This window comes from Pinus tabuliformis, chromosome 8 (assembly GCF_031772625.1).
Source record: "Pinus tabuliformis cultivar Carrire ecotype Pingquan chromosome 8, CPIR1, whole genome shotgun sequence".
In the NCBI taxonomy this organism is placed as follows: Eukaryota; Viridiplantae; Streptophyta; class Pinopsida; order Pinales; family Pinaceae; genus Pinus; species Pinus tabuliformis.
Window position 1 is genome coordinate 1,301,232,344 of NC_142294.1, and position 72,089 is coordinate 1,301,304,432.

Consider the following 72,089-nt stretch of genomic DNA (forward strand, 5'->3'; position numbering starts at 1 on the left):
ATAAGACTAGCCAAGACAAGAGGACACAATATGTGGCACCAGCCAGAGACAAACCCCAATGTGGGGAAACCCTTGATCAATTCTTCTTTTAGTCTTCAATAGTTCAGCAGAGAGAGATAGTACAATTTACAAATTTGATAATTTATGACAATAGCGAAAGAGCCCTAACTAGAAAAGTCGACGTTGGTCAACATGGCAGATTTGATCCTCAAAGATTTGGTCAACACTAGTCAACTTTGGCCTCCAAGCAGCAAGATGAAACATCCCTCAAAATAGTGGAATTTTGCCTAGTCAAAGTTTGGTCAAACAGTCAATGGATTGCCTCGATTTCTATGCCCAAAAATGCGTCTTGCTAGGACAGAATTCCTCCACCCAAAATTGTAGCAAAATAGGTCAACGCAACCCAAAAATAGCCTTTGAAAATTCATTCAAACCTGGTCAATGCAGAAACAAAAAATGCCCTTCGTTTCCTTCACACGTGTGGAGAGAGTTGATGCCTAAAAATCCATACCCAGCGAATGACAGAGAAAGAAAGATGAATGTGTCCAAATGAGGATGAGGCATCATGTATTTATAGGCAAACATTGAAGATGAATAGACGTGATCGTTGGGCTTCTGGGCCTACATGAGTTTGTTGGCCGACCTTGACAATTTGTCCATAACCAAAATAAATTCATAACTTCATTTGTACATGTCAAAATCGGATGATCTTTAGATCAATCCTACACCTCTTGGAGAGAAAATCCAAGAAAAATATCAGTTGTCATAAATAAGATGACCCATGTGGAGTTTGGCCCTAGTTGCCAATTTTAACATCAAACCATTTTGACATTTTTTAAGGTATAAATTAAGTGCTAACAGGAGATAATGCCTCTACTTACAAAGATATGCTACAACATTAAGAGCATAATGTTAGCTTCTTTAGCTTTGAATACTAACATATATGAGGTAGAACTTTTTGAGCAAACTTACAAAGAGACATCATTTTTTGTTATCGATGGAGATTTACTATTGACATGAAGGTCACATCCATACATAGGGTTATAGAACTATATCAAATTGACTACCATTCGCCATGACATAATATCACAATATGTCACAAGGATTGTCACAATTGTCATTGTCATATTTGACATATCAAGATTACGCTGCCATATATATATTATTGTTTTGAATATCATTGTCAACACTATAAGGACATGGTCACTGTCATCATCTCTCATCACTACCATAAGAACGGAGTCACTCCTTTAATTTTGCATCAATAAAGTCACAGGCTTCTTTGCTTTAGAATAGAGAGTATAATTACAAGCTTTTTCTGTATTAAACAGAGATTAACATCATTGGCTTCTTAGCATCACATAGATCAAAGATCTTCATATCACATAGCTTCCTTTCATAGAGATTAAGGTTTGTCTTTGCATAAATGATTTTCTTTCATCTTGGAGATCAAGGTCACTAACGGAGATTAGCCTTTTCTCATCATAAATGGTGGATTTCTTCGTATTAACAAAGAATAGTCTTAAAAGATTTGTCTCTCTTCTTCACATTAACAAATATTAAGCTTATCGTAGTAAGGACTTAGCATCACAAAGAATTGTTAAATCCACGAAGATAGATCATCATTATATGCTCAAAAATTTGTCCAATCCACATAAGTTTGTCCAATCCATAAAGATGTGTTAGGATCATGGTCATAATCATCATATATTTATTCAATAGGGATATCGAACAAGATTCAAGGATTCATACTAAATTTAAGCTAGGTCTAGACACATGACAGGATAGACTCCACAGATTATAGTTCGGACTTCAATAGGCTAGGAGCCTCTGAATGTTTGAACAACAAAGATAGGTAGCACATAGAAAAAATTTGAGAGCCTAGATTTATAAGAGTGTCAATTGTCACTGTGATAAGTGCTTTAGACTCTTCAACACTTGCTTTAGATACCACAAAGAATGGGAGACATAGAGCTTGCATACAAGTGTTACAGAGATTAAATAAAGAGGCCACAGAGGCTCACATTAGATGCCACAGAGATGAGATGCAAAAGAGATGTCACAAAATTTCTTATATAAAATGGAGATAAAGAGCCCCTAATTGCATACCAGAGGAAATCGTGCCTTTTTTCAATAGTTCGAAACTTTGGTCCTTTTTACAAGGTACATAACTTCAGAGGCCCGGATCATTACATTACTTACGATTTCAGATTTCTTCTCAACAAGCCTTTGTCATAGATCATTTGATTCGGCGTACAGTACATGGACTCCACAAAGACTTGGAATTTAAACCTTCCAAGGGAACTCATTCAAGTCATAGAAGAATAACCATAGATGCTTCGAATTATTTCAACTGCACATCGAACCAGGCTCTAATACCACGTTGATTTTCTAGGGGACGTGCTAGAATTAGGTTTTTCTTCACCTGATAACTACTTCAATGATCAATTAAACATTAGTTTCACATAGCATTAAATTCAATATCATTTAGGCAGTTATACAAAAGAAAAACATTAACTAATAAACATGAAAGAGTAGTAAAAAACCATGAAACAAAGGGACAAGACACAAAAATTAGGCACATGGCCATGACAAAACCCACAAGGGGAAAACGTAGAAAAAATCTTCCTTATGAGAGAGAGAGTTTCCAGATTCATCTATACATCATAAATAACAATAGCAGAATAATAACCAAAATCATGATAAAGTGCCATGTCAAAAATCCAAGTCCCTGAAATTGTGGTCGTCCCTAAATTTGGCCTCCTAAAATGTTGACCTCTTCCAAAAATTTCGACCCTCTTGTAATTTTGTTGGACCAAAGATGGATGAGACCAAGTTGATGTGTCCAAAGGAGGAGAAATTATCTCCTTTATATATCGTTCAAGTGGGGGTCAAATGGGTGCCCCTTAGGGGCCCAACTGACCTAATAAATTTGGAGTCAAATTTAAAAATTCAAATTTCCATTTATTTTTCAAGATGAAAATATCGACCATGGGTACCGTATTTTTCAACAACATTATTGCTATCTTGAACAATATCTTGGTTGCATTGGAGGCTAAGCCTATAATTGTTGTTTCTTTGGATGCACGAGTGGGAGGTAATAAGCCTTTATCACTGTGTTTCTCTCTCAATTCCTTTAGCCATTGTTCTCGACTAATGGAAAGCCCCATTGTTTCACTAGTAGTTTTTATTAAAATGGAGTTGAACCCCTATATAACTTCCATTCCAATACAAATTACATAGTTTATAATATATTTTTTTTGCTAACCCTTAGCACCCCTTTATCTCACAATATTTCCTCAAAAGAAGCATTAATGGTATTGCTTGACATGATTATGCAATGTAAATGGAAAAATTAAAATTATGAGAGGAGCCAGTAATGTCTACTAAGAAAATGCAGTGCTAAGGAAAAAAACTATTGCGAAGATAATTCGTTATTGAGAAGGCAATGACTGAACATGATATAAGTAACACCGCAGTTGTTTGTGTTATTGGTGGAATCTTACCTACCGAAGTTTCAACCTCTTATAGGTTATCAAATTTCTATATTAAAAGCTATCTTCTTCATTCATTTGAGTGCAGGGACATTACATATCCGTTTTAGCTCACATCTTCGATTCGAAAAGCTTTTTAGTCTTGAAAATCTTACAGAAAACCAATCTAGATCAATGTGTCCTCTTTCTATTTCTCTTGAACATGGCTTTGACTTTGGTTGATGGATCTGTCTATTTGATCGAGTTCTAACTATACCTTTGGCTCTGCTTTTTGGTTTGTTTGTTCATGTAATGAAAAAAATTGCTCATTGATTCTAAGCTCTGAGCAATCTCTAGATCTGAACTCTACAATCAGTGGTCATTCCATCTCTTTCCAACTTGGATATGGTCAATCTTGGTAGTCAATGAAGCCAAGTCAAATATTGATCTTGTTATTTAGTATGACCCCAACAAGCTATGCCATCAAGTAAAAATTCCACAAGAGGTCATGTGGCTGCTTTCTTTGCTACGACCAATTATGTCCTAGCATGGAAAAACTTTGCTACGACCATGTCAATTGAATGACAGTCTTGCATAGTACATACCCCTACATGGTGGTTGTAGGTGACTTTATAACTAATAATCTAGTTTATACATTGGTGTCATTCTTCAACTAGCTCGCAATAAAAGAAATGTCAACCCATGTTTGAGATCCTCCTCTGCTCTCTCCTACTTCAATTGAACAACTATTTGCTTCATTGACGAGGCTAACCTCTTCCGCTGCTATAACTCCTTGGATAGCTTCTGCTCCTTGGAATGGAGATGCAAGGAACTCTTCATCCTCTTTACTCTTCACACTCTATTCTTGGTTGTGTGGTTTCTAGGGTGAAGTTTTAGATGAAGTCATCAACACTTTGTTTCCCAATGGCCACTCAACTTGAGGTGGTGGAAAAAAATCTTACTTCCTCTAGTGGAATCCTATTCATCCGTTTTGTAACTCCATTCTGATGAAATGCAAAGGTTATTTGCATCAGTGAATTGATGAATCCTAACCATTGATCTCAATGCAGGTGAGATCTAATTTCAACCAATAATCACTTTGGAGATTAGGGATATAGATTCAGTCAACAACTCAAGCTTATAAAAGCAAGGCAAGTTGAACGAGGAAGACACGAGAAATTGAAAACTTGAGACAAACAATTATGACTCGAGGAGATCTTAGCAAGGGTGAAAAAGGGCTTTCATCAAGAGATCAGCTCAAGGGAGGAGGGTGCAAGTATATTGTAACAAGAGGAGAATAACCCAACAGCTAGAGAGGACTGTACAACAGACGAGCAAAGTTGTAGCAACTGTGTGCAGGGTTGTAGAAGCCTTGGGCAGAATATACAACAATCTAGCAAGGCTGTAGAATCCTCAGGCAGCTAGATCTGGGCCGCAGCAATCACAGCAAAGTGCAGGCAAAGTACAGACCATGCATATAGCCTTCTATAAGCGTGAGTTGCTCAACACAAGCTGCAGGCAAGCCATACATAAACTTGGGCAGCCGTACAGGGCTACAGGTAGACTGTACAGCTGTGCATGCTGCAGGTCAAGCAGACAGAAAGCAGATTTTTCCTCAGGGACACTTTGCTCAGTTTTGCTATAGCTTGTAATTTTCTCAGTGGGCACATTATTTCTCAGGTTAGGAAAGCCCTTCTAAGCCTTGATCTTATTTAATAAGAAGCTGATCTGAAGGGCAGAAATTTCTGTGTATATGTGAAATTGGTGTCTACTTGCTTTTGCTGATTTGTATTTTATTTACAGTTAAAACCCCAATTGTGCAATTTGTTTAGTATCTACAGTTTAATTTAATTTACAGTTTGTTTGATGGGGTTAAGGAAATTCAACAGATGTTCTCTTGTTATCTTCATAAGGTGCAGTAGAATCATCCAATAGCAGATGAAAATAGTTATCATCCCATCAATGACAAATGTCCATGTCAGTCATCACAACCATCCTCTAAATCATACTAGGCATATCATTCTTGGTTATACTCTAATCCAACAACATATGGTCATAGAGTAAACCTGGAAGGTTTCTTTCATCAACAATAACATATTGCCATTCTTTTAGATCCAGTAGGTTTTGAGAATAGAAATTATCAATCGCTATAACGTGGAGGATATTAATTGAAAGCACAACATATAACATCACAATTCAAACCTGCACTTGGGCATTTACCCCCGCGGTCGGGACAGACGGTTTGCCGCCTCCCCACCCAGGTTCAAACCCCTCGATGCATGTTTCCAGCTGCTCCTGCAGCTTATATGTGTGTTTATGTACTTAGACGAAAGTGAAGGGCCCTGCGAGCCTATGCAACCTGCAAGCCTTGGCTCCACCATTTTGCGAGATCCGCTCTTTGCGGGCCCTGAATCCTGCGGCTATGCTCGCTCTCTGCAGGCCTACCCGCAGAAGCCCTGGTTCTGATCTGCGATCGTCAATCGATCCTCTGGCTAGGGTTTGTCCATTGCTGCGTGGCTGCCCCTGTGGCGGACAACATCAAGCTAGATCATATGGAGACGCAGGGTCAATCCACGGATCCGCCCTCTGATCCTGCCTTTGATGCTTTCAATCAGCTCCTAGCTGGCTTGCCCCCGAAGAAAAGAAGTGATGCTTCAAAATTCGTTAAGAAACTCGATGAAATTCCTGAGATCTCTTTGCCTCCGAAGACCCCCATCGAAGTAGCTTTGTCTCTGGCGGATCGTGGACTCATTGGCCAATTCATGGGACCTTGGCCCTCTCCGAAATCTACTGAGCAATGGGTTAATAGGAATTGGGCGCCTCTAATCAAACAAAGTGTTACCTCATACTTTCTGGGGCGAGGGTATTTCCTGTTCGAATTCACCTCCAAAGAAGACAAAGATCTGATCTTCCGAAATGGGCCATATTTCATGGGTCCTCAGGGCCTCTACCTGAACAAATGGACTCCGGACTTTGACCTGGTGGTCAATGTTCCCAAGGTTGTTCCAGTGTGGGTTCGTCTCCCAAATCTGCCAGTTCATTGTTGGAACTGGGACTCCTTGAAGCACATTGGCAACTCCCTTGGGAAATTCATAGATCGAGCAAACAACAAGGATCAGCACGACTGTGCCAGGATTTGTGTAGAGGTAGATCTAGAGGTGGGTCTACCAGAGGCAATCAAAATCAAAGTTGGCAGCTGGTCTCATGTGCAGATCTTGGATTATGAACAGTTGCCATTCAAATGTAGGAAATGTCACGTTTATGGGCATTTCGCCAGAAACTGTCCGACCAATGCAGAGCCAGCGAAAGGGAATGAAGAGGGTTGGAACCAAGCCAAGCAAGCAAGAACCAACCACAAGGGGCAGAAACAGGGCGGACCCTCTGGCAAAGGCTATCTCTAGGCTAATGTCCAGCATCCCCCACCCAAAAAGGTGCAAGAAAACAAATTTGATCCTCTAAGCCAGCCGACAGAAGACACACTGGAGATAAAGACCCAAAAACCAGTCTCTCCAAGTAAAGGCACTCCCTCAGCTTCCCCCAAAGAAGTTGAAAACCCCAAAGGCATGACTTTAGAGGATGAGGAAGAAGAGCAAGAAACTGATGAGTCAGAAGAAGAAGGAGAAATAGGAGAGTCCCAAACCTCGGTAAGAAGATCTACAAGAGGCCGTAAAACAGACAAAGAAAAAAGAGAGCAGCAGACCTACAAAGACAAGCTACAGGGCAGCCAGCCAACTCTGGAAAAACTGCTAGCCTCAAAGCCCAAGATGTTGAAAAATCAGCCCCAAGGCTCCAAGGGAGCCCACCAGAAACATAAATAATGAAGGTCATCTCCTGGAATTGCAGAGGTATGGGGAGTAAAGTTAAGGAAGAAGCCATAAGAAACCTAATAAGAACAGAAGCTCCAGACATACTTCTCGTCCAGGAGACCAAGCTGGAAGACAAAGTCTTCCTGCAAGCAAGCAAAAATCTGTGGTCCAAAAGTGAAGCAAGAGCAATCTCTGCCAGGGGTGCCTCGAGAGGGATTGGTACACTATGAAACTCTAATAAATATGCAGTTATCTTTGCAGCGAGCAACATTCACTGGTTGATGCTAAAAATGCAGAATCTGGACACAAAGGAAACCTTCAGCCTCTTCAATGTATATTCTCCAGTTAATATCTGGGAGAAAAAGGATTGTTGGGACTCTATAAGACAACAGGCAGACTTGACAAATCTGGAAAATACAATCATCGCTGGAGACCTCAACCTCACTCTTCATTCGACTAAAAAAAGGGGAGGAACTGCAGTCCAAGATCTGGCAAGAGAATGGGCGGAGGATATTTTGCAGGATTGGGACTTGCTGGACATCAAGCCCTCATCCGGTAAGTTCTCTTGGTCAAACAAAAGAGTAGGTCCTGGACATATTGTTGCCAGGCTAGATAGATTTTTCATTCAAAGCTCTTTCCTGTTACTTGGTTTAGAACCCAGAATGCACATTCTTGCTAGCAGCGTCTCGGATCATAAGCCCATAAAGCTAGAGCTCCTTGCCCATCTAGATCTGGGCCCTATCCCCTTTCGATTTAGTCCCCTTTGGGTCAAGGAGCCTCTTTTCATGCAAACAGTCAAAGACTGTTGGAGCTAGCCTGTTAAAGTTTCACCTTTCTTCATCTGGGAGGAAAAGCTTAGAAGGGTTAAAGGAGTTCTGAAACGCTGGGCCAAAACCCTGTCCAATCCTGTAACAGAAAGGAAAGCCATCAAAGCCTCTCTTGCCTCTCATCAAATTCACACGGAGAGTGCTACAGTCACAGAGGAGATGTTAGATCAGTGACATCTTAACCTCCCGAGCTCCATTTGAGATGATGCTTTTCTTTTGAAATCAGCAGTTTTTTCTGAGAGGAACTCAAATATTCAAATGTTTTTGCCAAATTTTGAACCAACGCTATAGAAATTAATTGAAGTATTGCAGCCCTCTTTTTTGTTCCTCTGAAAAGCTACAAAATAGAAAAAATTGTGCCCTATTTTAAGTCCAAAAAAGTGCTCTGATACAGACTGTTAAACACCTAGGCATTTACTATTATTCCCCTTAAGTAACTCCCCTACATACCCCATATTATCTTAATACACTACAAATTAGGAGGGAAGGGTACAGTTTGTTCCAGCATGTATACAGGAAACTCAGCATAGTAGCAGATATGTTATCAGTAGAAGCACTAAAGATGCAGGAAGGCAAGATGAAAATCAAAGAAGTTGAGAGGCATGCATATCCCTATATATACTCCTAAAAACAGATATTCAAATATAGAGCTGCAGAGGATATCGCTTGATTATTTTCAGTTTGTCTTTATGCCTGGCTGGAAGATGCTGTTAATGATGAATAATATATAGGATGAGGGAGATAGGTAGGTTATGGAACTAGCTTTTGTTGTTTGAGAGTGTCGAACAAACACAAGCTATGTATATTTGATTCCTACTTTAAATATCAATATATATATTTTTTCCTTCGAAAGAATACATTGTAATTTCTCCTTAAACAAGAGAAGCTGCGAAGCAGCAAGCCCCTGCCAATGGGCAGGGCATAGATTCCATTTCATGCTTATATATGAGTGATTGTTGTAATGGTTGTTGTTGTAATTGAGATTTTTTCAGTGGAAACATGTGGTTTTGTTATTGAGTTCTTTGTTGTGGAAGCATGTGTAAACGTTGTTGTGATACAATTGTGTTCAAGCTTTTCCATTGGATAAATTGCAATAAATATTGAAGATTTGTCCATTTATTTGATTTGTTTGGCTATTTGATATCATACCTTTCCATAAAATAGATAGAAAATTTCCGCAAACAAAACTGCCCAAAAATAAATATATATGTTAAAGTACACATAAAGCATACTAAATCAGCTAAACAATCAGTCTATTTTTAATTCTGTTCATTACATCAGCATAATGAATCAGCAAGTACACATAGCGAAACAAATCCATTAAATCCGATTCAGGCTCCAACTTTGGGACAATAATCAAACTCTTTTTATTATACATGAAAGATGATTACCACACAACAAACAAGCTTATCCCCAGCTGAAAAGTCAATTACCAAATCAGCTAGCTTATTCCAGCTAGTCTTCACCCAAGCAAAACAAGTAAACCCGATCACTTCTTCACATTATGCACTTCCATCCTAACATTCTGATCCTTAGCAATGCCAAAACAAAACATAAAAAAGATGTTTCTAAGTCATCACAAGTTTCATGAATCTTTTCATTATGCACATGGATTTCAGAGTAGAGAATGAAGTCAGTCCTGATCAGAACAGGACATCTACTGAGCAGATCATATATGTGAAAAAAAGATCATATATGGGGAAAAAATATATGGGTGAACGGATTGAAGCCATTGAAATAGATTTTGGTCTTGATAAACTGCTTGGCGCGGAAATGCTGCTACTTAGGAGGACTTCTTCATCCACTGCTCAGACAACCACAGAGATTGATTCATTATATGAAGGCATAGAGGCATAGACTTTTATTCAACCATAACTAATGCTAGGTCTGAAGAACTGAATATGGAAATGAATATCGATCTACTAGAAAGTGCACAGAGCCTGTAGAAAAGTGTTTAAGATGCTAAGATGGTAAGAGCTTCATCCACATTGTTGTTTTGATTGGTGGGAATTTTCAAAGTACAACAGTTGTTGCAGGACTTCCTTAATGAGAATCAGCTCTGCAAAAGCATTAACCCCGATGAGGCTGTTGCTTAAGAAGCTGCATAGCAATGTAGACCAATTTTACTTTCAGTTTTGGGTAGCATTACATAAAAAAGAGTAATGAATATTATTCAGTTCGCAGTCTAAGATAGGCCATGTTAACCACCAGCTTATATGCGTATTTGTGCATGGATTTCAAATTTGAGAATGAAGTCAGTCCTGATTGGAACAGGACCTACGCTCAGCAAGATCATATATGTCAAAAATTATGTGTGAATGGATTGAACCATTGAACTAGATTTTGGTCTTGATAAACTGCTTGACATGAGCATCAAAATGCTGTTGCTGAGGAGGATTTCTTCATCCACTGCTCAGAAAACCACAGATATTGATTCATTATATGGAGGCATGGACTTTTATTCAACCATAATTAAAGCTAGGTCTGAAGAACTGAATACGGATCTATTTACAAAGTGCATGGAGCCTATACAAAAGTGTTTGAGATTCTAAGATGGTAAGAGATCCCTCCATGATATTATTTTGGTTAGTGGGAATTCTCAAAGCACAGCAGTTGTTGCAGGACTTCTTTAATAGGAATGAGCTCTACAAAAGCATTAACGCTGATGAGGTTGTTGCTTACAGAGCTGCATTGTAAACTGCCATTCTAAGTGGAGGAGGCAACGGATGTACAAGATGTTGAAAATGGCAACAAGAAATGCTAAAAATAACACTGCTATAAATAGCAGTTCGGGTACCAATGTTGGACATAGCAACAAGGAATTAAAAATGGAAGTGCTAAAAATAACATTGCTATAAATAGCATTTCGGGATATATTCCAATTTTAGTTAATCCTTGAACTAAAACAGAAAAGTAAAATTCGAATTTGATCTTAGCAGTTGTTTGTAAAATAATTAATTAATTCATCTTGAGTTAATTAGTTTGTAGAAAATCAAACATGAAGTCTATGTGGGGACATGCAACAGTTTCTCCATTGATTGAAGAATTTATCCTTTAGTTAAAGAGATAAGGATGACTTGTAATATTGAGTTGTAATTAGTTAGCTCAGTTATTTGAGTTAAGTCCAGTTAGATTAGTTCCAATAGTTTGTGAAATTAATTGTGAGTTCAGTTAGTTAATGCATGCATGTAACTGCTGCACTTCAGATAACTGAATATTCTCTCATAAATAACTCATGCATGTCAGTTCAGTCAGAGACCCAGTTGAGATCAGAGGAAGGGACAATGTACTATCAGTTGGAGGATTTTTCCTATAAAGGAAACTCATCCATTCAAAAGGAATTATCTCCTTCAGGTTTGTGCAGCTATTTCAGAGGTCAGTGTTGTGTGTGAGGTGAGAATCACACAGGTTGCAGCTGGAGGACCCCAGAGAAACTACGCAAGGAAATAGAAGGCTTGGAGGACTAAAGGAAGGCATATGTGTTGTCTATTCTGTCTATGAGCAACAGTGAGGGATTGTACTGAGAGTTGGATAGCTTGTGAACTAAAGCTTTGTGTAATTTTGAGATATTTCCACTTGTATGATAATACAGATAGCGGGGTTTTTAGTTGAGGCTTTCCCCAGATTATTCTTCTGTGTTCATGTGTGATTGAATTCTCATTCTCTGTTATATGTGTTCTAAATTAATCGTGCTCAAATTGATTAAGCCTCCACAAAGTTTGTTATATAAGTAGATCTTGTATTTTGCTTTAGTACATTGCATTATCAGGATGGATTCCAATTTTAACTAAAACAGAGAAGTAAAATTATAATTTGATCTTAGCAGTTGTTTGTAAAATAATTAATTAATTCATCTTGACTTAATTAGTTGTAGAAAATCAAACATGAAGTCTATGTGGGGACATGCAACAACTCTCCATTGATTGAGGAATTTATCCATTAGTTAAAGAGATAAGGGTGAGTTGTAATATTGAATTGTAATTAGTTGGCTCAGTTAACTGAGTCAAGTCCAGTTAGATTAATTCAAACAATTTGTTGAACTAATTGTGAGTTCAGTTAGTTAATGCATGCATGTATGTAACTGCTGCACTTCAAATCACTGAATATTCTCTCATAAATAACTCATGCATGTCAATTTAGATAAAGGCCCAATTGAGATGAAAGGAAGGGACAGTGTACTATCAGTTGGAAGAATTTTCCTATATAGGAAACTCATCCATGCAGAAGGAATTATCTCCTTCAGGTTTGTGCAGTTATTCCAAAAGTCAAAGCAGTGTGTGAGGGATTATTACACACAGGTGGCAGCTTGAGAACCAAGGAGAAACTGCGCAAGGAAATAGGAGGCTTGGAAGGCAGAGGAGAAGGTTTGGAGAAGCCTTTAACTGTCTATGAGCAGCATTGTTTGATTGCAGAAAGAGCAGGATAGCTTGTGAGCTGATTCTTTTTGTAATCTGAACATATTTCCACTTGTATGATAATACAGAGATTGGAGATTTAGGCTGAGGCTTTCCCCGGGTTATTCTTCTGTGTCCATGTGTGATTGATTTCTCATTCTCAGTTATAAGTGTTCTATTTGATCTTGCTCATATTCGATTAAGCTTCCGCAAAGTTTGATTGTAGAAATAGATCTAGTAATTTTCTTTAGTATATTGCATTATCAGGTGATCTACAGTGAGAATTTCAACACAAGACCTGTTACTTCTTGATGTTGCTCCTCTTTCTCTTTGTCACAATACAACAGGAAGTGTTATGAATGTTTCTATTCCCAGAAACACAACCATTCCTTCAAAGAAGAAATAGGTATTTCCTACATACTCAATTGACAAGCTTGGTGTTCTCATCTGAGTGTATGAAGAGAGAGTGTTTTGGTTTTGTTGATTATCCTACTACCACAAACTCAAGGAGGAAACGTAGTATTATTTACCAAATATTTTTGCAGACTGTCTAATGTATGACCTTGACATAACTAAGGTTCCCATATCTTTAATTTCCATATGCACATCATATGTGGTGGGCTTCAAGCTAGACTTCATGCAGGGATGCCTATAACAGGTCAACATGTGGCTGGTGAAGTGACTTGTACAGGATTTCACAGTATACTATGATGCTACTGTCAATGTGGAAAAAGTCGAAGTCGGGATTAATTTGGCAAGGGTCCAAAAGTTGAAAAACTCGTCAAAGTCGGGACTTTTTTGAAAAAGTCAAAAAAAAAAAAACACAAAATTATTCATTTTTTTTTTTTTAATTTTAACATCTAGAGTATCCACAACATCAAATAAACGCATTTCCACATAAACATGTAAAGTAAGCTAATATATAACATGTATATGAAGTCTAGTGCTACATCACACATCAAAATACTGAATCAACTCCTGAATTTTGAGTCCTGTCTGAGTCTCAACTCTCAAGAGTCAAAATATCAACAAAAAATATAATAAATGTATATCATGAGTCATCTAAAATTCATCAAGTAATCAGTCACTCAGATCCTCTTCCCCTTTTAATTTTTGTTTCCTAATTGTATTAAAAAATAAGTCATGCATTTATTCAGTAGATTGTAATCTGCTTGGGTAATAAGGTGTCAGGTGGTAGGTCCAATGAAAATTAACAGTGAGTATCACAGTAGATGTGAAAATTAACGCTTGGTGACTCCAAGCTCCTTATTTTCTAAGAAAACAGTAGATGCCAGATTACTAACCTAGCCTTGGCATCTATCATTCAAAAACTCTTGGAGGTAAAATCCACTTCTGATACATAACCTTTCCCCACATTTACAAGGTGTTCACCACAAAAGAAGATCCCTTTCAGAATGTGCTCTCATTGCAGGAAGGATCTTTGCTGTCAGAAGATTTCACAAGTACTTTGTTCCTGTCTGAAAAATGGGTTCTTTTTTGAGGGACTGGTTTTGTTTTTTTGGATAGGTTGTTCTTATTTGATCTTCATGACCTCCTCTTTGTTGTTTCTTCTGGAACCATTCAACAACTGTAACAATGTTTTTGATGGTGTGGGGTTCTTTCTACGGAACACTATTGTATGCCTGTCCTTTTGGTACTTTTGTAATCTTTTGAAGGGGCAGTGGTTGTTAGAGTATGGATCACTGAAAGCCTGGAGGCTTAGCCAATGTATACTTTGCTTTCTAACTAGAAATATGAAGTATAAAGATTTGTTTTTCCTTGGAAAACAAAAACCTATCTTAACCTCAAAACTAACAGATTACAAATGAGACTACTATGCTCGCAATAAGTATGACAAACAATACAATGCAATAACTTGAAAATGCATGGATGGAAGCTTCAATTTACAGTTTTTTTCACCATTGCGGCCTCTTTATCCGCAGCCTTGGAAGGGAGGCAGACTTTTTGGGTCGACTCCCGATTAAATCGGGAGTATAAGGAAAAAGTCGCCAAAAAGTTGGGGGATCAAATCGTTTAGTTCAAAAAATCGCGTTTTTAGGATTAAATCGAGATTTTTTGCAGACTTTTTCCACACTGGCTACTGTATCCATCCCCAAAATTGCAACACCGCCCCGGGCAACATAGTGGAAACACGGGAGGAAATGCCTCAGATGAAGAAAATGCCTCAGATATCCCAATTTTTTACCTACTTAGCTAAATTTTAAACTTCAAATTTTCAATATGATATTTCTATTTTAGCATTTTAGTCTATTGCAGCATGCTTATCGAAGACGAAAGAAACTGTAAATATAGAAAATCTCATCCTATTCCTCAACAGCATATCCATTAGACTTGCCAGCCCTTGACAAAGAGCAAAGCCCAAGGTGGGCAATGAGCAGATTGCAGAATTATCTGAAAGCTCTTATTACATTTATAAGAAATATTTCGGCATAAATCACATGCAGAGAAAGTCTGTCGACGCGTTTCGAACCAACCAGTGTGGTTCATCGTCAGGACAAGTTGAAGAAACAGATCCAGCCTAGCATGTTAAATAGTTTGAGCAGAGCCTCCAATGGCTATCTTGATCAACGGCTTGTTTTGACTATAGGATCAGGGTCAAGGAAATTAGTTATATTAGGTGACCAAAAAATATAAAATAAATTAAATGTTGTTAATGGTTAGTTAAAAAGGGCTATTGTTAATAATTAAAAATTAAGAGTTATAAGTTATTTAGTATTAAGGTGGGAATTAGTTATGTAAAGGACCTTTATATGATATATGTATAAAGTTATATGTATATATATAAATATAAAGTAATATTGAAAGTTAGCTAAAGATAATGGAACGAGAGAATTAAGTTAACTTAAAATAATAATAATAATAAAAATAATATATATATATATATATATATTATAATAATAATAATAATAATTCCCGGATGCGGGTGATTGACAGATACGGAGGTACGTTGGAGGAGCGCAAGGTGGGCAAGTGGCAGCCCATCCGCGTCAAGAGTATGAGTCATGGCCTAGAAAGTTGGCCTCGCACAAGTACATTAATGGCAGCATTAACACTGCCTCCCCTGCTTCTGGTTATAGGCACGATGGCACGCAGTTTAATTCTCATTATTGTGGTTCTATTGTATGCATTTGGCTCCATCAAGGTTGCAGTCCTGGGCAACTCTCCGAGCGATAGCTCGCCCACCTGCTTCCCGTCGGCACTGGTGCATGCTGAGAGTTCTTCCCTGTTGGTCTGGTTCTGCAAGGCTATATGCGCCTTTACCATCTCCGGCCTCCATTCAGCTCCGGTTCCTGACGCTTACCGCTTTTCTCGGGCTCAGTCTTCCACTCTCTCGATGCATACGCCCCTCAGTCGTATTTCTGCCTTCCCTCCTCAATTTAACAGTCCCCATCCCATCAAAATGCCAAAAGAAAGGCTGAGAATGGTAAGTAGGCGTGGCGGTTCACGTGGTCGAGCCACCAACCAACACTCCTCCACCACTCTGGACCCCTCTGAAGATGCATCGGTCTATCCAGCCACCAGAAGTGGCAGGGGCAGGGGAAGAGGGCAAGTTAGAGGCGACGCCTGTATGAATCATGTGCACCCTACCGCCCGCTACCGCATTCCATGCTCACTGGCAACCTCCTCCTTCATTGTCTCTGTGACAATCGAAAGGTGTGAGCATAACACGGGTTCGGGAGCAGTTCAACAGAGGGCTACGGCAGAACAGAGGTTGGCAAGTCAAATTGCCACCCCGCACCATGTCACCAGAGGCATGCCTACTACGCACTCTGAAGCCAATGTCGGCCCAAGCGAACCCACAAGAGGAGAGCCTTCAAGCTCTACAGTCCATTCTTCTGACTCCATGGACTCCGGTCAATTTGAGTGCCGAATTTTAGAGGAACAACCGTCTACCTCAGATGAAGATTGAACCAGTCAGCGCCTCTGGTTTTTTGGTTTTGCCTCCGAAGATGATGCTCACCTCCTTTTCGACTCACAGGGCTCATGCCTGTCTCAGGCTTTTGTCTATGATACAGGTCGGGGTCTATTTATGTTTCTGTTTATGTAAAAATCGGTCCGGTATCGCTGTTTCAGTCAGTTTTTTTGAGTCTTTCTGGAATGTTCAATGTTCCTTGAAACTATTCTCTCTGATGTAACTCATTTTGTCAGTTCCACAGTCAGGATGTCAAGTTTTTCTACTCTCTGCCAACTTCATGGCATGAATTCTCGAGGCCAACCTCGCTGTAACATTTTTGTATGAATATAGGAGTAGACTAATTGAGACAAAAAATAATTAATAATAATAATAAATAAATAAATAATAATAATAAAATAAATAAAAATGAAAAATGAAAAATAAAAATAAATAAAAATAAAAAATAAAATAAATAAAATAAAAATAAAAAAATCAAGCGAGCGACACATTCTGAAAAGACGAAGGATAAGAATCGGAACAAAAGAACACTACAGAGCCAAAAGGAAAAACCCAAGGAAGAAGGAAAAGACACGGCTCCAAGGAAAAAGAACCGCGAAATTAAGGGAAGTAAAACTAGGAAGAAAGCGCAGGGATCCAGCAGCGACTGATCTTCCAGCCGTCATCTCTATTGAGATTGTTCGGCCTTCTTTCAATCTCAATAGTTTCCCTGAATTTACGGTGATGGAACTGCGCAACTTTGGCAATAACCTTGGCCTCCTCAATACAAACCTGATGCTTGGTCTTTTCCGCATGTTCTGCTAACACTGAAGACTTGGTTCTCCCATGTCTTAGGTCAGCTGCATGTTCACTGATCCTTTGATGGATGGAGCGCCCTGTCTCCCCGATATAGGGGTTCCACAAGAACAAGGGATCAAGTAGACACCCTTCATGTCTTTAGGGTCAATGGGATCTTTCACCGATCGAAGGGATTTGCGAATTGTGTTGAGGGGCCGGAAGGTTGAGGAAATATCATACTTCTTAAGAATTCGAGCAATCTTGTCCATGGTTCCCTGGACATAAGGAAGATGGACACCTAGCTGGCATTCTTTAGGTTCTTAAGAGGATTTCTGATAGGAAGAGCTTCGATAAGGAGAAATCCCATCTCCTTAATGTCTTTGTGGAGAATGGCTATAGTAAGCGCCTAGGTCAGAAGGCTTTCCTTAAAGCCTTTAAAAACTCGTTAATTAAAACAGAACCTAAAGAGCGTCAGCTAGGTGTCCATCTTCCCTATGTCCAGGGAACCACAGACAAGATTGCTCGAATTCTTAAGAAGTATGATATTCCCTCAACCTTTTGGCCCCTCAACACAATTCGCAAATCCCTCCGATCGGTGAAAGATCCAATTGACCCTAAAGACATGCAGGGTGTCTACTTGATCCCTTGTTCTTGTGGGACCCCCTATATTGGGGAGACAGGGCGCTCCATCCATCAAAGGATCAGTGAACATGCAGCTGACCTAAGACATGGGAGAACCAAGTCTTCAGCGTTAGCAGAACATGCGGAAAAGACCAAGCATTAGGTTTGTATTGAGGAGGCCAAGGTTATTGCCAAAGTTGCGCAGTTCCATCACCGTAAATTCAAGGAAGCTATTGAGATTGAAAGAAGGCCGAACAATCTCAATAGAGATGACGGCTGGAAGATCAGTCGCTGTTGGATCCCTGCTCTTTCTTCCTAGTTTTACTTCCCTTAATTTCGTGGTTCTTTTTCCTTGGAGCCGTGTCTTTTCCTTCCTCCTTGGGTTTTTCCTTTTGGCTCTATAGTTTTCTTTTGTTCTGGTTCTTATCCTTCGTCTTTTCAGAATGTGTCGCTCGCTTGATTTTTTTTGTTTTTATTTTTATTTTATTTTATTTTTTTATTTTTTATTTTTATTTTTATTTTTTTTATTTTTTTATTTTTCATTTTTATTTATTTAATTAATTATTTATTTATTTACTTTTTATTTAATTTTTTATTTATTTATTTATTATTATTATTATTATTTATTTATTTATTTTTATTTTTTTAAATTTTAAGTTAACTTAATTATCTCATTCCATTATCTTTAACTAACTTTCAATATTACTTTATATTTATATATATATACATATAACTTTATACATATATCATATAAAGGTCCTTTACATAACTAATTCCCACCTTAATACCAAATAACTTATAATTTTTAATTTTTAATTATTAACAATAACCCTTTTTAACTAACCATTAACAACATTTAATTTATTTTATATTTTTTGGTCACCTAATATAACTAATTTCCTTGACCCTGATCCTATAGTCAAAACTAGCCGTTGATCAAGATAGCCGTTGGAGTCTCTGCTCAAACTATTTAACATACTAGGCTGGATCTGTTTCTTCAACTTGTCCTGACGATGAACCACACTAGTTGGTTCGAAACTCATCAACAGACTTTCTCTGCATGTGATTTACGCCGAAATATTTTTTATAAATGTTATGGATCACAGAAGCCTCAATTCTACCAGCTCTTATTACACTCTGTTCCAAATTGTCGTGGGATGTTGATTCTGCTCTAGTATTGGGGACTGGCCATTAAGAGTTGCTGAGCTCAACCCAAGGTCCATAGGCTTGCTGGTGAGGACAGTGATGTTATTATTATGAGTTTGAGAAGATAGGAATTTAGTTATCATGGCATTAGAAGGTAATGGAAATTATGTGTTTGATGATCTCACAAACTATAACAAGGTTTCTACTAATTCAGCCCCGAATTATCAAACATCTTCTGCGAGTTGGCATTCTGCCATTGTGGGCTGTGTTGTGAACATGAACCACCATTCATCTGTTCAAGCAACAACACAGTGCTCGTTTCGACCTGTTAACTCTTCTTATAACTTAGATGAACTCTTGCCATTTTCAGTCCAAGTCCTGGACAATGTGAACAGAAGAAACGCAGCAGGATTGTCCAGCACTCCTTCGATTGATTTATGCATCAAAAGTTTTTAAGAAGTTTTGCACACTTTAAGGGGTAAAGCTAAAGTATACTATCCTATATTCCCTGCAGCAGAATTCGATTACAGAGGAAGAATAAAAATCAGTTGAGAGTGCGAGGTGCATGCTCAAGGGTGCTGGATTGTTGAACTCTTTCCATGCAGAGGCAGTTTCTGACATAGCATATGTCCAGAACAAGCTACCCACTTCAGCATTGCAGAAGAAAACCCCTTGAGATAAGAAAAACCTATATAGGGCAATTTTGGAATTATTTCAACTACTGATTGTCTTGAAACATCTGGGAATGAGGTACTCTTATGAGGTTGTAAATACACCTTTCAGACCTGTGTCAAGCACCTTAAACAGCCAACAGTGCCAGCTTAGTTTTCCCATGATCACACACTGCTGGTAGCAGATTGAATCTGAGATTGCTAATGTTGCTTATAAGAAATCCATATTTGACTAACCATGGAAATCTCAAGATGCAAATAGTATTGGGGAGATTCAAGTTTGGAAGAGAAGTCATAGAATTGAGGGGATTACTTTGCAAAGCCTTGCGAGAGTCAAGACCACTGCTACCTGTAGCACTTTCAGCACAATTTTACTATCCATTTAGACTATCTATATATATATATATATAATTAGAAATTTCAAATTCACTTAAGTTGTATTAATAAAAACACATTTCATCTATTAATTAGAAAATACCAAAAAAAAACACCATTTCATCTTTTAATTTCAATTAAAAGAAGTTGATATACACTAATCCATACTAAAAAAAGAAAAAATCGTATAGACACCTGAGCTTGCATGCAACCCACTTGTCCCATTTAAGAATCTTGAGAAATCTTCCACAAAACTATTCAGTGAGAGCTAAAATGAGTTTTAGCGGCCTCTGCAAGGCACAATCTCAGCCCCTCCCTCCTGGCACGAAAGTAAGTAGTCCTGTGAGGAATCTCTGTCCCTGCCCTTGATGGCATTGCTATCTCAGCTGCTGCTGGTGCAACTTATGTGCTATTCATACTGCTTGAACAGATGCTTTCATATTTGCATCCAGAACAGGGATACGCTCTGGCTCCACCTTGGCTTTTGTCTCTGCACGGGATCTTTTACAGGCGATGGGTCAACAAGGTGAACTACTGAAGCTATTTACCTTGCTATTTATGAATTAGCCTTTATGAAGCACCGGTTTATTAACCAATTTAGGAGGCATGAGCAAGCCAGGCACCTGTTAACCGATTTGTGCATCACGCTCCTGTACTCAGAATTACTTGTGGCAAAATACCAACTTGTTGAGCCGAGAGGCTCATTCTACAGCCAAGTATGATGTTTAACATTGTCCGTCCGTCATCAAAGTTGAAATTTTGCTCACGTCGAACAAAATAAAAATTTTTAAAAAAATTAAAAATATATAATGATTATTCAAAACATTTAAACAATGTTTGCTCATAAAAAAAATTTGCGCTCGAAGAAATTGGATCCCTCTCGGCTCATGTCAGATCCGTATTTTTTGCTCATAAAAAAAAATTGCGCTCGAAGAAATTGGATCCCTCTCGGCTCATGTCAGATCCGTATTTAAGATGGATCTATGCTGGTACACATGGGTTTGGGTTTCAAGATAGACCACCCGAATGGATTCTGTCGAAGAGAAAGGCCACCAGGAAGTAGCTAAGCACGGACCACTCAAGGACCCCGATCTGCAACTGAAGGTGCTTCAACCTGGCTATGTCAGTCAGGTCAATTGGTCTGGACCTGCTATGCTCACTGGTCTTCCTTTCCTCCCGGCCTTCTGGACCTCCAGTCTTTTCCACAGTACCCCACCAAGCTTTCGATTTGAGGCGATAAATTAGGTCAAAGGTACAATTGAAAATCTCTGCAACCTTATCTGATTTCTTCCGTAGAAGAGATGTTACTTGTGTTGTTCTTTGCAGTCATACCTGATTTCTTCTGTACCAGAGATGACAGATCGTGCTCTTGATCTTTGGCATATATCTCCTCTTCGTCAAGGAGCCAAGAACAAAGCCGAGAGCCAAGATAATGGGATTTGCAGCAGAAGGCGCAGAGCATGGCTGAAGGAAAAGAGGGAAAGCCACCTAAAAGAGGAAAAGCTGCAGGGTAGGTGGAACCAATATTTGCATGTTGGTACAGGTGGCAGTAAAAGTAACAAGGCTTTGCATGCTGGTACAGGTGGCAGTAAATAGTAACAAGGTTGTGGAAGATGGATGAAGTTGGAGACATAGTCACCAAGTCAGGCACTTAATTTTAGCTAACTCGCTAACTAATGCTACAACATTACTCAAGCATCACATAAATCCTTATTCATATGCCTTTTTGAACCTAACTTATGAACCTCTTGGCCTCGGAAAAAGGCCAAATAAGACCTCCGATTTTTTGATTGGTTAACAACGAACCATTTCAATGTTCACTAGGTTGAACACAAAAGGCGCATTAATGAAAGTTTAGGCGGCTAAACAAAAGTTTGGTTAAAACCATTGTAATGGCTCTGATTTCAACACACATCGATTACAATAGTCCCTGCTGCCTATGGCAGGGACTAAAAAACAACATATAAAGGAAGAAACACTCTTTAACTGAAGGAAGCTATAGCCACCTAGAGGTTGTTAAAGAACAGAAATTTTGGTGTCAACAGAAATTAGTTTACGGCTCTATTTCTATACACTTCAGGAAACATATAAAGGAAGAAACACTCTTTAACTGAAGGAAGCTATAGCCACCTAGAGGTTGTTAAAGAACAGAAATTTTGGTGTCAACAGAAATTAGTTTACGGCTCTATTTCTATTTCAATTTTTACATACTGTTCCTCACTAGTTACTAACGTCGCAGGTGTATTCTTATAGTAAATACTGAATAGCATTAGCAGAAAGGTCATCTAAATGCTTAGTGGGATGTGACCACCCAATGCATGGTGTGGCAATACTAGAATAAATCCAATGAAAACACTTGCTTTGGTTAACACTTGTGTAAGTTTCAGTGTTAAGCCATTTGTAAGGTTAACACTGATGCAAGGCTATTATTTAAAATCCCATACTGTAGTCCATGCCTACTTGTATCTGGCAGTGGTATATATTTAGAACCACTATTCTCAATAATGATCGAATTCCATGGTTTGAAGAATTGATGTCGAGATGCATTCAAGAAGAGACAAGAACGGTGGAGAAAGAAATGCCTTCTAATAGAGGCAACCCCATTGCTTTCTTCGCTCATGCCAAAAGGAGAAATAATGCAGGGTCTAAAGGTCATTTCCATGGAAAGCTTGGATTTAAGGGAGGAAGGAAAGGCAGGTGCTTTGCTTGCAATAAGTTTGGCCACTATGCAAGGGAGTGTCCAAATAGAAGGGACACATCACATGATGATGATCACAATCATTCCAGGGGCAACTTCAACAACAAAGATTGAAGGAATGACAGGTACAATGACAAAGGAAAAAGGAATGCGAGACATCAAGGAAATGGTCGACCCTCCAAGAAAGCAAGGAACTCCAGTTATGAAGAATCAAATGTTGTTAACAATAAGCAAAAGGAGTATTATCTTATATTGGCCCTCTCCACCACCTCTCCTCCGGACACTTTGGGGAATTGGCTTATTGATAGTGGTGCTTCAAGGCACTTCACCGGATACAAGGAAGCTCTCTCTAATTTGATAGAGAAGTTGACAAACTTGGAGATTATTCTTGGAGACAATGCCACCTATCCCGTGAAAGGAGAAGGGAATGTTACCTTTCAATTGAATCAGGGTAACACTATTCATCTACAAGAAGTTCTATATGTACCTAATCTCAATAAGAACCTAGTGACTATTTTGGCAATGGAAAACGAAGGATACAAAGTGGCATTCATTGATGGAAAGGTACGTTCTTGGAAAAGGAATTTTAAAGATGCTTTTACTCTTGGGTTCAAGGTTGACACTTTGTATCACGTTGGAGGAAGTTCATTGGGGGCCATGTCTTGCGACACATCTCTACAATCTGAACTATGGCACCAAAGGTTTGCCCATCTTCATTATAAGGCCCTACCCGATGTGAGACAGATGGTGACAAGGATGTCTGAGTTCAAAGTAGAGCATGAAGGTGTATGTCTAGGATGTGTTGAAGGAAAACTTACAAGGGGACCATTCCCCTCATGTAATAGCAAGACCACAGATATATTGTAATTGGTCCACTCCGACATATTTGCTATGATGCCCGTAAACTCTTTGGGAGGATATTTATATTATCTCACTTTTACAGATGATTATTCTCGCAAAACTTGGATCTACTTCTTGAAAAAGAAGGATGAAGTGTTCAACTAATTTCGACACTTCAAAGCCATGATCAAAAATCAATCCGAGAAGAGAATCAAGATATCAAGGACTGATAATGGGACTAAGTACAAGTCAAATGAATTCCATGATTATTGCAGAGAAGTTGGCATTAAGAGGGAGACCGCAACACCATACACTCCCGAGCAAAAAGGTGTGGATGAAAGGAAGTATCGTACTATTGTGGAAGCAGTTCGTGCCAAGCTTCATGATCAAAGGCTTCCAACGTTCCTATGGGTTGAGGCTGCAAATACCGTCGTGTATGTTCAAAAGCAATGCCCTCATTAAGCATTGGACTCCAAGACTCCCGAAGAAATGTTCTCTGGTAAGAACCCTGATGTCTCTCATTTTAGAATTTTTGGAAGTCTCGTATATTTTCATGTGCCGAAAGAGAAGAGAAGCAAATTGAGTGCATCAAGGAAGAAAGGACTCTTCATGGCTATAGCAAAAATTCTAAGGGCTATAGAATGTATGTGCCTGGTCAAAGGGAAGGTGGGATAAGTCATGATGTCACCTATGACGAAGATATGGCTCTTAGCAAGGTCGACAACCTTCCTATACCAAGGAAGAATAAGGAAGCTGACACCAGAAAGCAGGGTGAAAAAAAAGATGAAACAATGCCTGATGTTGATGAACCAATGGATCCTACTAATCCTCCTCCTCAAGAGCCCTCCTCCTCCAAGAGGAGGCCCTCATGGCTTAGGGAGACTCTCGAAGATGCCGAGAGACATATTGCACCAAGGAGGACTTTCCGTGAAAGCAGGAAGCCGAACAGGTATCAGGGATACTTGACCATTATGAGCACTATCATTCAAAATGAGCCTACATCATTCAAAGAAGTCGTGAAGCATCAAGTATGGAAGGATGTTATGAATGAAGAATACGAGTCCATTATGAAGAATTGATGTTTGGGATGTGGTCCCTAGACCTCAGGACAAATCGGTTGTCACTTCTAAGTGGCTCTACAAAATCAAGCATGGAGTTGATGGAAGTGCAAATAAATTCAAGGCTCGCTTTGTTGCTCGAGGCTTCTCTCAAAAGGAAGGTGTAGACTATGATGAGATATTTGCACCTGTTGCCTGATACACCACCATCTGCTCGATCATAGCCCTTGCTGCCTCGCAAAGATGGAACCTACATCAAATGGATTTGAAGACCCTTTCTTGCATGGTTCGATTAAAGAGGAAGTCTATGTGGAACAACCTGAGGGGTTTGAGGTTCATAACCGGGAATCTCTTGTATGCAGGTTGAAGAAGGCTCTCTATGGCTTGAAGCAAGCACCCCAAGCTTAGTATGAGAGGATTGATAGCTATTTGTTGAAGTTGAGATTCACTAGGAGTGAAGCCGATCCGAACCTTTACTTTAAGGTTGAAGATGATAAACCTCTCATATTGGTACTTTATGTGGACAACCTCTTTCTGGCAGGTGCAGACCCTCTCATTCATAAATGTAATAGAGAGTTGGATTCTGAATTTGAGATGGACCTAAGACTGATGCATTACTTCCTAGGGTTGGAGGTCTGGAAAGAGCCAAGAAAAATTTTCCAATCTCAAGAAAAATATGCTGTAAAGATATTGAAAAGATTTGGGATGGTGGACTGCAAGCCCGTGACTACCCTGATGGAGCTTAACTTTAAGAAGTTATGCAATAGTGTTGTCGGACTTGAATTGGGAAATGCTTCTAAGTATCTTCAAATCATACGAGGACTGATGTTCTTGGTGAACTCCCGTCTGGATATATGTTTTGCAGTTAACACATTGAGCCAATATATGGTTGAGCCTCATCATATACATTAGATTGGTGCCTAGAATCTTCTTAGATATCTGCAGGGCACAATCACTCATGGACTGAGATACACTGCTGGAGATGTGAGGTTGCATGGTCATTTTGATACTGGTTGGGTAGGCAATGTGGTGGATCGCAAGAGCACTTCTGGTTGTTGTTTCTCTTTGAGTTCTGCTTCGATATCCTAAATGAACAGGAAGCAAAAGTCGGTTGCCTTGAGCACCACTGAGGCCGAATACATCGCTGCGAGTATGGCCTCCTTTGAAGCTGTCTGGTTGAGGAAGCTCTTCAGTGAGTTGTTTGGACATGTGCTGGATACCATCATGATCCTCTGCAACAACCAGAGTGGGATCCGATTATCAGAGGATCCCGTATTTCATGATCGCTCCAAGCACATAGACATCAGGTACCACTTTATCCGGGATATGGTACAACGAAGATCAATAAGGCTCCATCACATTGGGACTGATGAGCAAGTCGCCGACATTCTGACAAAGCCCCTGGGAAAGGTCAAATTCTTGACTTTCCGAGAACGACTAGGAGTCATGGAGAGACCCTCTTATGAGGGTCCTGTATGATATGGATATTGAGCTTTGGGAGCTTCGGGGGGCTTCAGGTACTTCTTGGAGCGATGAGCAACCATAGGGTGAGTGGTTCAGCCTTCCCCTAGTGGTTTTCCATGTAGGTAGGATGAGTGGTTCAGCCTTCTCCTGCTGAGACACAATCATAGGGTGAGTGGTCTAGCCTTCCCCTAGTGATTTGTTGTGTACAAGGTGAATGGTTCAGCCTTCCCCTGTGAGACCTCATGGCGACATGTAGTCAGGATGAGTGATAAATCCTTCTCCTACTTAGACATCCTACCCATGCAGTATGGGACTCATGGGAAGTACATCTCATCTGGCTAATGAGTAGGGAAATGAGGATAGGGACCATAGTACTACCAATGGACACATTGTGTACTTCCTATGCTAGGATGACCTATATTGATCTGGGATCAATGGAACTGACTTCAGGTCAATAAGAGCGGTATGAGACACTCTCTTTATATGGGATTGACTTCGGGTCAGTGGAGAATGGTATGATACATTCTCGACCACTTCTTCTTCTTCATAGTTCAGCAATGCAGAGCAGTGCATTGATGGTAGGGATAGTATCGACTGACAGGTGGGTTAGCAGCTGGAGTTCTCCCTAGTTGAGAGGGAGTGTTAAAATTGGCAACTAGGGCCGAACTCCATATGTGTCACCTTATTTATGGCAGCTGACATTTTTCTTGGATTCCTCTCTCCGAGAGGTGTAAGATTGATCTAAAAATCATCCAATTCCGACATGTATGTATAGAGATATGAATTTATTTGTATTATTGACAATTTGTCAAGGTCGGCCAGCAAGCAAAACAGGCATTTTTACCCCCAGCTTATCCTCAACGTTGCATATAAAAGGAGGAGACCTAAACTCATTTGGACATCATCTCATCTTCACTCATCTATCTCTCCTCACTTGTTTGGGTACACAGATCTGGGCAGCATCTCTCACACGTGCGAAAGGAGGACATTTCTGTTTAGGGCTGCGTTGATCAGTTTGACCAAACTGTAGGAAGACTTCTTTTGCTGCATTGACCATTTGCATTGACCTGGTTTGACTGCGGATTGGGTGAGGCAGCTTCTCCTTGGCAGGCCGCATTTCTGGACACGGATTTCAAGGCTACTTTGACCCTGCGTTGACCAGCATTGACTGTCCTAGGGCTGGCCGCAGGTTTGACTACAGTTGACCAACATTTGACTGGGATTTCCAGACTGTTTTGGGCTGTTTCATCTTGCTGTTGGAGGCCAAGTTGACTGGGCTTTGACCGAGCTGATTTGGAGATCAAATCTTACCGATTTGACCAGTGTTGACTTTGTTGGTTAGGGTTTGCTGTTGCTGTCATAAAATATCAGATTTGTATATTTGTACTATCTCCCTCTCTGCTGAACTATTGAAGAATATAAGAAGAATTGATCAAGGGTTTCCCCACATTAGAGTTTGTCCCTGGCTGGTGCCACATCTTGTGTCCTCTTGTCTTGGCTTGTCTTCTACTGTTTATGTTTATGTTCTATCTGCATTTTACTATCATGCTGATGTGATTGTTAAACTGGATATTGATATTGGGCTAATAAAAAAAAATTGATGTAAATTGCTCTTAAAGAATAGAACATACCAAAAATTAACATTTTTACCATGTAATAAAATAATTTAGAGGATTGGTCTGGTTTTATGTTAACTTAAAACTATCCTAACAAGCATTGCAACAGCATTTATAGAAACTGGGAAGCGTGGTAATGAACAAGATTGCAGAAATCTTCAATAAACATTATTGATAAAATAAACTCTTTAACTGTACATAAGACAGGAACACTTTCCTAAGAACGTATTGTCAGAAGCTCAGGCCCAAGAGGTCTCTCAAAGATTCCCATACAAGCATTCAAATTTCACCCACATATCCCTACTCTAAAGCCTGTGAGCTTTTTCCAAATGAAAACTCTCACTTTTGCTTCACTATCTTTCTCAGCTAGATCAATGGAAAAAATCTTAAAGGAAGCCTTGGAAGCAAATAGTGCATGATCAGAGTTGGACCGGTGAAACTTTAAAACTCTATTAAAAAGGTGAACGTTAAACTTTCGCACCACTTTAGAAAAAGGGCCCTAAAGACCAACCAAGCCATGAAGGGGCAAAAGGTAGCAAATTTGAACGATTGCTACTTCCTTACCAAGTCCTTCAAATGTGAGGCTGCTGATTCTGATCCGTTAGGTTCCTAGAATGCTTCTTGCCAACATCCTAAGGGGGAAGCACTTGTGCAACAGATCCTCTCAGATGTGCAGAGCTCACTGTAGATGTCACACTGAAAGCTCAAAACTATATGAAAAACATAGCAAGAAAGCATTTACAAATAGTTTAAACCCTATGGAACCCAAAATAACAATGTTCCCATCCTTCCTCTGTGTGAAGAATCACTTCTGCGTCTTGCCTTAAAGGTAAGGTTTCATCCAGAAGAAGTGGCCATTTGGAAGGCACCGTGCAACAAAAAGTGGACAAGGTTCTTATAAATGTTCGTTGGACCAAGGATAAGTTAGCTTTCAATCATGCATTTGAAGTTGTGCTTTGGAGTGGTGTCTAGGGTTCTATTTTATAAGAGAAGTGATTGAAATAGTTCGCATTCCATTACCATTAGGAATGGTTTTTCATAAAACTGTCAGTAATAAAATCATTACCACAAACTTTATTTTCCAAGCAAAAAAACAGAGACCATTAACAAAGCACAAAGAGAAAGTGTGCAAATTAGTGTCCAATGTTTAGCTTGGATTTGAAATATGTTAATTACAGTTAAGTCTCATAGATATGGCAGATCTGAAAACAATCAGATTATACTACTGTAGAAAGACATCACAATTTAAAGTCCCTGTGGGATTTGAATATTTACTTTTACAAGTTAACCATGATACAAATAGTCAGAAATTCACATATATCCCATCACATTTTAAAGGGAGGGAGCAATGCATGATCATTACAAAACTATTAGCGAAAAAAAATCATCATCTTTCAAAGATGTGTTACCTGATGCATTCTCTGTGATTGTATTACAACTGAGCATCCTTCAATAAACAGTGCATGTTGACTGTGATTCTGATGTGGCAATAAACTGGCCAAAACAAGATCCTAGACTAATTCGCACTTATTACACATGTGGGCCGGAGGGATCATGGCACTGGATCATAACAGACTACTGATCCCTTGGTTAATGTTCTCAAACCTCTTTCAATCTAACCTTCAAACAGAAACCGAATATCTAGTCTTTTAGAGGAGGGCAGGCTTGCCACTGTACATTTCAAGTAACTTTTTGGCGTGAGGACTGCAATGGACATATTTTTCGAGGAACTTCCGCTCACTTAAAGAAAGCGCGGTAAGGAGACTAGGAGGACACTTCGAAGGTTGCATTGCACTGAGAGCACTCAACAACTTGTGGCGGGGCTTGATCCTACGCTCCAAGCTGTAACAACACACTACACAAGCATATGAAAAAATAAACTTTGCAGGAAGCCCTGCAGTATGCACCAAAAAGTCCATGTTCTTCTGCACCTTATCCATGGAAGCATTTAACATGAGTGGGTTCCTCCTAACAAGCTCCTTGATGTCATCTTCAGAGGAGCCCAAAACTTGTCAACTGCTTCAATCTCTTTTCCCAAAATTCAGGCCCGTTACTTTTAAGTAGAGTATGAGGTGCCAATTTCAAAACACTGGAGACATTAACCTCTGATCCCAACAGGTTTTGAAGATACTGGACGTTGGGACGCAGAGTTTTCTCAAGACTGCCGCTAAGCAATCTGGATCCTTTGGATATGACATTTCTCAAGTCTTGTGCAGCAAGGCCCAATGTTTTCATGAACTCAATCTTGGGTTTCAACTGCCGATCAGCGTTCAGAGCAAGAATACTTGGGTTTCCGGTAATAGCCATCCTTACCTGGCGTTCTGTGCATCCTGAGTCTCTCAGTAACTTTACCGCTAGTTGGGCTGTATGAGCTGATCTCGTCGCAAGAATGGATGGCCTTAATTTAAGGATAGCTGAGAGCTCAGACTGACAGAACCCACATTCGTTGACTAACAATTCTGAAACGGGGCATGTGCTCTCTGCTTCTGGGTAGCTTGAGGACTTGTCTTTATCAGCAATAGCCGTAGAAAGCCGTGACGGTTTTAACAAAATAATCGGCCGCAATGGTGAAAATAGTGCTGCAACGGCCGTTGCCATGGGGCGCTGAGATCCCAAAGATGAAGCCAAGTAGTGGACGAACATGGCCATTGCAATTTGCAGAAGATACGAATTTAGGGATTCCTCCAAAAATCGTAGAAATGAGGAGGATAGCGGTGATTTATGCGAAGATAAATGTGTTTGCATAAATGTATTTGTTTATTATAATAATAATAATATCTATTTTTAAGGTCACAGCCAAGCGAGACACCAAATTGGTGTATGAGATCCCCTTGTTTGTGGGAGAAGGGACCCACCTCCGCGCAGCAATTTGACTGCTAACTCTACGAAGGCATACATACTCTACCCCCTCTAGTTTTGAATCTGTGACCTCTTAGGAGGAAACACATGCTCTTAACCATTAGGCCCACTCAAGCTTTTTTTATTTGATGCGAGCAGGTTAGGTATTCAAGCTTTTTTATTTGACGCTGTTTTTTTCTTCTCTTCTTTTCTTTTTTTTTAATTGGATTCAAGTTTTTTTTAGCGTTAACATTGTAATTATATACACTATAGTATTATTTTAAAAATAATTTATTTGTAATGAAGGGAAGTAATCATTTTGATAATTTATTTGTATGGATGGGAAAGATCAAGTTAGTACTCAAATTGAAGGTTTTTAGTTGGTTGGGAGAGTTTAATGATAATCTCTTTTTTTTTTCTTTTTCACTTGAAAAATTATTTTTTTGTTGTTCTTATGAATCAAAAAAGTACATTTCACTCTTGAGAAAGACTAATATTTCTCCATAGAATTGAGGGTCGAGGATCATACAATAATTATGCGTAACATACATCATTTGCATCCTGTCTAAGGGCTTTAATATTCTATATTTTATTGTTCTAAACTTATATAGTGATGGCAGTGTTAGAAGCTTTAACATTCTATATTTTATTGTTCTAAACTTATATAGTGTTGGCACTGTTAGAAGCTTTAATATTCTATATTTTATTGTTTTAAACTTATATAGTGTTGGCATTGTTAGAATATAGATAATCTGGACAAACCTACATCATTTAAGATTACATCAAAAATTAAAAAGTTGTTGACTATAATGTTGTAATAAGACATAAAAAGTGAGATTGTAGGCTAGATTGCTGGAATCTGCTTTCTGTAGAAGGTTGGTGACTGTTTGCAGATTTCCTTGTTCTGATAGCTAGTTCTACGTCTGTTAGAGCGATGGAGGTGGTCTAGATGTTCTAGAGTAGTGTGGAAAGAATTAAGAATATGACTTCCTAACAGATCTTCAATTAAAATGTGTCTAGGCCCTAAGATAGAGCATTTTTCGATAACCTGTCATCACAATTGTTGAATTCCTTATAGGTATGTTGGAAATGGATATCCTAGAAGTATCCTCTGATCTCTCCATTTATGTGTTTCCAGGTAGCCAAATTTAATACTTCTAGCTTTGCTGCACCTATAAGCCAATCAATAACGCATTTTGAATCCTCCAAGGTTAAGATATTTTTTTATGTTTATGTGCTTTGCAATTGTCATGAGGGTCCAAGCAGCTATGAGCTCTACTTTTGTGTTTGTTCCAGGACCAATACCAATTCTATATTGGATGGATTTGTTCTCAGAAAGTTTGATCAGTCCCCCTCCTCCACACAGATTTCCTTGTGCAGCCTCGTCGAAAAAGCCAATAATAACATCTAATGGGATCACTGAAAAAATATGTCTTCTAGTATAGTCTCTGAAGTGAGCAGCTATCTTGGAAGATTGATAATGTGGGCAAGCTCTTTCATCTCTAAAGATGATTCTATTTTTGAGGAGCCAAATGCCCCAAGCCACAAAGATGGGGAGAGGACCAAAGAGTTTTGATTTCTTGTCCCAGGAGAAAAGAGATTCCTCAAAGGAGGATCATCTGATGCAAGTGCTACTGCCCATAGTCATGAAGACGATGTCCCTGATTTCTTGTGCAATAAAGCAATTTGTGAACAGGTTGTCTACAGTTTATTCATGTTGTTTACACATAATACAACGGTTTAGTCCAATAAAACCTCTTTTTTGAAGATTCTCCCAAGTCAAAATTTTATTATGGAGGGTCAACTAAGTGAAGCACATTAGTTTTACTAGGATGTGCCATTTCCAAATATACTTGTTCCAACACTTTTTATTTGGTTCTACTTTTGAGAATGTTATACCTTCATATGCCAGGCGGGATTTTACTTCCTCGGAAGATGTGTCCCAACTCCATATTAAATGGTCCTTTGTGTTGCAAATCATAACTCCATTTAAGTTTATCTTTGATATAAAATTCTTCCATACCTCGAACAGTTTACAATCCAGTCCCAACTCTGTTGAATAAAGCTAGTAATTACTGGCAGACCTAGAATAGTCTCCTGATTTGATGTCATGAAGGTGGACCAAACCTTTTGAGATGAGGAGAGTGGTTAATTCAAGGGAGAACTTATAGACTTGAGCCCCTCCAATGAATGGGTCCTTACCTAGGAAAACATGTTTGCCATCCCTGAATTTCCAAGCTAGCCAGCTAAAGAGGAAATGGGCTTTCCATCCTATAGAGCCTCATTTGTTTTTTTTTTTTTTGCATATCCTTGAATCCAGTCCACCACTCGCTTTTGTTTTAGATATTTTCTTCTTATAGTCTGACTCCATAATCCCTTACTAAACAAGGCTCTCCATAGATTTTTTAGAGATAAGGCTTTGGAAAAATAGGGAAGATTTTGTAAACCCCATCCTCCAAGGTGTTTGGGAGTAGATAGTGATTTCCAATTGGTAAGATGTAATCCTTACTTGTTATTTTCCCTCGGTTTAGTCCAATAAAACCTCTTTTTTGAAGATTCTCCCATGTCAAAATTTTATTATGGAGGGTCAACTAAGTGAAGCACATTAGTTTTACTAGGATGTGTCATTTCCAAATATACTTGTTCCAACACTTTTTATTTGGTTCTACTTTTGAGAATGTTATACCTTCATATGCCAGGCGAGATTTTACTTCCTCGGAAGATGTGTCCCAACTCCATATTAAATGGCCCTTTGTGTTGCAAATCATAACTCCATTTAAGTTTATCTTTGATATAAAATTCTTCCATACCTCGTACAGTTTACAATCCAGTCCCAACACTGTTGAATAAAGCTAGTAATTACTGGCAGACCTAGAATAGTCCCCTGATTTGATGTCATGAAGGTGGACCAAACCTTTTGAGATGAGGAGAGTGGTTAATTCAAGGAAGAACTTATAGACTTGAGCCCCTCCAATGAAGGGGTCCTTACCTAGGATAACATGTCTGCCATCCCTAAATTTCCAAGCTAGCCAGCGAAAGAGGAAATGGGCTTTCCATACTATAGAGCCTCATTTGTTTTTTTTGCATATCGTCGAATCCAGTCCACCACTGGCTTTTGTTTTAGATATTTTCTTCTTATAGTCTGACTCCATAGTCCCTTACTAAACAAGGCTCTCCATAGATTTTTTAGAGATAAGGCTTTGGAAAAATAGGGAAGATTTTGTAAACCCCATCCTCCAAGGTGTTTGGGAGCTTATAGTGATTTCCAATTGGCAAGATGTAATCCTTCCTTGTTATTTTCCCTTGTCCATAAAAATTTGAACATCAATTGTCTAATATCATTGAGAGTGGTAGAGGGAATCTTGGCTAGAGATAGCCAATATACAGGGATGTTTTCCAACACTGCTTTGACCATAATCATTTTGCCCCCTAATGATAGCCAATTATAACACCATAGGTTAATTTTATGTTCAACCTTTATGATTAGTGATTTCCAGGCTCCTATATGGTAATCATTTGGTTTTAGAAAATAACCAAGATATTTAAAGCTTACTTGAACGTGGGCGAAGGTGTTTGGGAGCATCCTGTTAAAGTATGACAACAATTTAATTAAAAGAAAATAAAATAAAAAAACAAATTTACCTAAGTAAATTTTGTTAGGTGACTCTAACGGTGTTGGTTTATCAAACCAAATGATAGTTATCAAAACTGTTGTAACTTCCCCTACTTCATTTATGAAACCCTAGAGAAGGTTGGCAAGCCTAATTGTAAAAATACTTCCGATAAAAATTTGTTGTATTTTCCTTGACAAATCATCGAGGTTTACCCACATAAATACTTTGCATATTATTTGTTTTAGTCATTATTTGTTTGTCTCAAATGCGTGTATACTATGAAGACCAACAAGTGATATCAGACTATGGTTGAGGAAGCAAATATTTTTTTTGTGAGATTGGTCGTCAGGTGGAATGGAGGTTATAGATTTGCAGACACGAATTTATGTTGAGAAACCATTGGGCATGTCGAGCGAGAGCTAATCGTTGGGCACGTCAAGAAAGAGTAGACTATAGAGGAGGTTGAGTGGGGTTGGCTTCAAGCCGGATCGAGTGTGGGTCACTGGGTTCAAGCCATCGATGTCATTAAAAAAAAGAGGAAGTGACATGCAGACAAACAGGACTCACTGGAGCACGTAGTAGAGACCCACACACAGAAAGAATTCGATGCGGCAACAAAAATGAGTCGCAAATCAAAACTCGTCTAATTTTTGAATATATGCAGTGGAAGCAAACCTAGTCATAGATCAAAACCCGTGGAGTCAATGAAACCTATGGCTATAAATCTAAAGAGAGCCTGAGCAAGTTGAAACCAATTCTGATTGAAAAGCTACAAGAAATAAATTAGATATACCTATTTTTAAAATTTCATGGTGTTTATTTAAATTTTTTGGTGAAGTAGATAAACCCTAGTGGAGCAATTTTATTTTTTTGGGGGAGTATATATATATGTGTGTGTGTGTGTAATATTAAAGAAGTTGTAGGTTTTCTCTATAAAAATGAAGTTTTTAAAAGGATTTCAAAACAGGGTTTTGGGTTTGTGAAGCAGGGTGTTTGTGTGTACTATGTAGAGGATAATGGCAAAGGTAACAAATACTAATTTTGAATTGAAAAAATTAATGTCATAAAACAAATTTGAAATGTGGAAACTTAAAATGGGGGATCTAATAGTGCAACAAGGGTTACAGAAGGCATCGGATGAAAGGAGGAAGCAACTTGCAACAATGATTGATCAAAAGTGAAAGGACATGGATGTCAGAGGCCTCAGGATAATTTAGTTATGTCTAGCTAATGATGTATTATTTAACATCATTGAAGAAGCAATAACATCAAGCTTATGGACCAAGTTAGAATACCTTTACATGACAAAGTCCTTGCAAATCGAAATTATTTGAAGAGACAGTTATACGGTCTCAAAAATGAAAGAAGGTGTGAAAATTCTAGATCACTTTAATGTTTTTAATACTCTTATTTTTCAATTGAATAGTACAGATGTTAAAATCGATGGTGAAGATAAGGCTGTTACATTGCTACGTTCAATGTCTGAATCATGGGATCATTTAGTAACTTCAGTTAAATTGAAACTCTTGAATTTGATTATGTTGTTGGATCTTTGTTGTCTGAGGATATGAGGAGAAAATCAAGTATTGAAACCTCCACACCAATAGCAATGGTGGCTAGATGTCATTCTAAGGAAAGAGAAGAAGAGTCGAGAGGTACGTCTCGATCAGAGTCCAAAGGAAAAAAGAGAAAACTCAAATGTTGGTATTGTAACAAGACTAGGTATATCAAGAAGGATTGCTAGAAGAGATAGGAATCCAAGGATGACTTCAAAAAGGAGGCAAATCCGATTGAATTAGACGGATGCGTGATTGATGATTTTTTGTCTATCAGTAATGTTTCTTAATATTATGAAGATTGGTTGTTAGATTATGATGGTTCTCATCATATGTGTCTACACATAAATTGGTTTTATTCATATGAAGAAGTTAATGGTGGAAATGTTCTTATGGGAAATAACATTTCTTGTAAGAGTGCGGGTGAAAAGTATCAAAAATAATTTTTTTTATGGTATTATAAGAACATTAACAAATGTTAGAAATGTGCCTAAACTAAAGAAGAATTTAATTTCTTTGGGAGCTTTGTATTTTGGAGGTCATAAGTTTACAAGTCAAGGTGGAGCACTAAAGGTGTCCAAGGACACCTCGATGGTCATTAAGGCTACTAAGACAAGAAACGTTTACAAGTTGGATGGAAGTACTAAGATTGACGAAGCAACTATTACATCTTAGGAGGTAGCTAAATCCACTTGTTTATGGCATCAATGATTGGATCATATGAGCAAGAAATTACTATAGGTACTTATGAACTGCAAATTACTTCCAAATTTGAAATCTTTGAATTTGAATTTCTACAAACAATGTATATTTGCAAATCAATGTAGGGAGAAATTTAAACGAGGCAATCATGCTAGTAAAGGAATTCTTGATTATATTCATTCTAATATTTGAGGGCCATTGCTTACTATTTATTTTAGTGGATACTCATATTTTGTAACATTTATAGATCCTTTCTCTGGAAAAAGTGTAGGTTTACATTTTGAAAAGAAAATTTTATATGTTTAATACATTTAAACAATTTAGAGTAATGGTAGAAAAGAAAACTGACAAAACATTCAAATATTGAATGAATAATGAATGCAAGTTCACTTCTTTAGACTTCAAAAGGTATGGCAAAGAAGATGGGATTATAAGATATACAACCATTGCATATACTCCCCATCAAAATGGCATAGTAGAAGGCATGAACATGAATCTTCTAGAAGAGCAAGAAGCATGCTTAGCAATGTCAATTTGCAACAAGAATTTTGGGTGAAAGCAATCATTGTTGCTTGTTATCTTCTGTTAGGATATTCCGACACATAGGATATAGTTAAGTTCAACTTGGTCTAGTATAGAGTTAGGTTAGAGTTAGGTTAGAGTTAGGTAAAGTGTGTTTCTTTACCGTTGTACATTTTGTAACTTACAATCCGACGGTCACGATATGTAGTGATCCGACGGTTCACTCTCACCTCGGTATTACCGACACTTGATCCGTGGCTTGACACCCGATTGGTCCATGAGTTCTATTTAAAGCGCATGGAGGGTCATTGTTCGGGCAATTCGTGCATGAGAGAAGCTTATGTAAATTTTCATTCTTTGATTAATAAATTGTCTGTACCCACGTTGGGACAGGCCGTGGACTGTTTCCCTCCTTGCACTCTGAGGGTTTTAACCACGTCAAAAATACCGGTGTATTGATTTGAGATCTGGTTGTGAGCGGTGTCCTCTTGGTATTCTTTCTGAGGAACTTACCCTGTAAATTCCTACATGGTATCGGAGCTATTTGAGGGCCGCGTCCGTTGGTGATCCAAATCTAAAGCCGGTAGAACTGCATGCGGCTGTCGTTTCCTAGATCTGCTGTTTCTGACTGCTTTCGGGCCGAGAGGACTGCTCTGTTGCGTTCGGAGCATCTGTTTCAGTGAGGAACCCCTTTCGTTTCACGCGAAAAGGTTTCCGGTAGCCCTAGCTGCGTCATTTTTCAGATCGGGAGGTATACAGTGTTTTTTTTTGCAGTTTACTGTCATTTTCTCTCTGCTTATTTCGGTTTCGGTTTATTTAGCCTTTTTTTTCCGGATCTATACCTTTCATTTCTGCGTATGCTCTTTGCCCTGCGACTCTGTGCGATCTGGGCAAATCAGAAACAGAAAGAAAGGATTTTTCTCATGCGTATGCTCTTTTCCCTGCACCTTAGTGTGATCTCGGAAAATCAGAAACATTGAGAAAAATATTTAGTTTTTCGGCTAAAAGCTAACTTTGAGATTTTTTTTTTAAAATTTCTAGTTTTTGGCTAAAGCTAACTTCGAGCCGTAAGGTTCGTTTTTTCTTTGGATATTCGTGTTGGGTTTTGTGTTTTGTGTTTTGTAGGGGAAAAGAGTCTTCCCAAGGCAAGCACGCAAATCGAGGCCCCCCCCCCCCTCTCTCTCTCTCTCTCTCTCTCTCTCTCTCAAATATTTTGTATAGATCAATTGGTTCAAAGACCTTTTAAGAGAGTAGAGGTCTTGGGTTCAAGTCTCCATTTTGTGGGGGCGGATTTTTTTTCATTCCCGCACATTCGCGCACTTTGCCGGCAACGTCAACAATTTTTTTTTCAAAAAGCCATAACTTCTTCATCCGGAAGCCTTTTTCAGAGCTGTTTTTTTTAAAACCGCCTATTTTTTCGAGTTCTATCCATTGGACCACTTACTTTCAGCATCTTCAGCTTCAGTTGTTTTTCAAAAAATGGAAAGTCCATGCCAAGTCATTCTTGACAGCACTAACTACTTCCAATGGGTAGCCTACATGGGAGATTTACTTAGAAGTAAAGGTCTCTTCAGAATAGCCACAGACCAAGAGAAGAAACCCAAAGATGAAGACAAGGCCGAAAAATGGGAAAATCGACAAGATCAAGCACGTGGTTTGATAGGAATGTCTGTTTCTCCTGATCTTAGATTCCACATTGCAGAAATTGAAACTCCTCATGAAGCATTAGAAAAACTTGCTAAAGTTTTTGGGATTAAAAATGAAATTAGAGCCCATCAACTTGAGAATGAGTTGCTTACTTTGGATCCTAATAATTTTTCTTGCATTGAAGATTTCTTGTCCAAATTCAAGACCCTTAGATATCTCTTGGAAGGTGTTAAAGTTAAGAAAGAAGATGGTAACCTTATTTATTCCATCCTTACTAAGTTGGGACCAGCCTACTCTGTATTTGTTTCCACTTTCCATTCTACCAGGGAAGCTTTCATTTGTCAAGGCAAAGACTACAAGCCCCCTTCCTTTGACTCCTTTTGTGATTCCTTAATAAGAGAACAAGAAAAACTCTTACACCTTGGTCTTCTTAATCTTGGAAACTCTTCCTCGAAAGCGTTAGCCGCCCAGCAGCAACCAAATTCAAAGAATCCTAAGAAGTCTTATCCTCAAAGGAATGGTCCTAAACCAACTCAGCCTCAAGATGAAAGATCATTTCAGCAATATGACAAGACCAATAAAAACAAATGGAAGAAGACTGACAGACATTGTAACTTTTGTAATCGAGATGGCCACTTAGAATCTAAATGCTTTAAGAAGATGGAAGCCTTGGAAGCCGCAATGAAGAAACATAACATCCATCTGGAGCCTACTTCAACTTCAACTTCCGGAACGGCATTTTCTGCATGTCATCGTCAATCATCTCAGTCTGGTTATGCATTAAATGTATCTTCTTCTTCTTCTCATTCTCATGAGTGGCTCATTGATTCTGGAGCCTCTTGTCACATGGCCAAAAACCAAGCCATGTTTTCTTCTTTAAATGATTGTAACACCAAAAATATATATGTTGGTGATGATAGATCTCTTAATGTTGTAGGGACTGGAACTGTTCATCTAGACAATGGTCAGTTCAATGATGTATTATGTGTTCCAAACTTATCCTGCAACCTTCTATCTGTCTATCAGATAACTCATTCAGGTGAAGGTAAAATTGTTGAATTTTCACCTCATGATGTTGTAATCAAGGATCTAAAAGATCCTAAACAGATTCTAGCTACTGGTCTTGCTGATGATTCCAAAAGGTTGTATAAGTTTCACAACTTTGGGTCATCCCATCTTCCCTCAGTATTTGTTGCTCATAATGATGAAGTGAGCAAACTTTGGCATGAGCGGTATGGTCACTTAAACTATCGCTCCCTTCAGCATCTATGTAAAGAAAACATGGTGACAGGTCTTCCTATGGTATCTTGCAAAGATGGTGTTTGTTCCGGATGTGTACTCGGAAAACATCATCGGGACAGTTTTGACAAATGTGCCTCTTGGCACGCCTCAGCCCCTTTACAGCTTGTGCACAGTGATTTATGTGGTCCTCTTCCTGTTGCTTCATTCTCTGGCTGCAAGTACTTCTTAACTTTCATTGATGATTTCTCCAGACGCACTTGGGTATACTTCTTAAAACTCAAGAGCGAAGTATTTACCACCTTTTTGGCCTTCAAAGCATTCGTTGAAAAACAATCTGGACATCAAATTCTTAAGCTAAGAACTGATAATGGTGGAGAATATGTTAAAAATGCATTCATCAACTTTTGCACCGAAAATGGAATTCAAATGCAACATACTGTTCCATACACTCCACAACAAAATGGTGTAGCTGAAAGGAAAAATCGCACCTTAAAGGAAATGGCTAATTGTATGCTGCAATCTAAAGGACTCAGTCTTAGTTTTTGGGCCGAAGCAATTAATTGTGCAAATTATATAATCAATCGCACTCCTACTAAGGTTCTAGAGAATATCACTCCAGAAGAAGCCTGGAGTTCCATTAAACCAGATGTAAGTCACTTTCGTGTGTTTGGAAGTGAAGCATGGGCCCATATTCCAGATGAAAAGCATAAAGCCTTAGAACCTAAGAGTGAGAAATGTACTTTTGTTGGATATTCTGAAGATGTAAAAGGCTATAGACTTATTCCATTTAAGTCCAAAAATGTTATCATTAGAAGAGATGTAAAATTTGATGAAAATAAATCGGCCTGCGAGCCTAGTCCGGCGGATGTGCCACCTCTTCCTATCTCTTCTATCTTTGAAAACATTTCTTCTTCTGATGATGAAAGCGAGGATGATAATCCTTCCCCACCTTCTCAGGATCCTCAACTTCCAAGATGGGTCCGTGCTACTCGGGATGCAGCAGGTGATCTTGCCGGTGATCCTACAGATCAGCGACGTACACGTTCTCAGTTTGAAAGAGCCTCTTCTTTACTGGCTCAAGCTCCAGTAAATCATGATCCTGACACTTTTGCAGAAGCTTCAGGCCATCCACATTGGGAAACAGCTATGAATGAAGAATATCATTCATTGATGACAAATGATACATGGGATCTTGTTCCTCTACCAAAGGGACGCAAACTTGTTAGATGCAAATGGGTTTACAGAACCAAGTATGGACCAGATGGGAAAGTTGATAAACATAAAGCTCGTCTAGTTGCTAAGGGCTTTTCACAGGTTGAAGGCATTGACTACACTGAAACCTTCTCTCCAGTTGCCAAAATGAACTCTATCCGCCTTGTTCTTTCCCTTGCTGCCTCTTTAAAATGGGAAGTCCATCAAATGGATGTTAAATCTGCCTTCTTGCATGGTGACTTGCAGGAAGAAATCTATATGGAACAACCCATTGGCTTCATACAAACAGACTCCAGCCTCGTTTGTCGACTTAAGAAATCCCTTTATGGCCTCAAGCAAGCTCCTCGAGCTTGGTATGCCAAAATGGATAGCTTTCTTTTAGAATCTGGCTTTTCTAGGTGTCATTCTGACAATACTGTCTACACCAAGAAAGTGGGCAACTCTCTCATCATCCTTGTTCTTTATGTTGATGATCTTATTCTTACTGGTAGTGATCCCAACCTTATAAACCATGTGAAGTCCAGCCTTAAAAAGAAATTTGAAATGACAGACTTAGGACACTTACACTATTTTCTCGGTCTTCAAGTCTTGCAATCCCAAGAGGGTATTTTCCTTTCCCAGTCCAAGTATGCTTGTGATATTCTTCGTCATTTTCACATGGAAGACTGTAAGCCAGCCCCTTCTCCCTTTCAGTCTCGAGTCAAACTTTCAGTCTCTTGTACTTCTCCTGAAGTTGATGCTACCTTATACCGTCAACTTGTCGGCAAACTCTTGTATTTAACCCATACTCGTCCTGATCTTTCCTTTGTTGTTGGCCTTGTTGCTCGTTTTATGCAAAACCCCCGTGAAAGTCATTGGAAAGCAGCTAAAAGAATACTTCGTTATGTTCGAGGTACAGTACAGTTTGGGATTCATTACATTGGGCTGGTGACCTTGATGATCGGAAGTCTACTGCCGGTTATGTCTTCACTCTTGGTTCAGGACCTATTACATGGGCTTGTAAGAAACAGGCTGCCATTTCTCTTTCATCAGCAGAAGCAGAGTATCGTGGTGCCGTGGAAGCTAGTAAGGAAGCCTTGTGGCTTCGTCAGATCCTATCAGAGTTTGGCTTTGAGCAGCAGCATCCAACCACACTTTGGTGTGATAATCAAAGTGCCATTCAGCTATGCAAAGATCCAGTCCAGCATCAGCGCAGCAAACACATTGAACTACACATGCACTTCATCAGAAAGCTCATTCATGACCATGTTCTTGAAGTGCAATATTGTCCAACAGATGATCAGGTTGCAGACATCTTCACAAAGGCTCTCACAGAGGCGAAGTTCACTAAACTTCGATATATGCTTGGAGTTCAGGAAGTTGTCACTAAGGGGGGATAGGCTCTAGTGCCTCCTTCCTTCTCCTATTGTGTCATATTTGTAAATCCTTCAATCCTATCCCAAGTTGTTCTTAAGGGGGGATGTTAGGATATTCCGACACATAGGATATAGTTAAGTTCAACTTGGTCTAGTATAGAGTTAGGTTAGAGTTAGGTAAAGTGTGTTTCTTTACCGTTGTACATTTTGTAACTTACAATCCGACGGTCACGATATGTAGTGATCCGACGGTTCACTCTCACCTCGGTATTACCGACACTTGATCCGTGGCTTGACACCCGATTGGTCCATGAGTTCTATTTAAAGCGCATGGAGGGTCATTGTTCGGGCAATTCGTGCATGAGAGAAGCTTATGTAAATTTTCATTCTTTGATTAATAAATTGTCTGTACCCACGTTGGGACAGGCCGTGGACTGTTTCCCTCCTTGCACTCTGAGGGTTTTAACCACGTCAAAAATACCGGTGTATTGATTTGAGATCTGGTTGTGAGCGGTGTCCTCTTGGTATTCTTTCTGAGGAACTTACCCTGTAAATTCCTACATCTTCACTACAAGGAAAAGACCTTCTAGCGGAGGTTTTTGCAAAGTCCCCTATAAAAATAGCCCAAATATCTGTATGTAGTAGAGGTCACTAGTGGATTTGGGTGGGCAGATGTTTTAACAGATGTTTCTTTGACAATGTGTATAAATTATTCAAGTGTACCAGTGCTTTACCATCGATACACGCACCGGAGCTGCATAGAACATGGTGCACCGTGGAATTTTTTTTTTGAAAAATAAAAAACAACGGTGTGCTAAATACCAAAAAACAGTAGTGCTTGCATATTCACTAGCAGCATACTCCTTCATATAGTAAAATGTGTCGATGTTATTCGACAATGACATTTTGGTGCGGTAAATGTATAATAATGCCCCGAGGCATCTTATAAAGCATACTGATAGATGGTTTTTAATTTCTAAAAAAAGACCGATGTTATTATAAAACCACAACACCATTGTGTTACCAGTAATGTAAAGCCCCGATGCATCTTGATAAAGCACCGCGATAATTTCAAATTAAGAAAAAAAAAACATGATGCTTTTGGATATATCCCACCCCGGTGTGCTTCGTGAAGCACACTGAAGGAGGGTTAAATAAAAAAATACCCTCTCGACCATAATTTTCATTTTTACACTCTACAGTGCGGGAGAAATCGAAGCACCAGTGCCACTCTTGCCATGTGCAAGTGCCCTGACATCAGTGCTTCTCTTGCTCACCACCTTTCAATACCATGCTCATTGTTTGAGTTTCCAATTTTTTCAAATGGTGTGAAATTTTGTTTTTCTCCATTACGTGTCCACAATGCCTCCCTGATGACCAAATGTCTAGGTAATGTCTATGTTTCTTTCTAATTTAAGTTTTTAGTGGATTAGAATTGCAAATTAGGTTGAATTTCTCATTGTTTTTGCAAAGAAAGAAAATTTTGACGTGTCGTGCACACGATATGTTCAATTCGCATGGGGTGCAGTGCGCTTTGTAAATTTACAGGGTGCACTGCATTTCGGTGTGTGAACATAACGCACCCCCGTTGTGGCAATGTGTTTTGTCAATATAAACGCACCGGTAAAGATGCGACAAATTGTATGTTTGTGCATCACTCCTAGTGCGTTTATATTTACCAAACACACCACAAATAAATATTTAAAAATATTCCTATAGCTTTGTGTGTTTGATAACCTGAACGTATCGTATCGGTGCCAATAGGTTATATGTGTGCACTGGTGCACAAGTATTCGTCATCGCTATGAAAAGTTAATTTTTTGAAACACCTGCGGTGCACCATACTTATGTGTGCATTATTACTGGTGCAGTTATAGTTGAAAATGCACCGGCTCCGATGCATGACGGTGTTTTGAGCAGACCATAATTTTATTTTATTTTAAATTGAAAGTTATGCTTCCATAGTTATAACAACATGTTTCATTTAATAAAAAAAATGTATTTTATGTATGAGGTTGATATATTTTATTTGTCAATCATGTAGTAGAGACATGAGTAGAGGGAGCAACAATAAGAGCAGGAGCAATAGGCAGACCCTTACAATATGGTCCGGCCATGGCAGGCCAGTGAGAGGGATATGGATTTATACCCTCACCCTATTACTACAGTGACCTGAACGCTCTTGAGGAATGTAGGCCTCCTAAAGTACTATGAGGAGGCTACATCCCTAAAGGCGCACTCTGTCTTATTGGCACATTTGATTTGTCGATGGAATGTCCAAGAGTAGGCTTTCCATGTCGGTTCTAAGTTGTGGTATAGGCCCACTAAGGAGGACATATAATTTATTATTGACCTATCTAGGAGGGGGAGGATTTTCCTGAGTTCCCTGATGTCCCCCATGGAGTTGCAGCTGAGAGACAACTTGCATACACTCAGAGATATGTCGGGCCTCATTTGGTCCGTCCATCATATTTTTAGGTTCGTGGTGGACAACTACGAATTTCTTCTTTTGCTACAAAGGAGGCTGGGTGCCTCTCATTGTTAGTCAACACCATTGCACATTCTTGTGGTGATGGGTAGTGCATTAGTTTCCCTCTTTTGTATTATGTTTATTCTTTGATTTAGGTGCCATGTTGCATCAAATGGTATGCCATTTTTTGAGGCAGTTTTGCATGGCTTTAAATAGATGTTGTGCATTGTCGATACAGGGGAGGGAGACCTTCCATTTTGCTTCTGAGATTTTTTGTTTATTTTTTTAGAGGTTTCCGAAGATGAGGCCTACATTTGATCGTGTAACAACCCTAGTTAAAAATCCATGTAAAAAATACAAGACCACGATGATGGGAGACATATTCCAAGCTGAATGGTGGGCAAAACATCCCAGTGGGTGTTCATTCGGTTTATTATTGCTAAGGAAATTAGCAAAGGAAATGGAAAATGCTTTGGAAAGGCATGAGGTATAAATTGGCATTTTATTTATGAAAATAAAGGAAATTATGAGAAAAGGAAGGCGAAAGGTCATAGGTTGCACGTGAGGAGGAAAATGAAGGAAAATAACGGAAAATGAAGAAAATAGAGGCTTCATTGATAAAAAGACTTCTGAGGATTAGTGGGCAGGCTTGGTCAATTCAGTTTTGGAGTTCTCTCATTATTCTCTTTCTCTCTCACTCTTGGAAACTTAGAGTTTTCTTGGAGAACTCTTGGAGAGTGCAACATACTTGGAGTTTTGGAGCAAGAAGGCAAAGGAAGAGCAGGACAGTACAACATGACATCGGGATCAACAACTACAACGGGTTTCACTTGCAGGTATTGAGTTGCATGTTATGTTTTCCTCACTAGTTTCGACATGCATGGCACATGCATTTGGTTTCTTGGTTATGATCTGTCACTGGCATGGAGGATTGCCTGGATTGAAAGTGGATTGCCTAGCCTTGACATTTCCTTGATAGCCATGGATATTGTGGATTTATTTCCTTGTTTTGTTTTGGCTGCATCTCATGTTTCCTTAGCTTGGGTTGAGTTGCTAGTTCCTGGAGCCTTGGCTGGACAAACACTCTGGGGCTCTGTAACAGCTTGGGTTGAGTTACTAGTCCCGTAGCCTTGGTTGGACAAACACTATGGAGCCCTTGGTGGGTTGAGTTACTAGTCCTAGAGCCTTGGTTGGACAAACGCTCTGGAGCTCGAAGACAACTATGTGTTGAGTTACTAGTCTTCGAGCCTTAGTTGGAACAAATGCTCTGGAGCCCTGGAAGGCTTGGATGGAAACCAATCTCATGATGGTTTTGTGATGTCTGACCGTGAGGTGGAACCAATGTTTGATGGATTGAGGTGGATGGCCTTTGGAAGCCGTTGATGGTTTTGGATTGATGTGTTCTATGAGATACCACATTCATGCTTGGAATATGGCACAGGGGTGAATGGCTGAAGAGATATTTGGCTCAACCATTCTACAGTTGAGTGGAACGTGGAAGTCCCATCTTAGGTTTTGATTTTGCATCATCAATATGAGGTTATTTCTCCTTGGAATCCTATGAGTATTATACTAGTTATATGTGGTTTATATGGTTGTGATTTCATTAGTATTTATGTTGCTATTATGTTGGTTATATATATGTTTTATGACAATAGCTATGTATGGATCTCATCATGTTTTTACTGGTAAATGAATGAACAATGTATCTATGACCTAATGGATGAAATGGTAGTTGACGTGTTGAGGCATCAATGCTTCTTGGCGATTCTTAGATAACTATGAGACCCCTATGCTCAAATCCGTTATTTACACATGTAGATTACATATTTGTGATATGTTTGACGAAATGCATGTCATGGCTAGTAGGGGTCCATTTAAGGTATTTTTCAAGTAATTGCATTTGTACTGTCATTTCCTTGTTATCTTATTGTTATGAAGTTGTCATTCAATTCTGGGCAGTGACCTGACCTCTAGGCATTAGAAAGTGGCTCAAATCCCAGGGACACTAGCATAACACTAAGCAAAATAGTCCCTAGATGTTGGCTTGTAGGCCCGTGAGAGTGTTCAAAGGTCCCTGGATGTTGGCATGCCCATAGCATGAGAGCGTCTAGAGGTCAAGTGGTCCAAAATCTCAGTGGGACCCAGGGGTTGGTCGGCAGAAAGGTTGGATTGGTTCCTGCAGGTCCTAATGCTGATGTTGGATGTTTGTATGGTGTGTTTCTATTGGTTACACTTCCTTAACGAGACTTAGGAGGTCGAATCATATCATAGTGGCCTCTCATCACATGTTTACCTTGTTTGGCTTATTGCTTGGGTAGATGTGGGAGGAGGATGTTATAGATCATCGCCCTCCTAGGATGATCACTAAGTTCCAGATGTGCATGTGGGGGCAAATGATGCCCAAGAGGGGCATGCCGGAGTTTTCGGCCAAGATTTCAAACAAGGCACTCGCTACTGGCTAGTGAGGATGACTATGCATTTGTGATGTTGGCGTATCCGTACGTGGGGATTGATTAGAGAGGGTGTCCCAACATCTTCTTCACAGTAGTTGAGCCTCCAGATGATAGAGACGATATTAATGTTTTTTCTTTAAATTAATCTAGTTTCATTTTCTTATTTTAATGAATTAGAATCAAATTTATTCTAGCATGTTCTTTAGCTTTTTTTATTGAATCATTTAATGAAATTGTGTAATTTTTTTGTGTACTATATATTTCGTAGACATCAATTCATATGATGGGGACATGCCTCCTCCCCCACTGCCAGATGGAGGAGATGAGGAGATGGGCAAGGCCCAAGAGGGTGAGGCACATCCTCAAGGGGGCATATGCGTCCAGAGGTAGAGGACTGCTATGCGATTTCAAATGGACTACTGTGATAGATTGGTGAGAGTTTTGGTTCAACAAGGAGGTCACCCTACGAGGCCTCGAGGTATCAACATGTTTCCGATATTCATGGATGTCTACATGGAGTGTCTGCGAGATTTGATCTCTCTTATGCGGCATGTCATCAAAGCTAGTACTTTACTGGCAAGAATGAGCGCTGCAAGGCATCATGCGACAACACATCCATCAGATGAGGGTGGTCATGATGATGATGATGAGGGTGATGATTATGATGATCATGATCATGATCATAATGATGAGGATGGTGATGATGATTCTTTTGGTGGTGCCACCCCATTGGATCATGGTCATAAGGATGTCAGTGATCCTTCTAGTAGTACACTTTCTCCTTAGTCACTTCATGATGAGATGCCAGAGCGAGAGGATGTGTCGTATGTTTCTCTTGACAGAGAAGATCGACCACCTTCTCTTGTAGAGCAACCACCTTCTACTATGGACCAACCAACTCTTAGTCCTCCACCTCAACTGAGAACTTCAACAAATGTACTTGATCAGGCAGTTGTTGACCATCCATCGTCTACTACTACAGACCGGGCTACATGCACTACTATGTTTGTTGTATCAGATATTTGATTGCACTTATTTTACTTCATGATATATATATGTGTGCGTGTGTGTAGGACAACTTTTTGTTCATTTTTATGTACTTAATTTATATGTTGTTGTTGATGTGTATATTGTTAGGTCATGTTAGATATGTTCATTTAATATGCTTGCAGATAGATGTGTACATGATAGTAGTTATTTAACATGAGATTTATATTAATTTGAGGATGTGTATGGTGATGATGTTAGATTACAATCTTTGAGTTTTGTTAAATGTGATCACGATGATGATGCCGAATTAGATTATTATATTTGTGTGCTAGCTAATGATGTTTATATGTGCTACTAAAAGTGTATATAAGTAGATGATGGTAGTGAATTCAAATGTGTATCTGAGATGATGTTTATGTCTGTTAGATGTTTATCGCCATGATGTTTATTTTATGAAATAATGTTTATCATAAATTATGTATTGATGAATTTATATCAAACTTTTATATATGAAATTGCATGTAAAACGACTTACTTTAAAAGAAATGCAAAGATATTTTTATAAATGACAAAGTTTAGCATGGTTGAAAATATAATTGTAAAATTATGATAAATATTTTTCTATTGCTTAGATAGCTCATTGATATTCTATTAACTTAATTAGTAAAATATTTCAATACTCACAACGATAAAATAATTAAAGGTAAAATAATTTAGTTAGTTCTTAAAAATTCGAAAATGTGTAACAAATTCAATTTTTAATGTAAAATATTATTAATAATAAATTATTCAAAAACACAATTTAACTTATTCAATATTGGTTTATAAAATTCCATCTATTGTTAAATTTAAAAAACTCAAGTCAGAATTTTTTTACAACCTGCAACCTAGAACCATCTTAACTCTGAATCTACCAAGCGTGGAGAGGGATCAAATTTCTTGAGATGCAAACATCTTTTTGAGTGAAAAGAGACTTGATCCCTCTATGAGCTTGGTGGGTCTAGGCAACTGGTATAATATATAAGTAGTTGACAATGAAATATTTTATTTATAATTCACTTCTCGATATTAAAATGTTAAAATATGCGCCCTCATATTTTTTTCCTATATGTATGCATTTGATTATTTTTATTATTAATCTTTTTTAAAATATTACATATCAAATCCATATTAAACATTGAAAATTTTACAAGTATATGGCATACATTGAATTATCAAATAACTATTAATGGAATAATAATTCTCTCAATCTTTCTCACTAAAGCCAAAATATAAGAAAATTTTCAATTTAAATTAATTTATTTTTCTCTATATAAAGTATTTATAAAATATTTTGTTATAAATATATTTATGTTTTAAAAATCACATGTGAATGGAACATAGAATGAATTACACATAATGTAATATCAATAATGCTATTTCTTGTGATGTGAAAAAATTACATTTTTTCCTTGTAGTAAAAAGTAAATTATATATTTTTTATATTTCTTCCTCATAATAAAAGTTTTGTTTGTTTGTTTTTGTTTTGTTTTGTTTTTGTTTTTGTTTTCTTAACTTTCCGTTACATTATATCTCTATATAAAATTATATAAGATTAAGGTGTAAATTGAAGTATTGTAATTATGGCGGACATTAATTTCTTTTCTTATTACTATTTTTAATTTCTTAATTTCAAGTATTATTTTACTATTTTTAAATGTAATGTTATGTGACAACATCTCTCCCATATTGAGCTGTAGAGCACCTCTTGGAGCAATCAATTTAAATTATTACAACTTTAAAAATTCTATTTTTATAATTTAAATTTAATCTTTATAACAACTCTTACCAATTTAAATTCCCTCGATGGAGGTGGACAAAAGTTAAACTGGCGGCCCTCGGGGCTATCCCCCTCCACCACGCGGCACACATGCTCATATTTATGAGTGGCTCCATCATTAAGTACACAAGCCAGAAGGAGAATCTAGAAGGTACTTGAGTTATGTTAAGAGGGAAGGTGGAATTCATTTCACGGTTGGAAGTTTGGATGATGAAGTTTGGGAGGAGGGAGCATTGCAGAGAGTGCGACAGGGACCATAGGTGCTTGCTTGGGTATTTTCTTTGTAGGCGTAGCGCTGTGGAAGACCGATTCACAGTGTTTGGAATGAGTTTGGCTCTCAGACAAGTGTTTGGGACCCTGGAATGATCCTGAGCAGTGAATTGGTTCTTGGCTCAGCATATGGTTGGAAGCTTTAGCACCCTCACCTAATTCTGCATTGTTGGTTCACGGTGGTCTTATTCTCAAGCGTTGAGAAGGTAACCCTAGTTTATTGGTTCTTCGGGTCTAGGTGGTTTGTCTTTTGTCCTCCGAGCAATGTCTGAGAGTTCTGGGAAGGGGAATTTTTTGAATTTTGGATTGTGCACCTACAAGTCTTAAAAGATCATCATTGTGTTGTTGTTCTTAGTTACAGTCTTGGGTTTCACAAGTCTGGATTTTGTTGGTGTCCTTGTTCTGGCACACCTTCAGTGACTACCTATGTTTGCTGCTCGACCAAGGGGTCATTCATTTCTCCCTTAAGTGCTTTTAGTCATTTGAATTATTGTTGTTCTAGGGACGTTGTTTCGTGGGTTTGCCCTCAGATCTCTTAGGTGATAGAATTTTGCATTTTTGGGTTTGTGGGCTACTAGGACGTGTCTTATCTGGGAAGAAATTTAGTTTCGAGGAAGTCCCTCTCATCTTGTTTTTGAACCTTCCCTGGTGTGGTTTCTATCATACTTAGGACTAGAAGGCCTTATTGTACTTCTGGTGTTTGTTCTCACTTCTATTCTAGTAGGAGTTTTGACGGGTGCTCAAAGACCCCGAAGGTCAAATCTTCAACTTTGAAAGAAATGCCACGCCAAATAGAGGGGCCTCATCATGGGGATGGCCATCACTTCAATGCAGGTTGTCCAACTCATAACCATAAGAGTCTTTGTTTGGAAACTTTGCAAGCTTGAAACGTGAGGGCGAAGTGGCTCACACTCTGGACCTCTTTCTAGGTCATATAATGGCTCTAGTTTCCATGGATTCCATAACATAACAACTAAGAGATATCTAGGTCAATATGGACATCATTCGTGATCATAGGTATGAAGACCACAATGAATTGGTTGCATATATGAATGATATAAAATTAAGCCAAAATGAGATATTTGAACAACTGGATAGCCTCCAATGGAGCCATCATAGAACGAATGACCACCTTTGCAATCTGGAAGCCTGGGTGGAACATATTGATTTCCATATGCATGAACGTGTTGGTTATTTTGCAACCCCCATGTACTCCCTGCCCACCCCCCTCCTTTATATGTTGTTGTTAGTTTTTATGATTTTTTTGTCTCCCGTAAGCACTGTATGGCTTCTAAGCCTGTGGAAATAATGCATGTAAAGGCTTATCTGTTGCATCCTCCAACCCCCAATTCCAACAAGTCTAGTTGGAATGAGGAAAAGGGGGTCGTTGAGACATCTTTTGTAATCCTTGTTTTTATGGAAATCTAATGAAAGAAATTTGACTAACAAAAAGAAAAACTCTTACCAATTTAAATTAAAAATTTCTCTCTCTAAAGACAAGGATAAAAAAATTTGAAATAAGGCTTGTGATAAAGTTATTTGTAGTTGGGGATTTGCTCTATTGGATGTTCTCCCTTAAAGAGGCAAGTGAACTTTTTTCTAGTAATAAATATATAACACTTGATGCTATTTTTGTTCTTTATTTGCTATTGTAATGGTTTAAATTTAACTCTTTTTAATAAAAAAATATGAGTTAAGTCATTCAAATTAAATGATTTTATATTAAATTTAAACTTTTGACAGATAATATATTTGACTATTTCTTAATGAACAACTCAAAAAATATTATTTTTTCCACATAGTTATCATGAGATATTCAATAAAATTCATGCTTTTCACATTTCTCCTAGCTAATATTACATCATGTTCACAATGATAAAGATATGCCTACTTTAAATAATTTAGTTGCAAATACATAGAAAAAATAGATATTTATTTTACATAATCTAAACAAGAAACAAAAATGCATCACCAAGTCTATTTGAAACTCAAATAAATGCCTCTTAATCACCATCATAAATGCGTTGTGCTTGGTATGTTATGCTCGCACCAATGCTATCATATTTACCCAACACACCACCTAAATAATATTTAAAAATATAGTTATATCTTGATGCATTTGATAACGTGAAATTTTTGTTTTGATGTGAAAATGTTATACATGCGCACTAGTGCATACATGTGACGCACGCTACGAAAATCTAAATTTGTGAACCAACAATGGTGCATCATAGGTATGTGCGCACCATCTACGGTGAGGTTGTGTTTTACAGAGCACCGAAGTTAGTGCATGACTGTGTTTTTGGCGCATCAATAATGTTTTTTTTTTTTTTTAATTGAAAGTTATGAAAATTGTATTTTAAGTATGAAGTTGATGTATTTTATATGTCAATCATGTAACAAAGACGTCAACAGAGGGAGCCACAATAATTGGAAATACTTAGCGAAATAATGAAAACAAAAACATACAACAATAGTATAAATGATGAAATAACACAAGTACATATAACTCTCCATTGTCATCATCTTGATTATCTTCCTCAGCACCTGGCACGATAACATTTTTGTTCTCTAAAACATGTTTTGATCTAGGGTCATGTCTTAATACGAACCACCAATCCCTGTCTAACACATTCGGGTAAAAAAACACTTGGTTGCAGTGTTTTGGAAAAACATAAGGCTCGCTAACTTCATGCCACATCTTTCTAGAGTTGATAGATATCAGCCCACTATCGCGATCATCCTTTACATTATTTCGATCAAAGGTGTCCCACCACTTGCACCTAAAAATAACACATTGGAATGAAGAAAAATCCACTTGAACGATCTCTTGTATCTTTCCAACGTAACCTAATGTACCTTGCATTAGGTTTTGATTGCGGTGGCTAGCACAACTAGATAGGTCGAACTCGACTTCTGCTCCATAGTCTTATATCATGCATAACATAGTTACTGATCAAATGGGAACTATTACCTCAAAACGCGTACTCGAGCCCAAAAATCCCAAAAAAACATGAAAAAACACCTTGAAATTGAAAAGTGTTTATGCTGGAATAAAGGTTTTTTTTTTTTTTGTAAGAGTAGATTTTCAATTTTTTTTTTTTAAATAACAGCAAAAAACAATAAAAGCCATTTTGTTTGGTGCAAAAAATACCTTGAAATTGAAAAGTGTTGATGTCAGAATAACGTTTTTTTCTTTTTTCTTTTTTCAAGGTACATTTCAACACTTTTTAGTAATGACGTTAAAAACAAAATATCATGACTCTGAAAAACTTTAAATTTCCAATGAATTTCAAGCATGACATTAATGATAAAATATCACGTCTTTAAAAGCCTTAAAATTCCAACGATTTTTAAGCATGACATTAAATTTAAAATATCACTTCTTTGCAAAACCTTAAAATTCCAACAATTTTCAAGCATAGTGCTAAGACAAAATATTTATAATTGTTTTCAGCCATAACATTAAAGATAAAATATTACGACTTGGAAAAACATTAAAAATCTTAACAATTTTTCAACCATGGAATTAAAACCAAAGATTATGACTACAAAACAATTTTAAATTTTCAAAATATTTTAAGCATGATATCATGGAAAAAAATAATTATGACTAAAAAGACTTTAAAAATGATCCCCTGAATGAAAGAGTTATTATACCAAGAGTAATTTTGTTTAAATGCTAAATATATAGCGATTTTGAATTCTTAGCCTAAGACAACTTGATACATTGCGAAAAAATTAAAAATCAACTATCAAATTGACACGCAGTGTAGGTGAACTCAACCCATGGTAATGAAAACTTAAATACCAACCATGAAATTAACACATTCTGGGGTAGACTCGATTCATTATAACAAAAAATAAAAAAAAACTATCAAATTGCAAATAATGGGATCGGGTTGCTAAACAAGCATCCACACATACCTTATATATATATATATAGATATATGAAAGAGACATAGGAAAACAAAAATTCGAATATTGTAAAAAAAATAAAAAATAAAAGTAATAAAACATAAAAAACATGACAAAAAAATCAATTATAAAAAATATATAGAAATGCAAAAATTCAAATATTCAAAAAAAAAAACAATAAAGAAAAACACAAAAAGTCAAAAGAAAACAAAAATTCAAATATTGAAAAAAATAATAATAATAACAAGTAATAAAACATAATAAAAACATGACAAAAAAAATCAAATATAAAAAATATATAGTAATGATAAAAAAAAATAATATATATATATATATATATATATATATATATATATATATATAAAACATGTAAAATTTAAAAAAGAAAAAAAGAGTAAAATAAAAAAAAATACAACATTAAAAAAAATTAAAAACTTAAAAAAAAAAAAATCGCCAGCGATCGCAAGTCCCAACTAGCCAGGGGTGGCAAGGGGACGGCTACATGAAAATAAATAAATTAAATTTCATAAAATATATAAACAAAAAAACATAAAAATGTTAAAAAAAAAAATCAAAATTAACTTGTGAAAAAAATAAATAAATTAAATAAATAAATATAAATATATAAAAAATAAATATATATATATATATAGATAAGAAAATATAAATAAAAATTTAAAACAATGGTAAAATTAAAAAAAATACCATGTTTTTAAGTTTAAAAAAATAACCAAAAAAATTTATAAAATTAAATTATAAAAATTAAAAAACAAAATTCAAAGCAATTAAAAATTAAAACAATTAAAAATAAATTAAAAATAAACAATTTAAAAAAAAAAAATTTAATAACAATTAAAAAAAACATTTAAAAACAACAATATAAAAAAATTACATTTAAAAAAAAATACAATTAAAAAATCACAATTTAAAAAATAAAAACAATTAAAAATAAAAAATAAAAATAAACCATTTAAAAAAAAGAACAATTAAAAAAAACAATATAAAAAAATAAAAATTAAAAATTAAAGAAAACAATTATTTACATATATATATAATAAAAAAAATTTAAAAAGCACATTCAAAAAAATTATGCCCCTCCGCATCCTCCCCTGTCACGCCCTTGCACTGATGGTAGTCTTTCAACCGTTCTATAGCGAGGTGCGGCGCCACCGACCACTTTTTTTTCACCAGTGCTTATGATCGTGGCCTATGCCTAACATTCGTACTTAGTTATCTTTTATACAAGATGAACACCTATACACATTCATCAAAACAACATTAATACGAGTAAATGCACAACAGTATAAAGGGAGGGGCAACTCCCCGATGTGAGTCTGCTTGTATATCAATATATACAATCTTCAATTTTTACAATACAAGTTAAATCCCGAGGGAAACCCCAAATTTACACTTAGCCAAATTTACAACCTTTTGGCAAACTCGGTTGCCCAGCTTGTCATTTCACCTGAACAGCCTCCGCACGACTCGCCCAACTCTCCGTTCACCCTTCGCACGTTTCGTGTCGTTTGCCCAACTCGGGCGTGCTCGACGTGCCCGTGTCACCCACCTTGGGCGCCCTCCGCACGTCCTCGTCGCACCTTCGTTCACTAACCCACACTTCGTTTCGCCTTCACCCGACGCCTGGCACACCCAACCGTGGGTCGCCCTCACCCGGTTCACCAACTCGTTCAACCCATGCACGGCGTGCCCAACTCGGGTTGCCCGTTCTGCACGACCAACCTTCACACGGTTTGTTCAGCCCGTGCACGGCGCGCCCTACCTAGGTCGCCCGTTCGCACGACCGACTCTCCACACGATTTCATCATGCACGGCGCACCCTACCCGGGTCTCCCGTCCGCACGTTCAACCTCTCACCCGGCCGCCCTATGCCCCTTTGCCTCACGCCCTACCCAGTTGCCTTCCTGAACAACCGTTTGCTCTGCCCATTTGCCTTCACCTATTTTTCCTGTCGTGCGGACTCATCCGCACTACCCAACCGCAGAACACTTCTCCCTTGACTCACACTTCAGATGACTGCGTCCAAGTTCGTTGATGCTCTCCACAACTACATGCGTCTGCTAACTTATACACTAGCTCGCCCTTTGTTCATGTGCTCGACTGATCTGTCCAACAAACGCGCGTCCGTCGGCTTAACACCTAAACACTACGTCAGCCCATCCATTCCACTGTTCAGTCGCCCCATCCACTCGTCATCCACCCGTCAGCCTGCCCATTTGTTGGGGCACTCGGGACCGCCTCTCAGATATAAGTAAACTCCATGCTCATTCTTCATCGCACTTCTTTCAAACTCCTGCAGCTCGCTCCCTACGTCCAAGCCCTCACCTGGAGCACCTTCGCACGCCCAACTGCAGATCCGTTTTGCACGTCGTTCAACCCGCCCGGCGGGTCGCCCGTGCCGCCCGACCGTCGCACGACCTCAGGGCGTTACATCCTCCCCCGCCAGAAGTCATTGCCGTCTTCGGCAATCCGGCCATCGACCGTAGCTACCAACCAACGCTTCATAATCTATCAGAATAGTCATCTCCTTGATCCATGATATCAACTAGCCCATACATCGCAATATCCCTGCAACATATGAAAGATAACCATCTCCACCATGTATCGTCATCGTGTGAATTGCTGCCATGATACTTCAACATAATGCTAACACATCTCTACACACTGATGTCCCCCATGACTCGAACTAGTTGGGTAGCTAATCCAACCATCACATTCAAACCATAAGAATGCACATCCTTATGCCATCATCAGTCTTTTCTCCGACCTCTGTCACAACATCACTCGATCAAGAATCTATTCCAAACCCATGCTCAGGTCCATGAAATCTCCATCCCATCTGCAACATGTTCATTCAGTCCATGGTCTTGTTGTACAAGAGTGCACAACCTCTGCATCGGCTCACTAGTAAAACATCCCCATGTCGCACCAGCAAATCCATCCGCACAACATCCCTGCCTTGGCACTCCTCATTGGATGCCCACATGACACCTCTACAAGTGCTCCTGCATAAGACTGCCATGCTCCATGTCTCCAACCTGATGTCCATGACACAAGTTGCCCATGTTGTCCAACCAAGTAGTCCCATCACAACAATCGGTCATCCCCATCGAAGTCTGCAATCCGGTCTAGTGAACTCGGTCACCCTAACCATATATCCTCCTAAAGAAGCCTCCTCCAAGGCCCCTTGTTAAGGTGGTGTAGTCCCTTCCAACCAAGGTCCTTGCACCAACCCATTTCCAAGGTTGTTTATCGAGAAAGGAGGGCCAGGAAGTTCCCTCCCTGACTCTCATCCACCCATGTATTCGATTGGTGTTGTGTCCTCAAGTATCTAACAAAAATTCGAACATTGAAAAATAAAAATAAAAAATAAAAGTAATAAAACATAAAAAACATGACAAAAAAATCAAATATAAAAAATATATAGAAATGCAAAAATTCAAATATTCAAAAAATAAAACGATAAAGAAAAACACAAAAAGTCAAAAGAAAATAAAAATTCAACTATTGAAAAAAAAAATAAAAAAAAATAATAACAACTAATAAAACATAAGAAAAACATGACAAAAAAAATCAAATATAAAAAATATATAGTAATGATATAAAAGAAAAAAAAAAAGAAGAAAAAAGCTATAAAATGTAAAAAAAATTAACCATAACATGTAAAATTTAAAAAAGAAGCCCATGGGGCTTTGGATTGACGGTGAATGGGTGCATTGTTAAGGCACTCCTTGCAATAGGTCACCGGCTCAAATCCCCTGTGGGTACTTAGGTTAGTAAAAAAAAAAAAAAAATACGAAAAAAAAATACAACATTAAAAAAATTAAAAACTTAAAAAAAAATTCACCAGCGATCCCGAGTCCCAACTATCCAGGGGTGGCAAGGGAACGACTACATGAAAATAAATAAATTAAATTTCATAAAATATATAAACAAAAAAAAACCATAAAAATGTTTAAAAAATCAAAATTAACTTGTGAAAAAAGAAAAATTTAAGTAAATAAATAAAACAAAAAATAAATAAAAATATAAAAAATAAACATATATATAAAAAAATTTAAATAAAAATTTAAAAAATGGTAAAATTAAAAAAATACCATTTTTTTAAGTTACAAAAAAATTATAAAGTTAAATTATAAAAATTAAAAAACAAAATTCAAAACAATTAAAAATTAAAACAATTTAAAAAAAATTAAAAAAAAACAATTAAAATAACAATTTAAAAAGAAAACATTTAAAAACAACAATATAAAAAAAAACAATTAAAAAATCACAATTTAAAAAAAAGAACAATTAAAAAATACAATATAAAAAAAATAAAAATAAAATATTAAACAAAACAATTATATCTATCTATATATATATATATATATATATATATATATAATATTAAAAAAAATAAAAAAACACATTCAAAAAAATTATGCCCCTCCCCATCCTCCCTTGTTACGCCCTTACACTAGCGGTAGTCTTTCAACCACTCTATAGCGAGGTGCGGCGCCACCGACCACTTTCTTTTCACCAGTACTTAGGATCGTGGACTATGCCTAACATTCGTATTTAGTTATCTATTATACAAGATGAACACCCATACACATTCCTCAAAACAACATTAATACGAGTAAATGCACAACAATATAAAGGGAGGGGCAACTCCCCGATGCGAGTCTGCTTGTATATCAATATATACAATCTTCAATTTTTACAATACAAGTTAAATCCCAGGGGAAACCTCAAATTTACACTTAGCCAAATTTACAACCTTCTGGAAAACTCGGTTGCCAAGCTCGTCGTTTCGCCCGAACGGCCTCCGCACGACTCGCCCAACTCTTACTTCACCCTTCACACGTTTTGTGTCATTTTCCCAACTCGAGCGCGCTCGTCGTGCCCATGTCACCCACCTTGGGCGCCCTCCGCACGTCCTCGTCGCACCTTCGTTCACCAACCCACACTTTGTTTCGTCTTCACCCGACGCCTGGCACACCCAACCGCGGGTCACCCTCACCCGGTTCACCAACTCGTTCAACCCGTGCATGGCGCGCCCAACTCAGGTTGCTCGTTTTTCCCGACCAACCTTCACACAATTCGTCCAGCCCTTGCACGACGTGCCCTACCCAGGTCACCCATCCGCACAACCGACTCTCCACATGATTTCACCGTGCATGGCGCGTCCTACTCGGGTCACCCGTCTGCACGTTGAACCTCTCACCCGATCGCCCTACGCCTGTTCACCTAACGCCCTACCCGGTCGCCTTCCTAAACGCTCGTTTGCTCCGCCCGCTTGCCTTCACCCATTCTTCCCGTTGTGCGGGCTCATTCGCACTACCCAACCGCAGAACACTTCTCCCTTGATTCGAACTTCAGATGACTGCGTCCAAGTTTGTTGATGCTCTCCACAACTACATGCGTCCGCTAACTTAGCTCGCCCTTCGTTCATGTGCCCGACCGACCCGTCCAACAAACACACGTCCGTCGGCTTAACACCTAAACACTACGTCGGCCCATCCATTCCACTATTCGGCCGCCCCATCCGCTCGTCGTCCACCTGTCAGCCCGCCCAATCGTTGGGGCACTTGGGACCGCCTCTCGGATATAAGTAAACTCCATGCTCGTTCTTCATCGCACTTATTTCAAACTCCTGCAGCTCGCTCCCTACATCTGCACCCTCACCCGGAGCACCTTTGCGCGCCCAACCGCAAACCCATTTCGCACATCGTTCAGCCTGCCCGGTGGGTCGCTCGTGCTGCCCGACTGTCGCACAACCTCAGGGCGTTACATCCTCCCCCACCAGAAGTCATTGCCGTCCTCGGCAATCCAGCCATCCATCGTAGCTACCAACCAATGCTTCATAATCCATCAGAATAGTCATCTCCTTGATCCATTATATCAACTAGCCCATACATCGCAATATCCCTGCAACATATGAAAAATGACCGTCTCCACCATGTATCGTCATCGTGTGAACTGCTGCCATGATACTTCAACATAATGCTAACACATCTCTACACACTAACGTCCCCCATGACTCGAACTAGTTGGGTAGCTAATCCAACCGTCACGTTCAAACCATAAGAATGCACATCCTTATGCCATCATCAGTCTTTTCTCCGACCTCTGTCACAACATCACTCGATCAAGAATCTATTCCAAACCCATGCTCAGGTCCATGGAATCTGCATCCCATCTGCAACATGTTCATTCAGTCCATGTTCTTGTTGTACAAGAGTGCATAACCTCTGCATCGACTCACAAGTAAAACATCCCCATGTCACACCAGCAAATCCTTCCACACAACATCCCTGCCTTGGCACTCCTCATTGGATGCCCACATGACACCTGTACAAGTGCTCCTGCATAATGTACCTGCATAAGACTGCCATGCTTCATGTCTCCAACCTGATGTCCATGACACAGTTGCCCATGTTGTCCAACTAAGTAGACCCATCACAACAATCGGTCATCCCCATCGAAGTCTGCAATCCGGTCTAGTGAACTCGGTCACCCTAACCATATATCCTCCTAAAGAAGCCTCCTCCAAGGCCCCTTGTTAAGGTGGTGTAGTCCCTTCCAACCAAGGTCCCTGCACCAACCCATCTCCAAGGTTGTTTATCGAGAAAGGAGGGCCAGGAAGTTCCCTCCCTGACTCTCATCCACCCATGTATCCGATTGGTGTTGTGTCCTCAAGTATCTGTGCACAACCTCAACCTCCTCACATGTACACCCAAGCTTCCCAAGCTTGTCTTTCGTCAACTGAAAGTCATATATGCCCATAGCATACTTGAAAAATTCCACTATGCCAGTCGGATCTCTACCCGCATAATCCTCTCCAACCACTGCCACTGAAGAAGTACTCGGAGTTCCTTCATCTGCAACTCCATTGTGAAGATCTTCGGTAGAAGATGTCTCTGCCAAGTGCTTCAGGATCCGTGAGATCGATCTCCCACTTCCTTCCTTCTTTCTCGCTCTTGCAACGAAGTCAATCAACTTCTCCTCCTTTGTTGTTTGAGTCATACACCCAAGTCCTCTATGCTCCACATCCTCATGCTTCACATTCGGATCTTTGGGATACAAAGTAATAGAATTCATCCTTGGTCTATACCCCAAGCAACTCCTCCTATTCATCGGAACCAACATAGTTCTCCCTTCAGCTGTGATCAAGAGAATGTCCCGGTCCACCATTGGTATGGCTTGTGCAAGCTTCATGAAATCTTGCCCCAACACCATAGAATGATCATCCATGTCCACGATCCTTAAGTCCAACTTTCCAAACCATGAGCCCACTCTCACCTGAGTGTTCTCCATTACCCCAGTAATAGCCTTCATGGTAGAGTTGACAGCTTTGAAAGCACTCCACTCTTTCTCCATCTTAGCTTTCTTCCCAAAAGACTTTGCTACTTTCCTGTTTAAGAAGCTATGAGTAGCTCCCGTATCCACCAAAGCTGTAAATCTCTTGCCCTTCATGGTCACCTGCACAAAACTCAGCTTCAAGGCATTACCTCCTTTTGTCAGCTTTATCTTGTGTCTTATATCAACAACCTTCTTCAAAAACTCGGCCTCATAAGTGTCCATTGGCTTGTGCTCCAACCTGACATCCTGCTTAAGGTACTTCACTTCCTTGCTTGGTTCTTCTAAGCAATTCGATCCTGGTCTAGCTTGACTTCCTTCAAGCTTGCCCTCCATCGCATTCTTCTCAAGTGCACCAACCAAGTACCCATCGACTGCTTCTATCGAACTAAGCTTCCGAACATCTGCCCGATGGTTTCGGTAGTAGTCCCCAAGTCTGTCAATGTAGTCGAGCTCTTCCTACTCAATTACCACAACCTTCTTATCAAGAAAGTCCCTTCTTATTGCATCCTCAAGCAGCTTGACTTTGATCTCGGCCATGGCACTTTTCTCCCTTAGTCGAACGCTCTCATCCAAGAGTTCTTGAAGTTTAAGACCACTCCGTTGGTTCTCCTCATCAAGTTTCCTGAGCTCATCATCTATCATCGTACCTTCGTATTGGTCCTTAAGTTCTTCAAGTTCTTCCTTTGCCTTCGTATAACCTTCCCGAACCTTCACATTCTTGGCCTTCATCGAAGCCCATTCAGAACTCCATCCACTCACTTGTTCCAATACCTTGTACCAGAAAGCTTCACCTGCATTATGGCTAGATTCACCTGCCATGGGTCCTTCTACAATCTCTGCCATCCACTTTCCTTGCAACCTTAATCACCCTTCAGATTTCTAAACCAACTCTTAACTCCACCTGTCACGAAGTCAGATGTGTAACAGCTTCAAAACCAGCCTGATTCCACCTGCCACCTGCAAACTTGAACTCCCTGCCAAGTCTTTGGCCTTTCTGTAGAATCAGCTTCTTTCGCAAATCCCCTTTGCGCTTCACCAGCTTTGATACCAACTGTCACGCCCCTACACTGGCGGTAGTCTTTCAACATCTCTATAGCGAGGTGCGGCACCACCGACTACTTTCTTTTCACCAGTACTTATGACCATGGACTACGCCTAACATTCGTACTTAGTTATCCTTTATACAAAATGAACACCCATACGCATTCATCAAAACATCATTAATACAAGTAAATTCACAACAATATAAAGGGAGGGGCAACTCCACGATTTGAGTTTGCCCGTATATCAATAGATACAATCTTCAATTTTTACAATACAAGTTAAATCCCGGGGGAACCCCAAATTTACACTTAGCCAAACTTACAACCTTTCGGCAAACTCGGTTGCCTAGCTTGTCGTTTCACCCGAACGGCCTCTGCATGACTCGCCCAACTCTCCGTTCACCCTACGCACATTTCGTGTCATTTTCCCAACTCGGGCGCGCCCTTCGCACATCCTCATCGCACCTTTGTTCACCAACCCACAGTTCGTTTCATCTTCACCCGGCACCCAACACACCCAACCGCGGGTCGCCCTCACCCAATTCACCAACTCGTTCAGCCCATGCACGACGCGCTGTTATAGACATTTTTGTGCCTTACAGCTATAAGCATGAAATGTCCATAATCCAAGGGATCCAAAGTCCCTAACACATGTTGTTCCTACCCCTAGAGGAACAAGGCTAACAAACCACAGCAATTCACAGAAGTTCTCCACCAAAAACCACTCAGAAACAGTCAATTCAGGATCAATTCAGAGGCTCCACTAGCTGTCTGCGCTGAAATGCAGAGATTACACTGGCTAGGTGCACTGCAACGCAGGTAGAAACACTACCAGGGTGCGCTGAGCGGGAAATGACAAATGGCAAGTTCATTCAACGAGGTGGAAAGACCCTGAAAGCTTCCAGAATCTTCTCCAATGACACTTGCCTCAATGAATTCGACTAGTGATGAGTAAGAGGCTCTTAGTCTCCAAGTGGAAGCAAGAACTGACAGAGGGAGAGGACACTAGTCAGATCTCAAGCTGACTCGTCCTCTCTCCAAACATCTATATATGGATCTCTCCTCCATGAGATCCAGGAGGTTGGAATTTTGTTATTGCAAAGAATTGTTGTTGGTTTGAGATTGGAATCATTGGGTGCTTAATGCTTTGAAGGGAGGTGAAGAAAGGATTTCATTCGCTGGGAGGTAGATGCTGGATTGGAACTCTCTTGGTTGTATCTCCTCCTGAACCTTGTTATTCATCAATAAAGCTATCTTGGTTTCTCCTATATACTGATGTATCTTTGATGTATGATTGCATTAGTATGTTTAGTTTATTTCTAATCCTGAACTAGTTATGAATATGAATCTGTGTCTTTGTGTAGTGTTCTCTTCTTGTGATCTCGCAGGAACCTGTTGAAGCTGGGCGAGCGAGAAGGCAAGTAGTTGGGAACTCTCAAAGAGAAGAGAAACTGGATCGAGGGACAAACGGAAGACACCGGTTAGTCCATCCATCTCTCTTCATTCTTAATTCATAAAGGAAGAATACTAGAATAGCTGTTTCTGTTTGTTGCTAAGGCACTGTCACACCTTAGGTGGATAGGATCGTCCTGCATAGGCATTTTTCCCCACAACAAATTGGCGACTCCGCTGGGGAGATCTGTTTAGTCATTTTATTTGTGTCTCTATCATTGTTTGTTTCATAGACTCAAGAGCAGCAATCGAACTGCATCTGCTATTTTCAGATGCAAAGTAGACAGCTGCTGCTTTGATCCAATCACTGGATTTGTCTATGATCTGAACGATGGACTCACAAATGATTTGATGATCCTTTGTGATAGATCTTAGCCCTCCTTCAAATCATCCCTTTGATTGTACCTAATTGATAGCTTTGATCCGGCCAAAAACTGTTGATTTAACTGCAAACCGTAACCCAGAACCCAGAAACAACTCTCGTTTCTGCTTCAACGCAGACTCTGTGAAGAGGTTCTGCATTTCAACGCAGGTCCCGTGAAGGCTACCTGCGCTGAATGTCAAAACCTCTGTGTTAGGAGTGCGCTGATCAGTCTTTGCCTTGTGCAGCTGTGGTTCTCTGTTTCTTTTAGCTCAGTTTTATCTCTGTTTTTTGCAGCCTGTTATCAGTCAGTATACCTATCTGAAACTCCTTTTCTCTGCTTTAATTCCGCCTCCTTTTGTACAAAAAGACTGTGAGTGTTTTTATGTGTTTGTGGCGTCATTTACAGTTTTCCTTTGCAAGAGTGAAATAGTCGACCTGTAGCCCTTGATTCAGATTTGTTGATTTTGATCTTAGGAGAGAGTTCATTGGCTGATTGACAGTTGATTATACGTTTACTTTTGCTTTTGGTTTGAGTTTGTCTCTTTTAAGTGTCGAAACAAGTGTTCATTTCGAAAGTCGTAAAGTGTTGTATTCTCTTCTACCCTTTTTGATTTCGAAAAAGTAAACTTGTTTGTATTTGTCATTTAAAAGCAAATTCAAAGTTGTACAAAAAGCTTTCTTTTTAGGCATCAATATTAAGAGAGCGGAAAACAAACACCTGCATTGTGCATTTGCATCTTGATAGTTTGCATGCTTGATTTAGGAAAAGTGCATTTAGAGTGTGTTGATTGCTCTTTGAGAAAAGATGGTGTCTTTCTTTTCCCTTTGTAGCTAGGATTTTCATTGTTGAAAAAGAGATAAAATTTTCTTATCATCTTTTAGATTGCATTTAGGAGTTGTATCTACATCTCGTGGTGAACCTCAAAAGGCAAACTTCTAAGAAAGATCAACCTAAAATAAATTGAATGAACTTAACAATGCTTTGTAACTTAACGCACAACATAGAGGTCTAGGCTAGAGACATGTTCTGGCGTCGTAAAGCCTGGTGACTGTCGATCTCGCTGATGGTGGGTGCTTCCTCCTGAGGGACGATAGTGCCAGTACGGATTGTGCTCCCACGTACCGTCGAGTATATATTGGGAGACCCCTATAGGCATAAAACCTTTATCCTTAGGAAGCCGTGTCGGCCGCCCTACTAATCACAATGCACTGAACACAACATTCAGGAAGATTGACCGCCCGTACCTTAAAAAGTATTCTGCGGTTTTGCGAAAAGTTTGGCACACCCTCTACCTAGAACTCCAGAGCAGTTCCTTTTGGTCTTTTTCAGACTCTATAACGGAAAAAGTCCATCCGAGCATTTGTCACTTCGGGCTCGTTAAAACATCGAAGGAGACTAGAGTCATCTTTAGCTTTTTCTCGACTCTTTAAAATTAAAAAAGCAAGTTGTGTCTAAAGCGTCGTTAAAATTTATTTTAAACGGAACAATCACCCCTTTTTCCTGCGTTGATCTTTAGGTTGAGAAAATGGAGCACACCAACCAAGGAATTCCCCTTGGTGGAAATCCTAGTCCTTTCTCCTCTTGGGGAGATGTTGGTGCGCCCCATATGGCCACATTGTCGCTTCCAGGACTGACAATTGGCTTGCCGGTCTGGCTCTTCTCAACCAATGTCGTTCAGAACACCACTATTCCTGAACAGTCGAATCAACAGTTAGACCAGACCAGAGTTACCCACTAGCCTTCTACTTCATCTAATTCTTCCTCTCCTCCTTCCTCTTCGCTTGACGGAACTGGTAAAATAAAAAACCAAGTTCCTAAGGAGAAGAAGGAAAAGAAGAAGAAAGAAAAGAAGAAGAAGGAGCCAAAAGCGACTGGGGGAAAACAAGTGTCGTTTGACAAAAATCCACACACAGCACTGACTAGGCCTAAATCGCCATGTGTCATATGCAAGGGAGACCACTTCCACAGAGATTGTCCCTGCATCCCTCGAATACTAAGGGACTGGTCTCCCCGTTTTCACAATTCGGTGGCGTCAACCTCTGATAGCCATGTTGACAGCACACCGTCAACTAGTGAAAGTGAAGCCACAAGACAGAGAGGGAGAGCTAGATTTCCCTGCAAAATGTGTGAAGGCGACCATGCCATCCACCGTTGTCCCTTCTTAGACGAGGCTAAAAGAGTTTTGGAAGATCGCCCGGTTTTACCAGCGCGACTTCCTCCTGGATATCAAAAGCTCCTGCCAAGTCCTTCACCAGTTAAGAACCTGGCCGGCCCGCTCAGGTGGTCAGCCGAAGCATCTATCATTGAGGATGAACCGTCCGAATCCATACCTAACGAAAGTCAAAAGGTAGAGGCGACAGTTGACCCGGTCTTGCCTACAGAGGTTCTATCTTCGAATGATACCATCACAGAAGAGAATAAAGACGACATCGTCCAAATTCTCTTCATCAACACAGACTCCGACGAACACGGGGGCACTCCCCCCATTCCTTTATCGCAGGAAGGAAGTTCGTTAGAGCGATACCCGGCCGTTTACTCGGTCCCACCACCAAGCAACCTAGTTGTCTCCTTCGACTGGAACCAACTAGGCAGACCCCGGTTGCCAGCAAGCATACCATTCAGAATTATCGTCCAAATATATAGAATGGTCATGGCTGGCACCATCATTGATGAGGGGGCATCTGTGAGTATCCTTTCCTCTATTGCTTGGAAAGCGCTTGGTTCGCCAGCGCTTTTGCCTGAAATGAGAAATCCGACAGGCTTTGATAAAGGAACCAGTCGACCTTTAGGGATCCTCCCCGATGTGCCTATCACATTGAAAGGGAAGACCGTTCAAATGAACGTGATGGTCGTTCAAGGACCCTTGGATTATAACCTACTCCTTGGACGAGACTATATATATTGCATGGGAGCCATCGTCTCCTCACTCTTTAGAGTAATGTGTTTTCCGCACGAAGGAAGAGTGGTCAAGCTCGTGGACCAGCTTTCATTTCCTGGATCACGCGTCGCAAATAGTCATATACCTTCCCTAAATGGTCTCTTCACGCAAGAAATGTCTCAACTTACGGTCCGTCCTCCCGATGAGCGCGAGTAATTCGGAGGGATACGACTGGAACCCAGGGGGCATGCATCCTGGTCTGCTTCGGCAGGAAAACTTTGGGTATAGGGTAGGTTTCCGCGGGAGAATATGACTAGTCTGTACCCCGCCCATGCTGGAAGAGGGTTATTCTAGAATAAGATTCTTTTGTCAAAGTTATGTGAGTTGACAGACGGAGTCTCTCACCTTTGTCTATTTCGGTAGACATTGCCGAAGAAGTGTTTTGTTTGAAAGATTAATAGAACAATCTTTGGGTAACCTGAAAGAGGTAGGCCTTTCCTGGTAGAACAAATGTTTTATCTGCAAATTGAGGGGTAACCTTGAAATCGTACTTTATGCCTGGGGGCATGCAAACCTTTTGGAGTGCAAGCAAGGGGCGACTATTTATTTTTTAAATTTTTAGGTCCTCCCTTTAAACCTGTAGGTCTAACCCTTTAAACTCGTAGGATTAGTCGTTCTCGAACTTGCATAACGAAAGGATGCGGGGCATAGCTTTAGTAAGGCGCAAGCTCCATAAAAAATGGCATATTACATGAGACATTCTTATCATATGACTGGATTATTGAGCAGTTTTAGCAAACAGTTCATGCTCGTTAAAAAATAAACGCAAGATCCGAGCAGTTTTAGCGCATAGTTCATGCTCGTTAAAAAATAAACATAAGATCGAGCAAATGTTTCCACCCGCGTTTAAGCTCGTTAAAAAATGAACTATTCCGGTAAATAACCACCGTGAATGTAATATCATCAGCCATTAAAGCCTTGGTCGTGTTTGCACCGTCACCTCCACTTTTCCATTGGCCGATCGTTCACCTCCATATGATTGTTTACCCATTTTGAGGAACAACTGCGAAGAGTGATTTCACTAGCCATCCTTGTGACACTGCCGTGATTGGAAAATTCCAACCCGTACCTGGAATCAGCTGCTAACCCGTTTTATCACTCGTTCCTCAAAAGACGAGTCTTCTTTAAGCTCTTTTCATCTGACTCGTAAAATATGAAAAGATTGCCGAGTTTCGGCCTTCCAGCTCGTTAAAGCGACCGGAAGTGCTATCCCTCCTCTAGATTTTAATCTTTTTGGACCTGAGGGATTATTGCACAAAAAGATCGAGCGCTTGTTTTGTTCGGCTCGTTAAAACTATCAAAAACTCATCCCTTTTGTATTGTTTTATACTTTTTCGGACTTAAGGGATTAGATGACGAAAAAGGACTTTCGGAGTTGACTTTACGTACCTTTTTAGACTCTCTAAAAATGAAAAGGACCGAGTTATCTTTGTCGTTAGACTCGTTAAAAGCATTAAATAGCGACAAACTTGTCTTTAGACGAGAACGAGTTTCACTATCGCTAGGCTCGTTAAAACATAGCGATGGGTTTGCCCGAAGGGCAAATTATAGAACAAGCATATGTTATCCTCCTCAAGCTTGACAAAAATAAAGAGGTACTGGTCAGCAATGACTGGGGAAAAATTGGGAGAAACTCAAGAAAACTTTGATGGTAGCAAGTCGCTCTTGAACATGACACTTTTCCTCCGTACCACAATCGGGTTGGGTTGTTTCATTCACCGGTCACCTCGCCATGGTCTCGCCATACCATCCATATTTGGGGTAATGCTACCGATCCATCGCATAAGTGTCGCCATATGTTCAAGAGAAGTCGTTCAGAGAAGTCACCTGTGTCCCATCCACTACCATACATTATACTCTTTCATGACCGCCACCCTGAATCATATGTCATCAGATCGTTTTCACCTCCATCAAAATCATTAGCTCCGTTCTGTGTCATTGATGTGGGATTCATTAAGGCCCTCCTTTGACGGATCACTTCTTGTCGACATCAGCTCATTATCCAAGAAGTCGATCTAGGGACACCCCCTTCAGTACTTTGAAGCTTGCATGCCTCAATGGCAAGTTTCTCACTTCCGGCGACAGGTACACATCAATGACCTTCGACCGAAAGATTTTGCGTGGTGTTCGACGCCAAGTCCTCTATTCACACCACGTGAATTGTACTGCAGTACCTTGAGCGTCATCTTCATTATCGGTGATTCCTCTCGCGCTTGTTAATAGTTTACATCATTGACTGGTAATCAAGCGATGTCTTTCCATGTTCGACTTCAGAACAATTCTCACATGGATCGACTTGTACTTAGAGTGAAGATCGGACGAGATTGAAGACCCCAGATCTAGTTTCATCCATCCGGGCTGCGATATATATTCAGAAAATAAAGACATAGAAATGTACAGCTTTACAACACAGATAATCATCCTACCAGAAGGATGATGGTTTCATCAAAATCATCAGTCTACCATCAGACGATTGTTTGTTCTATGTACAGAAAAATGAAGTTATAAAGCTGAGCATGGGAATGCCCGCCTCAGCTAGATCATGAAAGCAGTATGAAAAATAATGTATTGTATTGTATCTTATTACAGGTCTCCTCCCAGCATTGAAAGAACTTCGGATCCTCCTAATAAAGCATTTCACCCGATAAACGGCCTCATACTTTAGGGGGAAACTGTTATAGACATTTTTGTGCCTTACAGCTATAAGCATGAAATGTCCATAATCCAAGGGATCCAAAGTCCCTAAACATGTTGTTCCTACCCCTAGAGGAACAAGGCTAACAAACCACAGCAATTCACAGAATTTCTCCACCAAAAACCACTTAGAAACAGTCAATTCAGGATCAATTCAGAGGCTCCACTAGCTGTCCGCGCTGAAATGCAGAGATTACACTGGCTAGGTGCACTGCAACGCAGGTAGAAACACTACCAGGGTGCGCTGAGCGGGAATGACAAATCGCAAGTTCATTCAACGAGGTGGAAAGACCCTGGAAGCTTCCAGAATCTTCTCCAATGACACTTGCCTCAATGAATTCGACTAGTGATGAGTAAGAGGCTCTTAGTCTCCAAGTGGAAGCAAGAACTGACAGAGGGAGAGGACACTAGTCAGATCTCAAGCTGACTCATCCTCTCTCCAAACATCTATATATGGATCTCTCCTCCATGAGATCTAGGAGGCTGGAATTTTGTTATTGCAAAGAATTGTTGTTGGTTTGAGATTGGAATCATTGGGTGCTTAATGCTTTGAAGGGAGGTGAAGAAAGGATTTCATTCGCTGGGAGGTAGATGCTGGATTGGAACTCTCTTGGTTGTATCTCTTCCTGAACCTTGTTATTCATCAATAAAGCTATCTTGGTTTCTCCTATATACTGATGTATCTTTGATGTATGATTGCATTAGTATGTTTAGTTTATTTCTAATCCTGAACTAGTTATGAATATGAATCTGTGTCTTTGTGTAGTGTTCTCTTCTTGTGATCTTGCAAGAACCTGTTGAAGCTGGGCGAGCGAGAAGGCAAGTAGCTGGGAACTCTCAAAGAGAAGAGAAACCGGATCGAGGGAAAAATGGAAGACACCGGTTAGTCCATCCATCTCTCTTCATTCTTAATTCATAAAGGAAGAATACTAGAATAGCTGTTTCTGTTTGTTGCTAAGGCACTATCACACCTTAGGTGGATAGGATCGTCCTGCATAGGCATTTTTCCCCACAACACGTGCCCAACTCGGGTTGCCCGTTCTGCACGACCAACCTTCACACGGTTCGTTCACCCCATGCACGACGTGCCCTACCCAGGTCGCCCGTCCGCACGACCGACTCTCCACACGGTTTCACCGTGCACGGTGCGCCCTACCCGGTTGCCTTCCTGAATGCCCGTTTGCTCCGCTCAGTTGTCTTCACCCATTGTACCCGTTGTGCGGGCTCATCCGCATTACCCAACCGCAGAATACTTCTCCCTTGGCTCGCACTTCAGATGACTGCATCCAAGTTCGTTGATGATCTCCACAACTCCATGCGTCCGCTAACTTATACACTAGCTCACCCTTCGTTCATGTGCCCGGCCGACCCGTCCAACAAATGCACGTTTGTCGACTTAAAACCTAAACACTACGTTGGCCCGCCCATTCCACTGTTTGGCCACCCCATCCGCTTGTTGTCCACCCATCAACCTGCCCATCCGTTGGGGCACCCGGGACCGCCTCTCGGATATAAGTAAACTCCACGCTTATTCTTCATTGCACTTCTTTCAAACTCCTGCAGCTCGCTCCCTACGCCTGCACCCTCACCCAGAGCACCTTTGCACGCCCAACTATAGACCCATTTCGCACGTCATTCAGCCCGCCCGGCGGGTTTCTCGTGCCTCCCGATCGTCGCACGACCTCAGGGCGCTACATCCCCCCTTTCGACGCCTCCCTCAACCCCCTTTCACACTCGTCCCGAACACCCTTCCCTCTCCCACCTCTCCTCACCACGCTCGACCCTGCCCCTACCTCTGTTCCCCTCCCCCGCCCCCCACGGTCCCCCCTCCACCCCCTTACCCCCCTCCCTGTTGGAAATAATACTGAGAGGGGGGGTGAATCAGTATTATCAAGTCAAATATTCCTTTTTCAAAATCAAA